Raw genomic sequence first — 65,945 nt, forward strand, 5'->3', positions numbered from 1 at the left:
AAACAAATTTTACATCATTCCTGTGGGACAGACAGAAAGATAAGCTTTCCCTATCGACTCCAATAACAATGTTATGGTATGAAAGTCACTATGAGCAAGATACTTAGGAGTAGCAACAATGTGGAGGAATATCTAAGACGCCAAGTCTTCTGCACTGTTTGATCACCCTAATAGAATAACCTTGAAATTTGGCTGGCTTTTTTATGCAGGGATCCCAAAATAAAAGCCTGGAGGAAGGGAAGGTACAGCACCATCAAAGGGCTTAAGATGCTCTCGTTATTCAGGTTTTACCATCAGGGCTCAGACCATGCAGAATTAGAGCAATTGGAAGGAACTAAATATACTCTCCTTTTCTAAAGTCTCTTTGAAAGAGGGAGACAGCAAACATACCAGGTGTGTCCTGCCAGGTGACTTTCATGTGAGGGGCGTTCTTCTGCAGGCAGAGGTGCAATTTATTGTTTCCTGTACCAGGTTTAATGAAAGAAGACTGAGAAGCCATAACCAAAAAAGAAGTATGGTTACCCCTTAACTAGGCAGCTAGCTAAACTGAAAGTTCCAGTGGATTTTTTTGGTTATAAAAAAGGAAATAGGTGACATAGACAGGTATTTCTTTGAGGCAATTAAGTTTGCTTACCAGGAAAAAAAAAAAACAAAACCAAAAACAAAAAGGAACATTTCCTGCTTCCCTGAGTAGATTTTCCTGAATTTTCTGGTTGCCTAACAGAACATAATTATTTTCTACGCTTACGTTGTGTGAAACACATCACGTTAGTCTACCAGCCTCAAGGAACTGTAACCTCAACCATAACATTTTTATAACTTGAGACATTTATAGCTTGAGAGAATTTTTTAAAACTGAAAACTGGGATTAAGATTGTAAATTCTTATAAAAGAAAGTTGATACTCAGTTACATGTGGCTTTGTGATTGATGACTGGATCCTGCTCAGCTAATCTCAGTTTGCCAGTAAAGTCTTTATGACTAGGAGAATTTTAGGTCCTCTGAGTTTCAGTGATAGATTCCTTAAAGCTGCTCAGGCTTCACTGGATAATTGCTTCATCTCTAGGGTGTCACTTTAGGCCCAGGGAAATGTGGGATCTTCTTTAAAACAGTTATTGTACTTTTTGGAAGCTGTTTGTAATCTACAACATTAAGCGAAACAAAAGCAGAAATAGGAACAAATGACATCTAACACCTTGCTTGGAGGGCAGTTTTATAGCCTACTATCTGATACCCTATTTGCTGAAGAAACCGAGCGAGGACAGGAGAAAACTATAATGAGACTTGGTGAGTTTTGACTTGAATTTCTAGCATGTTTTTCCTTTAAGGTTAGCAACTGTGTGTGGAAGATATGTGTTTTTTAAATCGAAGTGAGGCCACAAAGCCTCCTGCCAGCAGAGTTAATTTCTCAGGTTGTGCTTAAAACGGTTCCTCTGTTGCATGCACAAATCAGCTTCCTCTGTGAAAGCAGTAGAAGGTTTGGCTCAGAAATAACTTATATTGGTTTTGATGGAATAATTGTAGGCCCCAATTCTTATAGCTATATTTCAGTTTTTCTCCAAAGTATTGCTGGCTTTCCCCCAGTCAGAAACTGCAGAACCTCACCCGTGCAGTTGTCACACGGATAGATTTTTGGCTGCTCAAAGCAGGAAGCTTTCCTGCACCTTGTCACATGTAGATCACGTGGTGGTTCAATGGTGAATTTTGGTAACAAGCTGCACAAGGATATATGTAGCACATAACAGTATAATCCTCACTGGAAAAAAATTGGTAGAGGTGTAGCATGTTCTGCTGCTGCTCAGTGGGAGACAGAAATCCCTGCCTTCCTTTGTCTTTGAGATTTTGATTTAGGGAACTAGACTCCTGTCCAGAATCCCTTTCAATATCATCCTTATGGCTAAACTTAGGCCCTCACCAGTCCAGGTACAGGTGCAAACACATGAAATTAGAGGAACAATAAGGGAGAGTTAGAGCAGAGATGCCCCACACATTCATTGCCTGGAATATATTCTGCTCCCTCGTTATTTTCACGGGGTACAGGTTTTCGGTTTGGTAAGAACACTTTTGAGTGTTATTGTAATGACACTTTGAGCCATATATTTTCTCCCTTACATTTCTTCTTTTCACTTTATCATCTCACTTCCTCCATTCTGTTGTCTTTGACACTGCTGTATCCTTTGATAGTTTTTCCACTGTACTTTTATACTTACTTTCCATTCGTTGCATTTTCCTTTATTCTCTAACAACTGTTTTTAGCTTTCTCATTCTTTCTCTCCACTACTATCATCATGCTTTTTCCCTTCCCACATTCCTAAATTATCTATCATATGTCACTTATTATTCCTAGTGTTTCTGCTTTTATTTCTGTTAGTTTCTCTCATGAGATAAAAACATACTCGTGCACACATATACATAGTTGCTTTCTTCTAGCCACAGTCACCCTCGCAAACATGCATCCCTATTACACACATGTAAATCTTTCTTCAAGGGGTCTTTCCTCTGATTCTCACATATTCAGGACCTATTGCTGGCTCTGGTGAGGCTTCACTTGTGGGGAGTGACAGGGAGCAGAGCAGTACCTGTGCCTTGTTTCCCCTCTGGAAGTCGAACAGGCGATAGCAGAACAAGAACCAGCACATCATGCAAGCGACTGGGACTAAGGATCCCCGAGCGAGATGGCAGCAGCACTGCAGGACGTTTCCAGCAGTGGTGCTGACTCCTGGGCCTGCAGGCCTGGGAGAACAGTGAGGGAGAGGACTGGCAGACTTTGCTCTCGTTGGTTGGCCTGTGGAGGGAGGCTCTTAGTTGCAGCTGAGCAAGTAAATGTCCTCTGAGACCCACCAAGGGTTGGATTTGCATGTGTGGCCTTAAACCTGGAGTCTAGCATTAAAGAATACAAGACACTGCATCTTCTCTGTGTCAGCAGAGACTCCCTTTGGAAAATATATTCTTTAAAGTATTGTTCCACTGTAAAATAATCTAATGCTTACATAAAGTAAACCTTGTTGACTATCTTTTTAGGAAAAGCAGCTATTCATAAAATAGATGCTTTCTTGAAAAGCCTTTGAAACCTTGGGAAAACCCAGAACTCCTTCTGCCTGGAACGTTTGTTTTTGAAACTCTGTTTTGTTCAGCCCTTTCTTTCTTTTTTCTTCCCTGCCTGCTTTCTAGCCAGCATGTGCACTGAGGAGCGAGGGCTGCTGCTTTGTGGTCGGCAAGGCACAGCATCAGTAAGGCTGGTATTCAGCATGTCCCCCCTTGCCTGAGGGAAACATGAACTAAAAGTCTGGAGAACTAGACAGTGAAGACAGCCTACTTCTTCTGTCAGAGCCAGTCATTTGGGCTGCTGCCGACTCTGCCCACTGTTCTTCCTGGGGAAGGGGCAAAAGTGCCTCTTTATTTGCTTACAGTGGTACTTCAGGGCTCTGCTGTCACCTGCGTGCAGAGTCATTTGCAAACAGGCTGTATCGCTGGGGAGCAGAAATATGTTTTTTTAAACTCCCAAGCAGATTTATAGTCTGGTTTCCTGTCAGATCTTTGCATTTTCCTTCTCCGCCCCTCCCAGCCTCTGACACACTTTTTCTTACTTTCTGTGTCGCTCTTTGCTCACTCTGACACCAGTGCACTTGCTTCCTTCATTCCTGATTTTCCCTAAACTTTTGGCACTTCAGGGGCCACGGGGTGTTTTGCTCCTTGTGTTTCCTTTACTTTTCAACAGCTGCAGAGCACAAATAACCTCTCCAAGACTCCTGGAGAGACACAGACAATTGCATGGAGGCGACATAGGGAGTTTCAGCCTGCAGCAGCTGCAGCAAGACAGCCCGGTCACTCATGAGCACCCAAGGTAAGGAAAGCAGCTGTCAGATCAGCTCCACCTCACTGCTGGCTGGGACAGCACTTGACTCTAATCACTACAAGTTCCACTTTCACCTTTCACCTTTTTTGTGTTCATTTTCAAGAGTGTGTTTCTTTGAAAACGATAGCGTTTGTGCCTTCCTTGCCCTCAACAGATCTCCTGGTACTTTGCATGCACGGATACTCGGAGCTCAGGGTTCAGCGAGGTAAACAGGCTGTGGCTGGAGGTGCAAACATGTTCTTACAGAAAGTGTGCGCTGAGAAGGAAAGTTGAAATGGAGGTCTAGAGAGGGGAGATGAAAGGAGTGATCAGCAGCACTGGTCTCCAAGGAATTTCTCGTTCTACCCATAGTGTGTTGTGCCCTAGCCTTTTCTTTAAATCTCTTCTCTGGGGATTTATGCTTTCTGTTAACTAATAAAATATTTCTTCTTTGTTTTTTTTCTCTTTTAATTTGTTCTTCTCACTTCCTTTATTATTTTCTCAACCCTAATGTATCTCTTACTGTCTTTTTCACCATCTTTTTATGCCTATTTTTCATCAAGCATATTTTCTGTGTGACAAATGTTCCCCTTGTTCGTTCCTTTCCTTTCCCTCCGCCTTCTCTTTCTTGCCTGTGCAATAGACTGTACATCCTCCCCCATGTTCTTAATCTTTCTCTCCTTCCCCTCTGTCAGTTCCTTCTCTGTCTTGTGTTCCCCTTTCCCATTGCTCTTCTGGCTTCTCAGACACACTTCCACTTCCCGCTCCATCCACTTTCTCATGCACACAGCACACTCGCTGCCCTGCAAAGTTAATTTTGCACACAAGTGGTGTTGCCTCTCCACTGGATTGTCCTTGCACACACAGGCTGCTTTCCTGTCTGTGCCTTTCATGTACATGTGCAGGTTTTGCATATTTACAGGTTTGGGTATGCATCCCAAGGTACAAGACTCTTGCACAGTTTCCTTCCAATTCTCAGACTCATATTTAGACATTCACAACAAATAACCGCTGTCATCCTGTCTCTCTGTTTCTTTCTGTCTCAAACAGAATTTTCTAACACCTATAACACACCGTAGCTTCCTCTCCACTCACAAATACAGCCTGCCCTGACTTTGTATATTCAATCCCTTCTCTTTCTATCATCCCACTCCTTCCTAAGTCCTTACCACAACCCTCCACCAGGTTTCTCTATCTGTTTTTATCTTGATGGTGCATTCATACTGGGAGGAACTACTGATGCAGATGGTCTTACTCTCTGCTGTCTTAGCATCCCCACTGAGTACCTACAGGGGAACTGGAGGAAGTATTGCAGTCTCTCAGCTCCTCTTTCCTTTGCAGAATCTACAGGCTGCAACAGAATAAGAGCTTAGTGATGGGACTGAAGGTAGATGAAAAAATGGGAGAGCAGGATCCAAAATGTCTTTGGAAAGCTGTAAAAATAGTTCCAGTTGATCATAAGCCTTTTTACTAAACTTAATATTAAGTTTTAAATTTCCTGACCCACACCACAACTTCTGGTCTGATGCTGGAATAGTTTTTGTCCTCTTGATTCCTATGGGATTCCAAATCTCAGAGGTAGAGGTTCTCAACTCTAATGCTGTAGTGGGAGTAACTTTGCTCCTAGGATCTGGAAACAGCTCATATATTGGTGAGTCACCAAGATCAGGCATAGCTAAAAACTGCATCCAAGGACAATATCTGGTATTATTCCTTGCTTAAGTTTGTAAGGTTTGAACCAGATATGACAAATAAGTACTTTTCTTTGATGAAGACTTTTAGCCTCACCTTCCTAAGCAGGACTATTGAGACTGAAGATTTATTTCTAGGGATGTTCTGATGTGGGCTTTTGGGGACTGAATAAGGATCACTTATTAAACTCAGCTGAATTAATAAGAGAATTATTATGTGGGAGAATTCTCTTAGCAATCTGTCCTGCTCTCTCAAATTGTCCATCTCCTTATGAGTGAAAGGAGTTTAAATTTTATGTTTGCAATTATAATATATCCTTTCTGATTCAGAGCTAGCAAACTGTGGCCTTTGAGCTGTGAGCATTCTCTTCTGAATACAGAAGCAGGTACATTAAAATATCTTTGTCTTGTGGATCTTACAAAAGTCTACAAGCCTAGAACAATAAAATAAGAGACGCTCATTTTATACATACGGGTCTAATATGACTCTTTCTTACCTTGTTACAACTCATCTTGTGATGTGAAAAGTACTTGTGTTCCTTTTAGTCATTATAACTCGTATGATGATTTTGTGCTTTGGTTTTTCAGTATTCTGTGCCCCCATTGCTGGTTCTTTCTGTAAGGCCTTGATGTCCCCCAGAAATAAATTGGCTGAGACAACATCTCTTTTCTCTCTCTCCCACCCTCCTTTTTCATCATGAGAGTTTGCTGTATGTTGAATTAAAAATGGGCATTGTCAAAGTTGGGTTGTGACAGTTGCAAGGGGACCTGGAGCCAGGAATTCTTGTGTGTGTCTAGTTTCTTGAGTCATGTGTCTGGCAGAGGAAAAATTTCAGCTGGAAAGAGCCTGGAAACTTTCCATTCTACCCAGCAAACTTCTATATTGAGAAGGCCAGCCCCAGAATGGAAATTCAGAACCACATGTTTGACTCCCTGTTCTTATGTAAATAGTTACTTCCAATTAGATTTAACTCTGAATGAAGAGAAAAATAAACTTTCAACATGGGTGAAAAGAGAACCATTGGACTGCATGTATCTGTTAAAATTAAAGGCAATTTGAACCTTCTCTAGAAGAATGCATCCCAGATAACTGGGATATGCTGAAGAAATGTGAATGCGATATACCAAATGACCTTGGTTTATATACTGTTGCTTGGTGAAATTTTTAATCGGATATTTGGAATGATTGCTCACAGAGGATGAAATTTATAGAGATTCTTATTTCTCCCAATATTATGCTTGCATTATTGAGAGAGAACAAACTACTGCTTTTTAGCAGATGTCTCAACTCTCTCTTTGATATTGAAATGCATGTTTCATGAAATACGAATGTTGCTTAGATGTGGTCGTTAAGGTTGTGTAACTGATGGTGGAATTTGACCTATGGCAGCTTTCTTTGTAAGTAGCCTCCATAGCGATCTAAATTTAAAAGAACAAGGAATAAGGGACCAGGACTTGTGATTTTGAAACTGGAGGGTAAAACCATAAACCTCATCACATTTAGTCAAGTTTTGCCACTGATATCAGCGAGAAATTATTTTTGTCTTGGCTGTTTTGTCACTGCTGTCTGTAGGATTTGCATTCTCAGAACACCGTCCGCTTTGCTGAGAATACAGTATCTGCAGTGAATCTGCAATTCCTTTTTCAGAACAAATGATGGGTTTTTTGCAGGTGTACATGTAATAAGATTCTCCATCTCCTCCCTTCCCCCAAACTCTCTCTTAAGTGCTGCCTTCACCCTCTAGTCTGGGTCAGTTATTTAATGGCAATGAACATTTTCAGGAAGGTAACCTTTCTGCTTGTGATTTGTTCAAGGACTCTGGAATTATAATGGTTGCTGTCAAATGTATATAATTGGTCTCTGTGGCACACATCCAACGAGTGATAAAAGCTTCTTTCTCTCTACTTCTTTAGTCAGTATTCTCTCCCTATATTACCCTCTCACTTTTGCTCCTCTCAGGCAAAAGAAGAATACAGTGCCAGTCTGTTTAAAGTGCAATTTGACAAAACAGCAGATCTGCCATATACCCCGTCATGGTGTGTCCTAGCTGTGGGCAGTGGATTACTCCTTGGCTGGAGGTTTTCACACTGACTCTAGTAAAAGGTCATTTCTGAACTTTGATTTTGAACACTTCTCTTCCTTCATAATCTTCTGCCAAATATTTGGGCTCTAGGAGTGGTGATAGTTTGTGAGTACCATGAATTCGCATGCTTAATGATCTACAGGGGGTGCATTTAACATTTTACCAGCAGCTTTTGTACTTTTTTATACAAAAGGCAAACACATGGGGTTCTTTTTCACAGCTCATAAAAGTACATTACTAATAGCACCAAAAGTTGGCAACGTGTTGTGCATTGTCTGCTATCGCTGCTGAGTGTGTAGTGAAGAGAATATTCTTGTTACGTTAGTCCTGCAAAACCTATTTTATCTTCAGTGCTGGATGGGGCATTACTTTCTAATGCTGTCTACTTCAGTGAATCTGTTTAGCAGCTCAAGAGGAAAGAGAAATTTGTCAAATCTCACTGGAAATCTACCACAAATGTCAAATGAAATGCTATAACATCCTGGTTTTGTCAAAAGGATAAAAGTATATACAGCTGTGTATGTGATATTATTTGTAGTAATTGTTGTCTCAGTGAATTTGTCTGTGTAAGGTAACGTTGTGTAGTATTAACAGAGATGTTTGTTCTGGTCCCTGAGGCCAGTTCGACCTTACACAGATATACCTGTTTTTTGCCTAAGTCTAATAGTCAGCCCTGGTTTTTGTAGTTCAGGGGAGGAATACAGCTTCAGTGTAACCAATGAAAGGATTCCCACTGGCCTCCTGAGCTCTGGTTGTTTGCTGCCAAATTTTCCTCAGGTTGTAATTGAGGCTCTGAAGAGTAAATTTAACATAGGGTTTCGGTTTAAAATGGGATAAGGATTTTCTTCCATTTGAATGCAGAAGCAGCTGTATGCTAGCAGTACATATATGGTTATCATTAGCAGTTAATGGATTGTTTCCACTTCATTTTTTACAGCTCTATATGTGTATAAACATTTCTAATCTATCTGTACCCATTCTTAAAATCAGTATGAGTATGCTTAATAGGTTATTACACACGTTTAATATATTTGAGCACAAAAGTAAGTTCCTCCAGGGTTTGAAACACCAATAAAGAAACTTTTCAAATGTTTCCCTCTGTGAATTATGAATCCTGAGCAAACTGAGAAAACACCCGAAGGTTGCTTCAACTCTTTTTCTAAAGATTACACCAAATACACTTCATTTCCAAACTACAGTGCAACTGGTGATTGAATCTTTTCTCCTTGATCATGAACTGAAAGATTATCACATTTATAAGATCATTTGAAGGCTTTTGACTTTTAAGATCTCAATTAAAATACCACTGAAATTTACCACTCACTAACCAAACTGGTCTGTTGCATGAAGTCTGTGTTTAAAAGAACGTTTCCTCCCTGGCTGCAATTTGGATGGATCCTCTCCAAAGTCCACTGTTGCATCTCAGTCTTTTACAAGAAGCCACAGTGTCTATCCAGCAGCTGCTGCCTGCATCTCTATTTCTTGGCTTTTTCTGAATCATAGAATCTTTTAGGTTGGAAAAGATGCTTAAGATCTTTGAGTCCAACCATTAACCTAACACTACCAAACCCAACACTAAACCATGTCCCCACATGCCATGTCAAGGTAGTTGCCATTCCATATGTTTTTTGTAGTTTATAATGATGTAGTTAGTGAGATCATCAAATTCATTTCACTGATGACTTGCACTGACTGAAATAGAAAATTCTATAAGCTTTTTCCAGCTTCTTTACTATTGCTGAGCTGATTTTTTCCTGGTAAAAAAAACCCAAGCTTAAGATAAGACTCTTCTCTGCAACTACACTGCTAGTCTTTCCTCAGAGTGCTTGCCAAAACAAGTCAGAATAAGTCTCAATATTTAATTGATTAAGAAGATTTTGGGTGTGTTTCATCCTTCCAGTAACATACTCCTGTATTTCCAGTTACATATTTTTCAGGAAGACCCAAGACTAACATGTTTTGTTGTAGAACGTTTAATTTCCTTCTGTCTTTTATTCTCTCATTTTTGCAATTTATGCCATGAAATATATCAATGCTGTGTGAAACAAAAAATATTTAAACTCTTGTGTTAGGACAGAAAAGAGTGTGTTTTTCTTCTTTAGTTGTTAGAGAAAATTGAAGTAGTACTACATTTCCTGTAAGGCTGGAAACACTGAATCAGTTTTTTTTTTAAATCTGCAAGTTTGTCGTCTGAAGGAAAAGTGGTTCTTGGGCATATTCATATGGAGTGTTACACTACAGAATGCTGGTTTTGTGACTTGCCCATATGCATAGTGAGAGCAGTATCCAGGCAGTTTTGCTGGATTAAATGCTATTGACAGCAACATCACTGAACAACTGGGGTTGCACACCTGGGAGAGTAGTGTCTGGCTTCGTAGTTACTTTAGAAGCCTGGTGAGAATACAGTATCAGGAAGGACTGAACTTTTTCACCTGCAAAGAACAGTTGGAAATGCTAGGTCTAAGACAGAAATGGTCAGAAATTTGAATGCCACTTTGAAGGCTGTAACTTTAGCGCTAGTCTCCTGGTAGAACTTTCTGCAATGCAGAGAAATGCAAACTCATTGCAATTGCATCATTATAACATGATAATAGCGCATAAATCTAAAGCTATTTGAGCAGGATAGTATTAGAAATATTGGATGCAAACCTATTAAATAGCTAATGCCATCAGCACAGATCTAAGTAGAGTCTCAGCCCAAAGGGACTGGAACAGTAAAGATAATTTCAACATTCAGCTACTGTGAGGAAAGAACATGAGATAAGGCAGAGCATGGTTTGTTACTGTTATTTTGGTCCTTACAGGACATCCCCAGTCTTCTCTACCTTCAGTCTGACCCGTTTGTCAGACTTACCTCACTTGTCTTGTTTAATATCTCCTTTCCTCTTCCTCTCTGATTCTGATTACCATCCCATATACGGTAGTTTTAGGTGAGTGAAGATAACTAACAAACTTCTCTCTATACAGCATACTTTAGAACTGAAGGTATCTGTCACCTCTGGTCTGTGACTGATCCCAAGGGAAATGAATCAATGCAATCAAGCACAGCAAATGAAAAAATAAAAAATCATAGGGAAGGCAGAGATAGGCCATTTTGCTTTAGCAAGGTTTCTAGACCTCGTTGGCAAAGTCATATTTTCATCTGGGAGATTCTTCCACTTCATTTCTCTTGTGGAGAATCCTTAGCACATACAGCTGGCTGTAGTAGTACAGGTTGTTCAGGTTGTGCTTTTTCAGACAGCGTGGTCCAAAATTGGTCCTCTGGTCCTGCATGTAGAGTCAAATCAGAACATCAGACTCTGTGGGCTCTGCAATGCTACATCCTGGCATTCTGTATTACGCTCTACATATCGAGAAGTGGGTTACTTCCCACCTTCCTCCACCCCTCACATGGAGGCAGTGAACTCCATAGTCTCAGACCAGAAGTTCTGCCATGAATTTGGCCTTACACAAGTCCAAGAGGAGACATACAGCTGTCTGCTGCCCAAGCTAGCAACCCTTATTTCCTCCAGAGAAAAGCACAGTGAATTGAGTAAATGCCTTCTGATGGTTGGATGTGGGTTATGAGCCATCAGCTGGACCGTTCTGTCCTGAAAAGGAACAGCAACATTTTTGGCTAAGTGCTAAAAGTTTGCAGATAAGAATCCAACAGGAGCATATGGCTATTGCTGTAAACTGATTTATTCTTTAAAAATATGCTTTACCAGAAATATCCATTTCAGATCCTCAAACTGTGAAGTGAGAAAGTTAAATACCTTTTTTTTCTTGCTAAGGTGAGTGACATCATAAATATTAGAAAGAAACAAAAAGTTATTCTGGGAATTTGAAGTGGGATAGGTCTGATTTACAGAGACTGACATCACCACTCCACTGAAGATACCAGGGATTGTGCATATCAGTTGTTTGAAGAAAGTTGATAGTCCTCACTCAGCCCACCTCAGCTCTGCCATTCACCTCATCAGCAAAACTGCTAATAAAATGTCCAGTGTTTCCCAAGTCAGTCTTGACAGTAATATCTCAGGGTTGTGACTATTTGCTATTGCAAATAAATGATAGTGTAACAACAATGTAAAATTGTCCTGATATATATGAAGCCAGGCAAAATAAAAATTGGTAGCAACTTTTGGTATTTTTGGCCTCGCATTTTGAGTAAATTATCACAGGAGAGCAAGAAGCAAAATTCTATTTTTAAAAGACTTTTTTTTTATTTTTATTTTTTTGAGGTCAGATTTCAACTCATTACAATTAAAGCTTTGACAAATTTTATTTTAAAACTTTGTTGAATTTTATTTTTCTGGTAAGACTTCTATTTCTAACGATTAAAAAATTGTTGAATTTGTGGAACGGTGCTAGGAAGTATTGTCTGAATATATCAGTATCTCTGCTCTTCATTCACATCCACTGCAACTGCTGACTCACTGGGTTGTGTGGGACAGCATTCCAAAAATGCCTGAGCAGCTTCAGCCTCTGAGACTGTGATTACGCATCTAGTGGCAACCCTGATGAAGACCTGGCTTTGGCCACTTGCTGTTTTTGCTCTACCTCCTGTGCCCTGTTGACACAAGCATTTTCAGAGTAATGTGATGAGTTGGATAAAGAAACTGCCCCAGCTGAAACTTAACCATGCAAAAAATTATTTTTGTTTCACAGGATCACCTCCCCGCATTGAGAAGCACAAATGAGCAGCCAGAATTAGGCTAAGGACTCTTCTTATGATTGCTACAAGTTGTTAAACTCCAAAAGTTGTCAGAATTGAATCCTTAATTTCATATCTGTTAATGAGAACAGAGGCTCCTGTGTGTTTTTATCACTTTTAAAAATGGGATATAGGTATATTGGGATCTTTTTGCATTTTTTCCATTATTTTTTATATATTCAATATATTTTAAAAGACAAAGAACATGAATACTAGAAAGGTGAAATACCAGTCTTCCTTCTCACAGCTTCCTTTACTTCCAAGCAGGCAGGGATACTAGGACAGAAGGGCTAATTCTGGGGGAGAGAAATGGTCAGGATGTCAAAATGAGGTATATGGTCCTCCTTCCATATTTTCACTTTCTCAGAGCCAACATTTTTCCTTCTGTATGCACGGAGGAAAGCGAAGATGGAATCTAGAAAATTAATTGTTCCTAAAGAGGCTTCTTGCTGTTTCTCATCAGAATATAGACTGTTGCTTCTACTAGGAGGCTTTCAGATGAGAGATGGAGGGAGATGCTCTAGGCATAGCAGGACATCATCAGAATCTGTAGACTGTGCCCTTGGTTTTGGCAATGTGGATACATGGGTATCATTTACCCACTCTGCTGAGCCTTACAGCTGGTATGAAAATCCTGCTGTACTCATTGGTGGCTGCCCTGAAAACCCAACAGTACTTTTAAAGCATTATGAGATCGTCAAGAGAAAATTAGTCCGACAGCATCGAAGAAAACTTCACTGTCCCTGAATTGCTCCTGCCTTACATAGAGCACTGCTTGATGTATAACTTCTGCTTTCCATTACTGATAATAAAGAAGAGCTTTTGTCACGTTGCAAAGCAGTTTTGCTGCAACCACATTCTTGGATGTTTCCACCTTTCAAGTCACATCAGGGACTATGCAAGAATTAAAAAGTTGCCCACCCATAAGTAACCAAAAAAGGGTAAAAAGCCCTTTTTACCCTAGAGAATGTTGTCATTGAGAGCAACCAAGGGGCATGCCCACACACAGAGTTACTCCAAAAGCTTTTATAGCAATCCAGGAATTATTAATAATTACTTGCTCTCAGGACAGGTCCTGTAAACACTTCCTCCCACACTAACTTGCTATGAACAATTTCAGTGTGAGTATAAGGAGAAAGTACAGTTTTGTGGTTATTGTAGTTCATCAGCCCTTTCAGAGCTCTCCCACGGTACTTGCTCACTTCTCACCGAGTCCTCTCTTCTGTGATGTTCTGTATTTTGTGCTCCCTCACCGGGGCACCTCGTGGAGCAAGAGTAGCAGAACGCCTGTCCCTGCCTTCACCTCAGATAACCCTCTGTGTTGCTGTGCAGGGAAATGTACTCGTGTAACCCTCTCATACAGGCATGGGTTGGCAAAGGCAGGTGGAGAGCTCTTGTCCTCTCAAGAATTCCGGAGAGAAGATGGTAGAGGTGACTTACAGTAGACAGAATTTCACCCAGTAATGCCAACATCAGTGCTGATGTCAGCCTAGGACACATTCTAGGAATGCTAATAATGAAAAGGCTGGACACATTTCCTATTTTAAAGAGGCTTTTTATGCTTCCATATGCTTCCTTTAAAAAAATTCCTTTAATCCTTCTGATGTTTGCAGTACCCTGGAGAATACTGTGAGTTCTTTTCTCAGTTGATGAGTGTATTGCTTTTATAGGATTTGAGACACTTCCTGACCTGGGTAGCTTACGACAAAATAGGATTTTGAATTCAGATCCAACTTGCTCTATCTTGCTTCTGTTTCTAATTCAGAGTGAACCTTATCTGTTGTTATTTTGTATTTCACATGGTGCTATATCATGCTAGAGTAATTACTGCTATAGAAGGGCCTTGCCATCAAAGAAGGAAACGTGAATGTAGCACATAATTCTTAAAAGATCTGAAACCTGAGTGGAAGAAAGCAGGAGTTAAACTGGCTCCTGCATAGCAGTTGCTTTGTTTTACGCTTGACGTTCCATCCCTGTGCCTAATTCCTCAGTCTTGTCTTCCGCGGTGACTTCGTTAGCAATGAGATGCTAATTAAATTTCATATTTACGATTAGAAAATAAAATCATCGGACCTTTTTAAAATAGATTTTTATGAGTTTTGGCTCAGTTAGCTGAGTCAGCAGTATAGAGTCTGCAAGGCTGAACGTACCGGCTTTGGAAAAAAAGATAAATATAGCAAATGATGATGGAAGGAGAGTTTAATCTAAAACCTCATATAGTTTCTACACTGTATTAATTTTTGAGCATAAGAAAAATAATCTTGTTTTTGTTCCTCGTAGAAAGAAATATTGTTAGTCTTGTAGAAAATAACCTTCTTTTATTATGTCTCAGAGGGTTCAAAGCTTAAAATTTCATCTAATTCTTAAAATATCAATTATAGTTGGAGACAATATGCTGAAAAGAGATTGATGCATCAGCAGTGTTCACCATCACCTGTTAGCTAGCAAAATATTTATTTCATGGATTCAGAAGGGTTAGAATTAACACAGGTAAGCACTGACACGCAGTGCCTGCCCTCTTCCCTGCGGTATGGGTACTCTTGGAGAGTTTATACAATACTGGAGAATCAGAAACTTTTTAAATACTGCTGCCAGCCAGATTTATAGGTGCTATATAGAGCAGTTTCCTATTCATGTAAAAATTAGCACCTCACAAAGTTTTAAAGGCCCATTTTTCAAATACTTAGCATTTGAAGAATGCTCCAATTGTTGAAAGAGCTCAGCTTCAATTTAAGCATGTAAGAAAGACCTGATTTTTAAAAGTGCTCAACACTCAGCAGCTCTGTGATTCATAACACTATCTTATCCCACACTCTGAGGCAAGTCTTGCAAAAATCTGGCCGTTTATTTTGATGCCTAAATGCCATCTACACTCTTTGAAAAGCTGACCCTAATTATGAGTTGTGCCCTTGAGTAGGAATGAGAAATAGGGGAAATCAATCCTCACATGTGGGAGCCATTTGCTAGTGCTCGTATTGCATGTAACCTTACTTCATACACAAATATAACACTGCATTTAAAGGCTTTTCTGCACATTTTGCAAATGCTTTTGTTGTTAGCTTGTGATACTTTATACTATGAGGTACAGTTAATGCAGATAGCACATAAGGAATTGTTATGCTTCGAGGCATAAGTTAGGAGAATAAAACAAAACTTCCACTGACTTTTACTTGGCTACTAGCCTTTGTGCTGTTAAACATCTTCTAAAGACCAGGATTTGGATGCATATAATCCTGCAAATCTTGCTTTTGTAATATTGTATGTGGATGCTGTTTTAACAGCAGCTGCCCATGCTTAAAGACTGAGATGCTCACAGATGGAATGTAGTTCTGGCATCACTTCACAGTTGCTATTTTCACAAATATTTATTTCCATGGTCAGCAGAGAATTCAATAAAATTCTCATACTTCTCCTTATGTTGACTCATTCTCAACAACCACACTCAGGTGAAGACAGATAGTCAGATTTCTTGCTGTTTTAGCACTTTGCTTCTTTGGTCTTTTCAAAAAATACATGTTAACTATGAAATGAACTGGCCAGAGCTTCCTGATGAGACCAGAGTTTAGTCTCTTCCAATGGTTAGTTAATTCTTCTGGGATAGGTTTTCCACACAAAAGCTTTACAGCATTTTATTCTATATCATCAGAGCAATGGACTTAGTTATGGAGAAAGCAACAGAAGATGCTAATTCCGCCTTGCAATGCTTTGAAGAAATATAGAATTGCCAAGTATTTGGCATTATCTCTTCCCCAAGACAGCAAGACAAGGTCATAGAGAGGTTACCACTTTCAGAAATAAAGTACAGTCCTGCTAAGTAAAGAATCAGACAAGTTTTGCTTTAAATTGCTACAGAGGTGACTTAAAGGAGCCCTCCCGCAGGATGGAAAGGGAATTGTCTCTCTGTTTTCCAGAGATTGCTTTCCTGCTCTTAATTGCAGGCTTTACAGTGAGGCTTCTTTGGTGACATAGAATTGTTAATGAACTGCAGCTGTATTATCTGCAGGAAAGGAGGACCTGTGTGAGGTACTCCTCAGCTCTTTCCTGCTCCATCCACAGCACACAGCTCTCTGTGGCTATGAGACGTTCTTCTGCAATAGTGTTATATTTGAAAATTACCCACAACCTCTGTTCAGAAGAAAAGGGAAGTAAGGCAGCCCCCAACACCTTTCTATCTACTATATATAGACACTAAGTTTGAGAGAGAGGATGGTGGGTGTATGTTTCCGGAGCTATGTGACACAGTCCTGTGACACTGGTACAAGAAGAGAGGACACAGAGCAAAAACAAGAGGAGGTGACCAGAAAGCATAAGTGGGAAAAATCTATTCATAAAACAAGTAAAACCATTACCATGTGAAAGGAGAATTCTAATTTCCAGCATTAAAATAGTGAGCTCCTTCTGATTCTTGGTGAGGGTTTGTCTTACCTAGGCCAGGCTGCTTGTGATCTATTGTAGCCTTTTTCTCGTCAAATGGCATCCAGTTGTCTTCTGTCTGTTTTGTGCTCTGCTGGCTGAGCCGTTCATGCAGCTTTAAACAAGCTTACCAGGACAGAGGATTTTGTCAATGAGTAGAACATCAAGGACTATGGCAGTCTGCAACTAGGAGTGAAGCTTAGTTCTTCCAGTGATGTTGAGGTGGAAAGAGTACAGGTATTGGTTACGTAAGGCTTGTATGTCTTGTATGTCATTCTTCAAGCCGCAGTCAAACTAGTATGTGCAAGACAGCAGTCTGTTCTTTAAAATTAAAGTCTATTTTAAAGTAATAGTTACAAAGAGATCACAAAATGAAATAAGGAATAGATATCTGTTCTATCTACGTGAAGTTGTGCGTTTATGTAAGATGAAAAAAATGTATATGTGAATCATAGCTGTCATCACCCTCAGAGACTGGACAGTGTTTGATCCAACAGGATATACTGTTAGCAATGAGGAGCTAAACATGAATGGATGAGTCTTCACAGAACTAGGTGGGGAGCTATTATACCTCTGCATAGTGCATTTGAGATATTTAACTAGATTGTATTCTCATCACAATCAATGCATGCTGCTGTTATAGTGCAGTAAACAGTTTGCATGTGGGTTATTTTTCATGTGTTTGGAGTGGTATTTATTGTTTGTTAAGGTTGATCTTTATATGAGGGTTATGAGGGTTGGCTTCTTGTTCATTCTTTGTATTTTGCGTATTTTGACTAACTAGGATTCTTAATACAGGGTTCTGTCTTACAAGCTTGCTATATGAACTACTGTTTTCAAACTTTCTTGGGCAATGGTGAATTACAGGGAGATTATCTGACAGTATTCAAGATTAGAGTGTAACCTTTTCTGTTGAAAGAATGGCCTACGCATTTACTGTCAGTTGTTGCTGAATTTGGAGGTTGTTAAACTAGAGTGCAGTCCTCCCATCTAATGTGTTCTGCATTATCCTCTGACTGTTTGGGGATGAGAGTATCACATACAAAAATCATTATGACTGCATGGAAGATGTTCTCTGAGTGTTTTCTGTTATTTTTTAAAACTTCTGTAACATAAGAGTCTTTTTTTTAAATAAACAGACTAAGCAGCAGTTTTGCATGGCAGAGATACACTTCTTTCCCTTTCCTGTTCTGTGACTTGTATTAATAGAAGTGTTAATAACACTAATGAGTTAATAACTATCTGTGTAAGGGTTATGCGAGTTTCATCTGTATCTATCAGCTAATGAATATTTGTCCTTACCAGGTTCTGATGTAGCTCAGTCTATGTAAATCCCTTACTGAACACTGGCTGTCTGTACCAGAGAATGTGCTGGTGTTTGTAATGTGAGCACACATTTACTGGGACCTAACCTATGATCATCAAACCCATTTGCATGTTTGGGCAACTTGAATTTTTCATTAAGGGCTCCTCCTAATCATACAGGACTATACACTTGCCCTGAGATGTGCCTCTTCCTCCTCCTAAGCTAGTGAGAATCTCATTATCAATTGTAAAAACAGAGTGAGTCAGTCTCAAGAAAAAATTAACCTGGGACCTAGTAATGACTTCTGAAGCATTTGTTGGACCAGCATTCTCATAAGCCCTCGGCAGCCTGAGGATGACAGCTTCTTTTTAAGATCTTGGCTTTTAGCACACATCAGTTGAAATGCTCCTGTCAGTAGCTAATACTGCACTCAAGAAAAAAGGGCCAGCTATATAAACACATTTGTACTACGTTAGCACAGTGATTTCTGTTGTCCTCCTCATCATCATGCCTAACAGGATGGAGGATGTGTAGATTAAAGCATTTATTAAATGTCAGGCTTTCAGCTCTCCGCTGCTACTTTGTAAATCCTTTAAAATAGATGTACTAAATTCCTGTGGTAAATTATTTATTTAAATTATTGTGCCATTATCTTGATTTGCATGCTTAGAACTAACACTAATTTCTAATGTGTCAGGAACTGTGGCAGGGCCTTCCCTGTTTATCCCTTCATTTGCTTTACACCCCACATTCCTTCCCTTTGCCTTTACTAACTCTTTCCTGTTCTCATCTGTATCTCACTTCTGTTCCTCACTTTCATTCTGTTGAGTTCCCCTTTTTCTAAATTTCTTTTTCTTTTCCTGTTCCCTTTTTATATTTCGTTTTCCCTTGACCTCACCATTTTTTATCCCCAATTCTCATCTTTCTCCTCTTCAGTTTTTTTTTTTCATCTCTCATTTCTCAGCTCTCATTTCTCATTTACCTTCACATGTATTATCATTCAATAATGGTACTACTGACAGTTTCTGAAATCTGGGTATCAGATTCTTAAACAATATGGGAAAACAGAATAATATCCATCTAATCACCAGTGTAGACATTGCCATCTGAAGGGACAAATCTCTCTCCATTGACCCTAGAGGGAACCTCAGCACCTAGTAGTGGATAGAAACCAATCTTTAGAGGGCATTCTAAGATAGAAGTATAAAATGGTGGAATGAAGTTTTGAACAGACCATTTTCCATTTGCTGGAGAGGAACTAGATTTTAAAGTTAAACTAGATGCCTAATTCAAATCGGTGAGATGAATCCACCCTCTGAATTAACTCCTCTATCAGTAGTGCTTAGATGGTATGTCACTGAGGGAGCTAGGAGCATCTTCACTGTGTATAGAAAATAGTGACACATAGAAAAATGACAGAGTCATCAGAAGATCATTTAAGCTATTTGTAGAGGAGGATTTTTCCATTTTCTTTGTTTATTATTGATAATATATGTTCTACAACCAGATCTGATTGGATGTTGGATGTTCGAGGTAGCACAATCTGCTGTCAGTTTGCTATTGAGACAAAATTAGTCATTTCCTTCCTGTGTGATAAGATGATAAGAGCTCTGAAGTTCTAAAGCTGGCAGACTTGAGGAAGACGTAGACTTCAGATATTCTCACCAGATGGAGTGCAAAATGGGAAAGCATAGATCTCAGCCTTTATGAAACAGAGATGATTACAGGATCCTAAAAGTATTACTGCACTGATTAAGGTCTTTTGCAACAATATTTCATTGGGCAAAACAACATTCTTGATTTGTAAATAGTTGTTTCCTCAGGAAAGTGATAGGCGTTTTATAGAATTTCGTATGTTGTTTCAAAAGCAGACAGAATGTAGTAAGTGTGGAATTCAGTGCAAGGATTGTTCAGCTCTTAAGGAATATTATCCTGCAATATTGAAAAACTTGTATATCTTTGTTGCATACAGTGTTTTCTGGTTTAGGTGATACTAAGCAAACCATTGGATGTACTGGCTAACAATACTAATAACTGATCTGTGCTTTATTTATGCATTACCCTTCCTTTTTTTCTGAGATGGAGTTTTATATGGATCTGTTCTTAGGAGAGTAACTAAAGGCAAAGGGAGAGATAATTAAAAAGTGTTCCTCTAGTATTAATTCTTCTGGGCCTCTTCTGTTAGGACAGGAATAGTGATTAGAGACAAATCTCTGATTTATTCTGTTCCTTGCTTTTTTTTTTTTCTTAGAGCAAAGATACCGAGTAAGAGTAACATGATACAATTCTTCATTTCTTTTTCACTCACTTGGTTGTTGAGCTAATAGTTATGAAAATGAGGGCAATTTTCTTTCCCTCTTCTGCTTGTAGTAGCAAGATGAATATACCTCCAGAGCTCTTTGAACCGGATAGGGAGTTTGTTTTGGTTACCTCTGTCTCTCTTACTGTTCAGAAAATGGGAGTAGTATTTATGATTGTGTCTGTCATCTGGCTTCACTGAAGACATAGCTTTGCCTCATTGAAGCCTGCAAGTCTGCTAGTGTTTTGGGGGGGTTTGTAGGTTGTGTGTAACTGGAAGATTGATTCAATGAAATTGAACAGAATACTTCTGTGTGAAAATAATCCTATTTTGTATTTAAAGCTTACTGCGCTTCTATTACTTTGGTATCTCTTATTCCATATTTTTCTTTCATATTTTGTTGAAACTGTGATATTCAGTAAGCTGGTTGAATCTTTTATATAAAGAGAGGGTTCTGATATATACAGAATGGTTCTTTCCATATACAGCCACTGTGACCCAAACCAGAAATACAACCCAGTCCATTCAACAGTGCTGCTGGCTTCAGAAAGTATTCTAAGGCCTGCAAAATCTGAAGTAATAAAACTACACTAATAATAAATGTTATTCTAGAGCCTTCCCATCTTGGTGGTTTCAAGTGCTTTGCAGTCACTAATTAATGGATCCTACCTTGTCATAAAAATACTTCTTACCAGCCTTGATTTCAGGTAGGGACACTGAGGTAGAAAGAATTAATATAAAGTGCAAATTCTTAAAGGCAGATGAAAACTCTGTCTCCTCTACTTTGGGAGTCCAGATTTAGACACCTCTATGGAAAAAATTTGCAAGTATAGGTAAGCAAATTTAGTCTTCTTAATCAATGTTTAAGCCTTTTAAAAGTAGTTTTCGGTACCATAGAACATCCAGTAGTGCAGCCAACATGACTGGAGACTGCTGGTATTCAGCATTTCAGAAAGCCAGGAGTGCAAATAGAGCTCTCCTGTCCTTAGGCAAAGGAATATAATTTCCTTATCACACTTTAAACTGTGACTTTCCTCTAAACTTAAAAATAGCTCTAAATCCCTTTGTGGTTTTGTGGTTCTCTGATACTGCAGATCTGCACATATCCATACAAGTAGCTTTTGAGAAAATTGCCCTGTTATACTTTATCATGTGAGGTGCTATCCAAACTTGAGGGAGAAAGGGTATTGCCCCATGAAATCTAGAGATATGCATAGAAAGAGGATGTAATACAATACCCTCAAAATGCTGAGGATAATTATACACAGTTTTAAAGTGCTATTTTCAGTTTTATTTTTGCTTTCAAGTGTGATAATTTATATGTAATCCTTTCCTGGTTTATATACACATATTTAGTATTTAACATAAACTTCTGTTCTTATTAATTTATAATTTGCACAAACATTTTGGGTGTTGTGGTTTCTTTTTAAATACTGCCAGTCTGTGAACATCTGTGACAAATGCAGAAGTCCAAAACATTAAAATAGATCAACTCTTCCAAAATAAACTTCCTCCTGCTTCTCAGTATGAGGACAATACCCTTTTTTCATATTTCACAAAGTAGATATCAAGAAATCAGAAAACCTAGCTGAAGTCTGCATTTGCAGTCTGTTACATGGTAATTTCTCAGTATCGACAGGCTGACGAGAATTCAGAGCAAGGGGATGCAAATAATGAGATGGCTGAAGGGTTAATTTCTGCACCATCATGAAATGAATCACAAAAAATGAAGCTTTCGATGTAACCTGATGATGAGCACTTTATAGAACCCCTGGTTCTGAAGCCTGCAGGCTTTATTCCCTTGATCAGTGGAGAGTGTCACTGACATATGAGAGTGTGGAGTCTGAGTGAGAACAGAGAACAGCTTTAACTGCAAGGCGATTTGTTCAGTTGAAAAATATAACAAAAAAATAGCAAACACATAGAAAGATTCATTTGTGTGTAACAGCCAAGAGAAGGATTGTCCCTGAGAGAGAAAAGGAGATGAGGGGAGTCGAGTGTTTCTTTTAATGTAAAAAGGGGTTCTCTCTTTTATATTTGTCTGCATCTACAGAGATCTTTGAAATAGATGGGACTAGCCAAGATTATTACTGGATTAAGATCTCCTGCAGTTAAAGGCTATTTTGTATACTAACTACTGAAAGGAGCAGCAGGAGAGCAATTTTTAAACTGCTGTGGTGATTCGTATTTCTTTTTGGTTAATGTCTGTTGAAGTCAGTCCAAGTCTGTGACTTCACACCTGGGATTTGCAATGGACGCCATAGTATTTCTATGACATATCACAACTTCTGAATGTGTTAGGTTACAACTCAAGAGGTGTTGGAATCAGAAACTAGGTAACAGTAATAAAGATCAGATTAGATAAGTGATTACACACTTGAAAACATTTTAAATCTGTCATTTTTCATTTTATAAGTGAAAACAACTTTTCTGCAATATCATCACAGAAAGAAAGGACAGAAACAAGGAATAAGGTCTTCTAAATACCTAGAAAATGCATGTGCTGCTGAAAAGCTTTTAAAAGTAAAGCCTTTAATATAATACCTTTATTGGTTTCCCACTGAGTTTCACTTGTCACATCTGTTTTTTGATCAGCACACCAACATTTTAACCAATCATAAACATTTTATTTCCTATTCAACATTATATTAAATACTAACTCGAATAAATATTTGCTCACTAGGAAGGATGCTCTACTAATATGAGCTGTCCATTGCTATTGTCTCTGGAACAGCTCCACAAGACAGTGTTGTTACTTGGGGGTTATATTCTTAGACCAGTCTGGCCCAAGAAACACAGCAAAGGCAACAAACATCTCAAGCTCTAGGAAAGAGAGGAGTGCTACCCGTTATGCAGCAGTAATCCCTGAGAGGCGGTGAACAGCCCAGTGAGAGCTTAGCTGGGCTGCTGGGAGGTCATTTCCACAGTGGAAATCCAAAGAAGAAAGCAGAAGGAAGATGCTGAAATTCCTCCATGGCAGTGAGGGACCACTCCACTAAATGTTGTTTCTGAGGGCTTGCTCCTGATAATAGACTGTATTTAACAGGAGTTTGCTACCAGAAATCCCCTTTTAAGATTCTTAGCCATTCATGCAGTATACTTACTACTTTCCCATTAAACATTATGTCCCCAAAATAACACTATGGATGTATTATGCCCATACACAAGGGACTCTTTGATAAAGGTATTTCTAATGTCAGGTTAAAAAAATGTATTCATGTTGAGAATTACACTGATGAGTGAACTCTTCTTTGAATCATTTAATGGAGAAATCCCTTACTAATGTCCTGAGGGAACTGCTGACAGTGTGTAATAATTTCTGGTTCAGTGCAGCAGATTACAAGATATCTTGCATTTTATGAAATTCAGGCAAGTGCTTCTTTTGCACTCTGAGGTCCATCTGTGAGCTTCCTGGTACAGTCCCCAAAATTAAAGGGCCTGCAACACACCTTTTTTTAGATGCAATAGATAGCAGTAGCTGTAAGATAACTGAGGTACTGTATGACCTTCTGCTTTACTGCCTTCTACTCCCAAAAGTTCAGCTTCTCCAATTATGTAGTGTTTGTTAAATTCACCTTTGAAATGAAATACAGTTATTTCCAGAATAAGTGATGGAAGTAAGGTTCATGGGAATGTATGTGTACTTCAGATGAAGCTATTTCACCTTTAACATTCCTCCCACTGCTACCTACTTTATATAGCTTTTTCTATTGTTTTACCTTTATACTGTTCATTACTGCAGTGTCACCTTTACCACATGTAAATACTGGCATTCAGTAAGAATTTCATCCAGCTTGTGAGGAGTTCATAAGACCAGGGATCTTTTCCCATAACTACAGCCATGCCCCCATTATTTTAGATCCCATTGAGCAGATCTGGTCTTCCTTGCCCTCTGAGGACTCTTGTCTCTCCCAGCCCATTTAGTAGAAGTCACTGGAGTAATGACATCTGCATGCAAGCAGCAGAGCAAATGCTAAGTAAGTGGTTCTAAGATGTGAAACTACAAAGAAAAGAACTCTGGGAGAGCTACTGGAGTACAAGAGAAGAACAAAAACCCTTGGCAATACTCCCCTAACCTGTCCATAGTATGAGGAATGCATCCAAACTTTTCTCCTAGAGATACTGAACCCCAGCCTAGGATTTTGGACAATTTGGGAAGGCCTTTGAAAGCATCAAGCGAAGAACAGACATTTTTGTAGAACTAATCTGTATTTCATTATGATAGAACACTGACAAACACATTATTTAGCAGATTAGCACTTTTGGGTTTAGTTTTCAAAATGAGTTAATAGCCCCTGGCTGTACAGATTAATAGCTGGTTTTGCCCAGTGACGTTCAGTGTAACACAGGCTGCGTTGCAGTTCCTTATGTTGGAAGCTGAGGAAGTTATAACACAACAGAGAGAACTCTTGTCGTCCAAGAAAAACAGCATGTTGCTTTTGAGGTCTTTAGTTACTGATTACCAGCGAAGTCTCATAAAGCACAGCTCTCGTCTCATATGACCTAAGAACTGCACATTCTTTTTATACCATGTCTCTGATGGGGTAAAATAACTCTTGAAATAGAAGCTTATCTTCCTTGTGCCACCAGGATCACGAGATCTTGAGAAAGCTAGAATGCAAAACTAAGACTTGTTTCAAAGGTTAATATTTATTACAAAGTTAAGAAGGAAAAATTTTTACAAAGTTTCTTTACTCTTAACTTTAGTATGTTTTCTCACCTCATTGTTGCCTCTGTTGTAACCTTCTCTAATGAGGTGGTTGCAAATTAGGAGTTGGCAGGAAATTGCTTAGCAAGCACTCAGAAATCATGTGATAATATTTGCATGAGTCAAGAACATTTTCAGACTTCAGTGATACAACGCTCCCACTTGTCCACTCATGCAGAGAGAGGCAAGGTCTGAACTCACAGGTACTTGCATTCATGGCCACACATCAGTCAATCCATACACAGCTGTGGAAGGCAGACACACGTAACTGCTGGCTTATGAGTTAATTATTCTTGTGGTGCAGTCATTTACATGCGCTGGCTCCTCACATATAGGCAGGAAAAAATGCAGGTTCAAATCACTACAACTGAGAGGAACAGAGGAGGTGAGAATGAAAGCCTTAGTTTTCTGCAGCAAGTATTTGTCTTTGCTCTGAGCTCTGCATGTTCATACCCTTTCTTGCATTGCACCACGTCCTTTACCATTGCTTCTATTAAGAAGAGGGATTCTCTGACTTACAGAGACCTTCATGGAGTTAGCTGAGCTACAGATTCATCACTAGAGAGCAATATGCAATAGTTCATAGACTCAAGATAGCACTTCTCTGAACTGTCACTTTCCAGATGAGCTGTGGACAGGCTGCACTTCAGTTCAAACAGTTTCAATATAGGGCAAATTCAGCATTAGTCAGAAGTGATTCTTAGCTCATCCTATGTGACATGGAAGCACAAAAAAGAAACAGGATAGAAACTGTCCTGTTTGATGTTCATTTGCCAATTGTTTCCCTTGTTAAGGAGGAGAGCCAGAGATGGATGACTGCCTGGAGACACTGAAAGATGAGGAGGAAGCTTTGTGGGAGAACGTAGAATGCAACCGGCACATGCTGAGCCGCTACATCAATCCAGCCAAACTGACCCCGTACTTACGGCAGTGCAAAGTAATCGATGAGCAAGATGAGGATGAGGTGCTTAACTCACTTATGCTGCCCTCCAAAATTAACCGAGCAGGTAATTATTTTGTGAATGGCTACATCTGCATCCCTATCTGAACAGTATTATTTTGCAAAGTCTGGAGGGAGCCTGTATCAAATTACAGATTATCAAATGCGAACCCTGTATCTCATTTACAGGAGATTTAATGTAAGGGGGGAATCTGCTGCTGCTATTTTGATAACAATGATTCTTTCCAGTGCTGTGCAGGCTGGAGCTCATGGGGTTCATATTCCCATCAAAGCCTTGGCAAATATTTCGGTTAACACAAGCAGCAGCCACTGCCATTCCAAGAGTAGGTTTTCAGCTGTCTTGCCGTGCTACATGATTTGTCACTGAAGGGTCTGCCATCCTAGCATCTCAGTACTGCCTGGTAAAGGCTGCACTGAATAACGTGCCTTTTGAAATTTCTGTTCCAGAGACCAGTTTGCCCGCACTCCTTCAGAATAATGATCAGCGCAAACATAAAGAATACGTGGCATTACTTTATGAGTTCAGCTGAACTCAATTAATCAGCCAGATCTTCCACAGCACATTGCTGTGGTGGGGACAAACCTTAAGCAGATTTGGCTTCAGGGATAGAGTACTTGCTTATGCTGCTCATAGTGCTGATGTGTCACCTCTCTCTCTGTTCTCTGTACTTAGGTCGACTGCTGGACATTCTCCACACCAAGGGCCAAAGAGGCTATGTAGTTTTCCTAGAGAGCCTCGAGTTTTACTACCCTGAACTCTACAAACTGGTAACAGGGAAAGAACCTACACGGAGATTTTCCACTATTGTTGGTGAGTAGAATTAATCCCAAAGGAGCCTGTTGAAATAAGGACTATCTTGAAGACTGGGTTTGATTTTTCAGGCAAAAAATGGAAATAAAAGCTAATCTTGTAGTAGCATTCTGCAGTTTTCCAGTCCCCTTCAAAGCAAAATATGCTAGCAACAGGTAATATGTAAAGAAAAAGAACATCTCGGTTCTGAATGAAGCTGAAGAGCTTCAAATTGAATGATAGGCATTACAGGAAATCTCAAGAGAAAAAACATTGGAACAGTGGACTAAATTACACTGATGACCTACACATGTGCAGCATTTTGAAGCATTCAGATTAATTATACTTGTATAAATTCATTTTACAAAGTTTGTGCTATTTCCACAGGCCTGTCAGCTCAGCTGAAACAAGACAATTATAAAGGCTTCATATTCTATCCAGTAAAGCTTTATGCATGTATATTGTCAATCTGGTAATAGTGTGCTGTGAAATATTTATACTGTTGCCAGCTAGATATACAAATGTGTATGTATTTATGCATATTCTGCACCTCTGTACATATTCTGGGACATTGGTTTCTTACTCAGTTCTGCTGATCCTACTTAGTATAAAGTTACTTTATGAGACATTGATAAGCTGTTCAAACATTTTCAGTGGAGGAGGGACATGAAGGCCTTACCCATTTCCTAATGAATGAAATCATTAAGCTTCAGCAGCAAGTAAAGACAAAAGATGTGCAGCGCTGTGAACTCTTGGCTAAGTCTCGCCAGCTGGAGGATGAGCGAAAGCAGCTAAAACTGAACAAGATAGAGCTGCTGACCTTCCAGGAGAGGTACAACAAGATGAAGGAGGAGAGGAACAACTACAATGATGAGCTGGTCAAGGTGAAAGATGAGAACTATAATCTTGCCATGAGGTATGCCCAGCTGAGTGACGAGAAGAGCATGGCTGTGATAAGGAGCCGAGACCTCCAGTTAGAGGTGAGAGAAATGCTCTGGGCTGCTTTAATCAGGAGCAGCAATGGAGGATGGTAGAGACATCTGGCAAAATGAGACCTCCTCTGACAGTAGAAAGGTGTAGAGCTCTCATTTGCTTTGCTTATCCAGATGATTAGAGGCATTGCTGCCAACTGCAGTGATGTGTATTAATGGCAGATAATTTACATACTTGTAATAGATTAACATGTTTAAAAACAAAATTTTAAAAACATAATTGTTTGCTAAAAACATAATTTTAGCTTTTCAGGCTCAATAATATCTTGGGGCAGTTATCCAGGTTTGCACTACAGCTGTTGGTTTATTCAGAAAGTCTCACATGGAGCACTGGAACAGCTTGAGGCCATTTAGGAAATACAGAGAAATGCTTCAAGTGCCATAAAATTCATGCTTGTGTGTGTGTCACAGATGAAATGGAGTAAACAACTACCCGTAGTGGATCTGGACACTGAGGTTTATTTTCGAACCGATGATATCAGACGTTTTACCCCACAATGTTTTTTCACACGGTCGTTTGCTCACTCCCCCACCTCGGCGCTGCCTTCTCTCGGGCTCATCATCCCTTCCCCACAGGGAAATCACTGCTGGTGTGGGAAGGTTGGGCAGAAAGTCCTGTCTGCTCACAGTCACCAGTCACAGGTGTTACTGGCCAGGGTCCCTGGGCATCCCCTGGCCTTCATCCCTGTGCATCTCTCTGGTCTCCAGGATGTTCCCCCACTTTCAAATCTTTCCTCCAGCCAGGATCTTTATCACTTTCTTCCCAGGACCTCTTCTGTCTGAAACAACTTTTTCTTTTTGGGAACCTCTCTTTTCTATCCAGAACTCAAACCCCCTGTTTTTCCCAATCCAAATAGTCTGTGTGCAAAAGCATAATGCGTGGTGAGCCTCCTAAATGTTAGTTCTGTTTCGTATCTCTTTATTTATTGGAGGATTGAGGATGTGCCACTTTTTTTTAGTCCAGAAGTTATCAGAATTTACAGCCAGCCCATACCAGTTGTAGCTAGCAAATAGCAGGCTTCTCCTTGAGAGTTCAGCAGTTCGGTTGTGGACATTCAACACACATGCATATACACCCAATTATCTGCTGCTTGTTAGCATTCACAGTTTAAGCTATTTTTTCCACCTGTGACAGTATATTTTTACCTGGAAGTGAGAGTGCTTTCAGAGAAGTAAATATCAAAGCTAGGAATGATTTCTTTCCTTTCCTTTTTCTCCTTTTCACTGCTCCCTGCCTGCTTTAGATTGACCAGCTGAAGCATCGCTTGAATAAGGTGGAAGAGGAATGCAAGCTGGAGAGGAACCAGTCCTTGAAGCTGAAAAATGATATTGAAAACCGACCCAAAAAGGAACAGGTTCTGGAGCTGGAGAGAGAAAATGAGATGATGAAGACTAAAATCCAGGAGTTGCAGTCCATCATTCAGGTATAAAAGCAGATTGCTACATTTAGAATTCCAGCCACTTCAGTTTACCCCTCCTGCTTACCCAGATGATGGATTCAGCAGGCTTCAACCACTCCTTGCCTCCAGGCGCCCTCACACTTTCCTCCCATGCTGTCTCACATACCCCACATCTCCTCAGCCTGCCTTGGTCGCTACTCTTCAGGACTTCAGGGTCTGGAGGAGGCTGTGAGAGTGGGACGGAGAAGCAGCAGGTGGTGATGGCTCCCATGTGTTTTCAGTAAGGGACAGGCAGTTGAGTACATAACAGGAAATCTGTGGACAAGAGGAGGTGACATGGTCTCTGCTACCACTCCTCACCTCAGACTCCACACATACTCTGTTACAATTCTAGGGAACGTTGGGTGAAACCTCCACCTGCAAAGCTACAATAAGCAGAAGCTCAAAGTTTGGAAAAGCAGAAGGTTGGTTATAGGTCCCAGCTGTCTGTCGTACTCCTTGTACAAACACATGCATGAGGAGTTATACCCCCAAAAAAACTGTCATCTAATAAATCAAGCTGTACATGAGAGATTGGCTCTTTCAAGGTGCAGAGTGCAGCTGTTTAATTGCTGAGCATTCAACTCCGTGTTTTAGCCCTGCTGTGGTTCTTTGTACCAGCCTGTCACTACAAAGCTGTGTTAAATAGCCAGCCCAGAAATTTCTGACAGTAGCTCCATGTACCCTGTTTTAGGCTATTGTCATATCTGTGCTAAAAGGTCTTAATGAAGCAGAGGGTAATAAAGGTTTCTGTACTTGCTTGGGTGGTCACTAGTTACCAGAATGCCCCGTAGAACACTGCTGTAACTTGCACAGGGATCTTTGTTTGGGCAGAGAGGGAAAAAGGATGATATGCAGCAAATTTAGCACTGTGTTTCTCTATGAAGAGCTTAGTGAAATATTAGGGTATATGTGGGAGTACTTAGCACTTTGCTGGAAAAGGCTTGTGGCATTTTAAAACGACACTTAAAATATCAATAGAATGCATTTCAGAAATGGCTGTAGCCTCTAGCAGTGCCTAATGATTCTTAGTTCTAACACAAATCCAATTCAAGGGTTGAAAAAGGGTGTAGTATAGAAGGTTCTGGGAGTTCTGGTCCATGTAGAATCTCTTATACTAGTTGAAATGGTCTTATAGCACCTAAAGAAACAGAGAAATAATGAAATAGCTAAAAATTAGATTGAAATTCTCCTAAGTGAAAGTATAAATAAACAAAAGGCAGTTTGTTTTAGAAATACTTAAGTATGCTTAGAAATATTGGGTAACCAAAATGTCACCGAAATCTCCAACTTAGACTAGGTATTTTAAAAATAAATATGCATATAACTTGCATTTTATGCCTTTTTCATCTTCCATTTATGGTTAATTTTGAATGGCAATTTATTTGTTGGAACCTGCTCTGGTAATCTTGTTAATTTTAAATCTGAAATAAAAAATATTGCTGGACACTACAGAAAATGAAGCAGTGGTACAAGCTACTCCAGGCACGTTTAATATTCTCTGAGCACAGCCCTGCAAAGCCTATGCATGCTTTAAAAATTCCCCTGAATGTTTTCTTAGGCCCTGCTCTTTGGCAAAGGGTGATTTTTGTGCTCAGTGAGAGCTGATTAATAGAGAAGAGTTTTGAATGCAGGGCTTGGAGTGAAGAATTGTCACTGCATCCAAAATGGATCAAATTATAGCCAGTACAATAAAACAGTAAAACAGTTCCTTCATCAGACTATTCTGACAGCAAGACAGCCTTTATTCATCTTTTCTGACACTATTTTAAAATATGAACAAATGTCCATCTCTTCTCCTGCTTTCCCGTTGCAATACCATGTTCATTTTCTATTCCTCTTGCTTGTAACTGTCTTTGTTACTTTTCTCCCTGCAATACTACTTTCTCTTTCCCTGGCCTGTCTCTTAAAAATGTCTTTCCTCAGGCTGACAAGCGGAGTTTGCCAGATTCGGACAAAGCTATTTTGGATATTCTGGAACATGACCGTAAGGAGGCACTAGAAGATCGTCACGAGTTAGTCAACAAAATCTTTAATCTCCAAGAGGAGATCCGTCATGTGGAGGACTTGAGAGACAAGGTGAGAAATGGAAGGATGGAAAGATGGAATATCTCAGGCTAGTGCCCAAAAGACCTCTGAGAGCAGTGGTGGTTAACAGTATGTTATTTCCAGTATCTTGAAGAGAAAGAAGATTTGGAGTTAAAATGTTCAACACTAGGAAAAGACTGTGAGATGTACAAGCACCGTATGAACACTGTGATGATACAGCTGGAAGAGGTGGAAAAGGAACGAGACCAGGTATCTAACAGTTAAAGGGGAGGAAATTAGTAGCAAAAGCCTGTATCTCATATGTGCCACTTTGGAGAATTGTGGGTAATTGGACCCAGAATACCATTAAAAAATAAACAGTTAGAAGAAATTGCTACTTGTTGGAATTTGCATTACAGTAGTTAAACATAGGATAATATTGGGTTGTTTCCACAGTGTAGCATCTGGCAGACAGGACCAAGATCTTAACAACAGCTACTGCAGGCTTTTTATTAGTGTTAAGTAATCCAGTTTGCACTCTGGAGCATTTTGCCACCAACCAAGAGGGAGCTGGAAATGAACCACCCTCATCATTGTAATTTTTAATGGTACTGCTGTGGCACATACCGGTCCTAACTGCTGTGTTAACTGGTGGATGGTTACCAGTTCTGAAGTCCCCGTTCCAAACACCTTACAAACAAAAGCAGCAGGAGAAGGTGACTGGTACCCAGGTGCAAAAGATGTTTCTTCTCTCCACTATAGGCTTTCCGTTCGCGTGATGAGGCTCAGACACAGTATTCACACTGTCTGATTGAAAAAGATAAATACAGGAAGCAGATTCGAGAGCTGGAGGAGAGAAATGATGAACTCCGAATTGAGGTGGTTCGGAAAGAAGCTTGCATTGTTAACCTAGAGTGCAAACTCCGACGGCTCTCTAAGGACAATAACTTTCACGACCAGGTAGGGCTGAGGAAGACAGACATGAGTTCTTTTTTTAAGAATTGCTTTTAAAAACATTTTGGTGTGAAAGGGGGAGGGGACTTTTTTAATTCCCTCCATGAATTAACTGAAAAAAATAACCTCCTTCTACTAAATGTCAATGTTGTGAGTTCTTCAGTAACAGTGGGGTTCAAGTTGTCTGTGTCAGGCACATAGCTTCTTAAAGGCTGGCATTCCACAACTTGATTTTAAATGGAAGGGAAAGAAATGGATAAAGACAATTTCTACACTGGGGTAGAAACTACAAATACTTTTCAGGAACGTGCCCCAGTGAACAGAAATCTCCACAAATGTCAATCTAGATTACTGATTTGGGTCTGGAGCCACATTCTGTGTGAACTTCTGAATCACTGGAGTCACAGAAAGTTCAATCAGATTGCTCTAAAGGGAGGTCATGAGGAGTTGTACCAAACTGGTCTCAGAAGTAAAGTGTTTCCTTCCTATCTTCAGAGTTTACCACGGAATCTACCTATTACCATTATCTCCCAGACCTTTGGGACTCCTGGCCCAAAAGCCAATGGTCAGGAAGCAGATGACTCCTCCACTTCTGAAGAGTCTCCAGAAGACAACAAATTCTTCTTGCCTGATCAAGCTCGACTCAAGAGAAGAGTGAATCTAAAGGGAATCCAGGTGTGTATTAATATGAGACTGGAATGATATAGTGCAGGAACTGTTAGAACAAAGAGACATAATACATGTTGTGGTTATGCCTCTGAAAGTGCTGTGCTGTAAAGATAAAAATAGTTTTGTATATGATAGTGACCTGTCAGTTTTTGCCCCATGGTGATTTGCATCTTGAGGAGCAAATATAATCAGGCTTCACAGACCATTTTCTGCCCCTTCTCCCCATTTTGTGCATTCTCCTTGCTTCTGCTGTTCATTCACATTCTTGGAGCGTTGTCAATAAATTGATTCTTTGCCTCCTTAACAGTAGTGAAAAAAAAAAATTGACATAATGCCAGAAGTCCAGCACACAAGTAACTGAAGGTGGAAAACGAAGCATTGGTTGAAAAGCTCACATCAGCTGGAAGGAATAATAGAAAGAAATGGACACAATCTAGAGCAAAATTAACTGCCTAATTTAGAATTAAATTATGGCAATTTCCTCTCACTTAAGAGTAAGGGGTAGCATGACTTAGGTCCATGATTTCCCCAACTAGCTGCATTCATACAGCTATTATCTGGTGTTATATTCATGAATTGTAAAAAATATACAATCTAACTTTTGGGGTTTTGAGCTTCTCTTTCCTTTCATCTGCATTTGAATTCTCCCTGCCCTTCATAACCTTTCTGAGCTCTGACTGTCATTATTACTTATGGCAATAGAGCTGCATTTTTTACATTGCACACTCCAAAAGGATGCCTGTTGTATTAACAGCTGCCTGCAACCAGTCCCAAGGCACCCACTTCACCTTTTGTCTCTTTGTTCCCTCAGCAGAATCTGGAAATTGCAGTGCATTTGGGCCAGACTTTTAATAGGTAGCTAACTCTTGTTCACTGTGGTGGCATTTAGATACCTAAATATCTTCTAAATGTTGGGTCCTGTTTTTTAAAGGAGAGCAAATATATTGCAGCATAACAGTGGAAAAAAGGGGTGAAAATATCTGGTTTACAGTGTGTGGCAAATATTCTGCATTTGTGCTGATTTTTGTCCTCTTTTTTCTTTTAGATAAATCCAAGAGCTAAATCCCCTGTCAGCATGAACAAAACATCAGAGTTTCAAGGTCAGAAAGAGCACCCATGTCCTTATTCTTTTTCTGTTGCTTTGTCTCATTCACTTAATCTCTTTAAGTTGTTTTAACAAATATGCCAACCAGGGAAATTCTTAACTAAGTCCAAGTCAGTAAAATAGTTTCTCTCATAGTTAACAATGTCATAATTTAAAGTAGTCAAGTGTTCTACCTGAATATCCTCTCCACCCAAAGATACCTCCACAGACACACAATACTGCATCCCATAGCTTACCTAAATTTTCTGTTTACTTAATTTTCCTTTTACTTTACAAAAATTTTAAAGTCATTGGTGTAACGCCTGTACTAAAAGTCATTATACTATTCTCTTTTTGCTGTTGGAAAAATCCTTCAAGCTGAAAATACCCTAATCTTGTGATCGTCAAATGAGTTCTCTTGTCCTTCATCAGAAGGGAATTAATTTGAAATTTAAAGCATTGCAAATGTTGGGGGGAGGGGGGTTGACCCACCCATCAGCCAGCTCCCAAGTTACCAAATTCATTGCTGTATACTCATGTTTGAGCTATTATTAATTCCTCTTATTTATGTAACACTGTTCTTGAACCAAACACCATCCTAGGCAGCACTTCCTTTATTTGTTATGTGCGGCAGCATGCTCACTGTTGAACAAAATATGATGGGAAACATGGTTCCTGCTGCAAGATATCGGATGTTAAACAGTATGTTTGGTATCGGGTAATGTGCAACATTAGTACAAATTATTGCTGCTGAAGAAGGGAAGGAGTCCACAGAGACATTCACACTGTGCTACCTAGGGCTGCTGAGGGATCTCAAGCTTCTTGGTCCCTGCTGTAAATTTTAAGTTGTAAAAAATGTGTAATTCAGTGAGTCAACCTTATTGCAGACTATTAGCTTCAGGTAATGAAGTTAAAACGTAAATTAATAGAACAATCCTCCTTTAATTTGTCAAATAGTATTCATAGATCTAATAAAAATGTACAGGACAGAGTCGAAAGAAGAAGTTGGCAAGAGGCTGTCCGAAGTGGCGTGCATTTCTGTACTTTGCTGGGAAGCTGATGGGGAAGGAAAGGGAGCCAGAGCCGCAGGGCACAGAGCGCTTCCTGGAGCCTCTGTCCAGTCCCCGGTAGGGGAAACAAAATAAGACGAAATGGAAAGATAACCTAAGTATTGTTGCAAATCTGTGAAAGCCTCTGTATTGAAAGTGATCTGACATGATTTTCTCTGGTGTCTGTATTTTTCTCTGTCATCTGTGAGCGCAGCAGTCAGAGCACAGGATGAAGATGGGGCTGATGCCAGCAATGGCCGCACAGACACAAGTTCCTCTAATTCTGTTTCCATCAGTAACTCCATCAGCAGCTGTGAAGTCAGCAAGATTGTAAGGAGCCTTCAGATGCCCCTTGCCTGTCTACGACCATCTCTCCTAATGTGGTTCAGAGCTTTCGCAACCCAGTATTAGCACTTCACTAGCATCCCAGCTGTGATCACATTCAAGGCCTTGTCAGAGGCTCCCTTAATCCTTTTACCAGCATTTTGTTAGAACCATGTTATTAGCCTTTTCCAAAATCACAGAATTGGTTTATGTTTATTTAAAGATATTTCAAAGGTATTTATGACCTCTCGCTGTCTCCTTATGCCATTTCACATTTACTGTTAGAAGGAAGAGATTTTCTTTAAAAGCTGCTTTGTAATTTATTTAAGAAAATTTTCAGGGGGTTTTGAGTTCTCTAATGCTTTTTCTATCTATAAGTAACAATGAGTGAGAAAAGGGGTGCAGATCACAGTTGGAAATTTCTGCATACCATAGCCAAACCATTTCTTCCCTGCTTGCTGTATCCCCGTAATCTCCCAAGGTAGATACTCCATTATACGTATGTGAGCACTGACACAGCAGGACAAGCAGACAGAGAGAGTGCTCTTGCAGAGTGTTAATAACAAAGAACAAAACATCCTTCTAGAACACCGTGAAAAATGCTGCCCCCAGGAAATTAAAATTATACCCAAGAATAGCCAGGAAAGAACTCCCTGCCACTTGTAATAAGTTTAGCTGGGTTAGGAATATGCTTTGGAATATCTGTTGGCTATTTAGATGACTTATACTGTCTTCCCTCTAGTACAATTCAGAGTTTAGTTTCCAATGTACTAGATTAATAATTTAATCTATGGAGATCTGTATTTTTCTTCCTCATTCCTACTATTTATATATATAAGTATACATATATTCCGCTTTTCATGCTCTTCCTCATATATGTCAGCTGTGCAACACATACGCCACACATCAAGGGTAAAGTTAAAATTGTTTGGTAAATTAGCCTGTCATGTGGTCACAGTAAAAGGTACTGTGCCAGCGCACAAGCTGTGCATATTGCTAAAATAGTGGAATATACGAACACTCTTGTGTGTAGCATTCTGCACATCTAGAATCAATTTTTCTTACTGCTGTGTGTGCTTCACAGTGCAGAGTACCACTGGCAAGCCAGCAGGCTAATGCTTCTGTAAGTTAGAAATGACAGCACATTTAAGACAGATAACCTTTCTGTCACTTTTTTTTTTAAAAGCAAACCCTGAGAAATCGCAATGACAGTATCATGTCTACCACTCCTGAGCCTCCAGGAAATGATTCAATAGTCCGACGTTGCAAAGAGGATGCCCCTCATTGCAGGTAGGTGGCCACGCTGGTGAAATGTGCCCGGAACCTGTTGTTATAAGGAAGAGGTAAAAAGGACTTGTTCTGTCTCTAGTTGGAGAGCTTCTATTAGGCATCAGGACTAACTTGCTAAATTTCTCAAGGCTTCAGTCCTTCAACCTTCATTTTGTCCAAAACACTCAGGAGTCTCTGATAGGTCAGCTGGGATGAATGACACAGTGATACCACTGCAGCACTGGCTTTTTTAATGTACATAGTAAGAAACAGTACTGAAATGGCTAGGCACCAATGCTGTTGGAGAATGTGCTCTACCTTTATAGACAGATATTGCTTTACTTTTTGCTTCCCAGCTCCTTGCTGCCTGTGTCTCTGTCCTTTCCCCTTCTCTCAAAGCCCTTCCTTCTCTGTAAACTGCCAGAATAGAGCAGAGCTGCTTGACTGTCTGTGAGGAATGGGAGGGGGAGAAGTGGAGGAGGGAGGTGGTTTTTGTTGGGCTCAGGGCTCTGTATCTCAGCATAGCAATGAGGGGAGAGAGATGCATTGCCCTCTGCTTCACCTTCTGCTGCGGCTTCCACTTCTGTCGGGTCGTGGCCTTGCGGACTTCCCCTGCGACTGAAATCGGATCAGCTGGGGAATGGGAAGTTGTGGCAGGAAGGAGAGAGACCTTGCCTGCCTCACAGTCCCCTAAATGGCACTGACCCCTTTTCTAAAAGGTTTATAGCAATGCAATACTTGGACGTACTGTTTTGGTGTTGGTGTCAGTAACATCAGGGTTTGTATCAGAAATATCAGAAGATACAAATACATTCCCTAAAGGTCCCAAGCAGGAGAATAGAACAAAGCCCAGGCAAATCAATTTAGAAGAAAGCAATATATGTGGGGGGTTTAGATCTTTATTAGATCTATTTTTTAGATCTGATCTTTATTAGAACTTTATTTAGATTTTTTTATGCTTTTCAAAACAAACTCATCTCTGGCAGACTGATATTTTTGCCTCTCTTTCTCTGTGTAAAGCTTTGCAAGACAGCTTTCCACTGAAGGCATCCTCAGCTAGTTCTCCCACATAATTTTCTAGGCTGCTGAGGATTTAGGCAGAGTTTATTCTAGTCTCCCTTAGATTCTCCTATATTGTCCTCCAAGCTCCTTTTTAAAGTGCGTTGTGTTAATTCAAGGTGGAGAGAAAGGGTTGTTTTATTAATGATTTGAATGTTTCATGTTTCAGGTGCTTAACTTGAAAAGCCTTTGACATGCCTGAACATTTAAATATTTGCAGTATATTACAGAATGCAGTAAAGATTACATGGATATTATTCATCTTGTGGACTTATTTCACTACAGCTCTGACTGTATCCTGTTCCATATGTTAAGGCATTGGAAGACTGAGCTGTACTGAAATCTGAGAATTTTCCTCATATTAGATACTCCTTCCCACTGGCATGTGGAAGGAAAAGATACCCTGGAGCAAGGTCTGAATGTGGCCTTACTTTGAGCTAATAATCACTAAAGTCAAGTATTTCAAGAGTATGCCCAAAAGTTCACTGTATTTTATAACTTTATAATTAGCCTGCTAAGGTTTTTTAACTTGTTTGTGAACATAATCCAAAATAATTGCTATTTGCATGCCAAGTTGCAGGTTTCACAGTTCATCCGATCTTGATTTGTGTGAAAAAAAGTGAGATCATAATTTAATGTAGGAAAAGGTATATTATTACCCAGCTTATGCATGGTATAAAAATAGCTGATTCTCCCCACACTGACTGCAAAAATTCACCCTTCACCTGAAGCCAAATATGAGGAATATCAGCTCCACAGGAGACCTACAAATCACGCTGAATAGGTAAAACAACAAGCTGTTATTTAAACAGCTTTGAAACCAAAGGACATGCTTTAATGAAGTCCTTCTAGTGAAGCAGACAGATCACTCACTTGGCTGACATCCCCATATCCTTTTAAGAGCAAAATTTTGGTGAATATTAACTGTTTGTTTTTAAGGCCAACTAATCGAGTCACCCTTAACAGGAAGGGTTGTGTCAGTGGGAGCTGGACTGGAACCAGAGCTGCGGTATAAGAGTTTCTGTGCAAAAGCTTGGTACATGTTGCCATCCTGTTACTGTAGGTATCTGAGTAACCATGCAAGGTGCTATTAAGCTGTTATAAAATGCTTCAAGTACTTTAAATCAAGCAGGTAAATTACTCCTTTAGGGCTGCACCTCAGTCACTCTCCTCGCATTCACTCTGTCCATCAGTGAACTTCTGACATTTTTGATCTATCATGGAAAAAACCCCATGCTGCACTGTATATATAGCAGACATTATGCAACCATTTATCTCAGTGCTGAAGCAGGTGTGGTGTACGTCACACATGTGAGACCATCACTCTGCAGCTTCCCTTTGTCTTCAGCAAACTCTTCATTCCTCACTGCTGTTAGCAATTCTTTCTTCTGAACCTTCTTGCAGCTTCACATGCTTCCCGTGTTGGCTGACACATATTGTCTTCCTGCGATCTTCCTACATCTTCCCTGGGCCCACAAGTATGTTACGTGCTTTTTTTTTTTTTTTTGCAGCTGCACCATTGTCTGATGCAACAGCTCCAACATCTTTCCTTTTCAGAGAAAAAGTTCATTTCACAACTTAATGAAATCTGCTGAAGTTACAGATCTGCTGAAAGCTGCAACAGCTTTTTCTCTCTCTCTCCTCCATTATCTTACACTTTGTTTTTAATTCCAGCCTGGTTGAAGAGGACAATGACAGCTTTGGATATGATGCTTTGGAACTAGATGGTAAGCAAGAGGATATCATGTATATAGTTTAACTATGTGATTAGCTCACCAGCTACAGATACTGTCAAATAATCAACTCCTGATCTAAATAAGATAGGACACATAGTCTGAGAAAAAATCAAGTCAGTTCGTCATAACAAGAAAACAAAGGGTCAACTAGGAGTGAGAATAAGAAAGCAGTTATTCCTGAAGAAATAAGTGGGAGAAGGATTAGACTGAATGAATAGATGGAGGGTCCTAGGCTGAGGTTTGCAGGTTGATAAGGCCACCTCCAGCCTTAAAATGAGGAAAGCATCAAATTGAGGGAGAAGCTGTCTCAAAAGAAGACAGAGCCAGGCTCTTCTCGATGCTACGCAATGAAGGGAGAAGAGGCAATGGGCACAAACTAAAGAACAAGCAATTCCATTTAAACGGAAAAAAAAAAAAAAAAAAGCTTTTTTACTGTGAGGGTGGTCAAACACTGGAACAGGGTTGTCCAGAGAGCTTGAGTAATCCCCATCCTTGGAGATATTCATAACCCAACTGGTCAGGTCCTGAGCAGTCCCCTCTGGCTGACCCTACTTTGAGCAGGGGGTTTGACTAGACAGTCTCCAGAGGTCCCTTCCACCTTGCTGTTCTGTGAGAGTGATCAGGCAGTAGTACCAGTAAGCAAGACTGACATTCCTTGCCTGTGGACATGAATCATGCCTCTGCATCAGGAATATCCTCCTTCAGCTTTGGCTGAAGAACATGGAAAAACATTCATTTTCCCTTTTTCCATCTTTGTCACTCTATCTAGGACTCATTTTCATTCTTGTTAATCTTTTCAGATGACAGTCATGACAGGCAGTCACATGGAGCTCCTTCGGTGCACTCTTCCTCTTCTTCTCATCAGTCAGAAGGCCTGGATGCCTATGAGCTTGAGCATGTCAACTCCATATTTAGAAAGTTCTCTCTGGAAAGGTATTTGAGATGCCAGTTTACCTGCCTTAGAGACTGAGGGGAAGGGCTACTGTGGTAGAGATCCTCCATTTATCTATTAGTTGCTGAAGATATAATGGCAGGAATATGGTGTCACAAGTTGTTATTTGACACACATATCTCATGATGCTGTGCTCAGTCTTTACTTCTCTATGTTGGCAGCAGTATAACAAGTTATTTTGGAGCCCTTTCATATCCTATAAACCAATGAAAGTCACCCTAAAATTTCAAAAACTTCAAGGCAGATAAAATGTTCTAGAGACTTAACTTTATCCTTGTGATCTTGTTATCTTGCTGCCACAGGTTGCTAGGTGAGGTACTATTATACATCTGAGTTATTCAGTCGTGTCAGAGCACTTGAAGCTATCCAGATGCTCTTCTCCAGAACTTATGCAGTAATGAGAAGGATTTCTTTTAGAGTCCTTAGATCCTAGTGCTTGCTAACATTAAAGATTTTATTCATATGTCTCCCATTTATCATGCATGGATTTAACTCTGGAGTGGTAACTAAAAACTGAGATAACTAATTGTTACTTCCTTTCATGAACACAGACCTTTCCGTCCCTCTGTCACATCTGTTGGTCGCATTAGAAACTCCTGCCATACTATCCAGCGCATAACACTGAACGGAGACAATCTCAATTCAGAAATCACTCTGGTTGGGGGTAACGATAAAGGGAGCTTTATTAGCTCTGTCAAGACAGGATCACTTGCAGAGAAAGCAGGCCTTCGGGAGGGACACCAAATCCTACTGGTGAGCATAAAATAATCAACAATCAGTGCTGGATGTCTGTCCACCTACACGCATGCATGCTCACCGCAATATTTTCCTTTGTTTCTTCTTTCATCTTGTATTAATGACAATGCATATGACCTATGCAGAAGAAAATCTGCTATTGACTATGAAAATATGGGAGAACAGTATTTAAAGTCATCCAACACACACGCACACTTTTGCACTTTATCGTAGCTCTGTATGGAAAAGATTAGGGAACTGATGCTATATTGTATAGTACAGCTCCTTTGAAAAGACTAGAATGGGATTTGCTCTCGACTTCCTAGTACTGTCCTGCCTACTTAGCTTAGCATGATGACTCCTAAACCATTCTTTAGAGTGGTCTGTCTTGGGACTGGACATGTTATGAACAGAAATGGATGTAGCTGCAATAAGAATGGGAAGAAGGGCTGCACAGCTGCATAGCTGTCCCTGGCATCACGTAAGCTGGAGTTCAGTGGTGCTTCTGCTAAGCTACTCTTTGCTTAGTTTTCTCTCCATTGCCAATGTTCCCAAACTATTTTCCTATTAAAATGGCTCTAAGGGGGGAAAAAACCCCTCACAACTTATATTCCTGCACTACTTACTACTGGGAAGTCTGGGATTGTCAAAGAGCTGCAGTTCTGTTGACTGCTAGCATTCCTAATTTGAGAGAAAGTAAATTAAATAATTAGAATGTAATCTGCATCCTGATAGCAAAGTATCTGCATTGTTTAATCAGAAAAAGGTGATGGTGCTTAACAAAAAAAGATTGAACCCGCACTGGAGAGTAATATTTCTTTCATATCTAGTTGGAGGGCTGCATCAGAGGGGAAAATCAGAGTGTTCCCTTGGATACTTGCACAAAGGAAGAAGTTCACTGGACAATTCAGAGGTGCAGTGGTCCAGTAACACTCCAGTATAAATCAAATCACGAAGGTAAGAGCAAAAGTATTTCTCATCTCAAATAGTCCCAGGTCTATTATACTAACTTGTCTGGATGAGAACGACAGAACCAGAGTGTCCTTTGTGTTGGTATAAATCTGAAGCATGCCCACTGGTGTTAATTATAGCTACTCTGTGTAACTGCTCCAGCTCTTAGCTTTGTGGCTGAGAACAAAAAAAGCCCATATGCTTGTCACTACAGGACTCTGAAGAATTTACATGGTGGGCCAATAATGACATGACTCACAAAACACATTCAAGCTTATTTTTATGTACAGTTTTCTGTAACACAATGTGGTGAGCTGAAGTCGATTTAGCATTTACCTGATGGAGTTGACCTGTTTATTGCCTTTGTGGCTTTATCTTATCTTTAACAGCTGGAGTTCATGTGTGGTGAACGGAATTTGATTTTAGTGTTCATGGCCCATAATGATAATTTCAGGTTATGGATCAAAAATTACATTCTAAAATCCATTTTTTACTGGTGTATATAAATTTGCGGGGTTTTTTTTAAATGCTGGTTAGAGAATTTCAGCTGCATAGATCACACTGGAAGTGATGTCTTTGATTTTCTTTGATGTTTTCAAAGGTAAGAAAGACTATTGCAATTTTTTTTGAGCACCACTTAACTGCAGATAAAGCAAGTTATAGATTGTGGGAGTGTCAATTAGAGCTAATAATAAGGGGAATAGCTTGTCATTAAAACTGGTAGCAGAACTCAAGCTGTACTTAGAGTATAGAGCTATAGCTGTGTCTGCATCTTTGCTGAGAAGTTCTCTGTTTCACAGGTCATGTGTGGAGTATTGAAAATGGAGTTACCTAAAAGTATCATTATAATGAGAATATTCTCACAAATTCTGATACCAGCAGCATGAGCTGTTTCTGAATCAATGCCCCGTTAGTGTCTTTAAGGTGCAGGCCTGGAACCTTGTTGTAACCAGTGTAACTAGCACTCTGGAAGTATAAACCCTTTCTCGGAGGAGCCTCAGAAGTTTGTGCTGTGTGCTGCTCCCAGAGGATGCCCAGGAATGCAGCAGTACTGAGGTCTGATCATGCTTCCCCCCTTCCTTCGATGCTGCAGGGTACCGGAAACTGCTGTCAGAACTGGAAGAAGGGCTGATCACATCGGGGGACTCGTTTCATATCCGCTTGAATCTGAACATCTCCAGCCAGCTGGACTGTTGTTCCCTGTCAGTGAAGTGTGATGAGATTGTTCATATTCTTGACACCATGTACCAGGGGAGGTGTGAGTGGCTGTGTGCCAGAGTCGATCCGTTCAGCGACAGGGACCTGGAGATGGGGACCATTCCCAGCTACAGCCGGTGAGCGTAATGCTGAGTGACCACAGCTGAGAGCAGTGGTTCTGTAAACAGGGAAATTAATGACTGCTGTAAGGAAGGAGGTATATGTCTTAATTTTTGAGATAAGGCCTGGTGATGTTAAACTGTAATATGAGCTATAAAGCCTTAGAAAGGAGACTCCAGGTATTACCTGAAGGAATAATGTGGGTTTCTCAAAAAGTATCATAGGAAAATATGCCATGGAGATTCTTTAATCCTTAACTGCACTGCAGTCCTGCTCATTATTTTGTTCCTGCATTTACTGTGTGGTTCAGTCAGGCCTCACTGTTACTTCTATTTAATCTTTTCTGTAGGCACAGACCCATTGCAATCCAGCTTTCTTCTGAGTGGTTTCAAAGATACCTTGATCTATGTGATTCCATCCTTTCTTTCAGAGCCCAGCAACTTCTTTTGGTGAAGCTGCAGCGGTTGATGCACAGAGGAAGCAAGGATGAGACAGAAAGCTCATATAATACCCTTCGGGCACTCCGGGTAAGTATCTACAAACAAGGTCTTTTTAACACCTGATAGTGCACTGCTACTTGTTGTTCATTATGTTAATTTTAGAGAAAGCCCTGTTTGCACTCTGTGTAGGTTTTGATTGTGCCAGGCAATGGGCACCTTATGTTTGCTTTAAATAATATTGTCCCTGACAATGGATCTAGCTCTGGCACACTATTAACCCTTCCAGCTATGAGGGAGTACACTTTGAAAGTCTAATACCTGTTCTGTGTCTTAATTAATCCTTTTCATTCTTCTCTGCCTCTAAGCCTCTAATGCATCTTCATATCCACATGAGGAAGAAGCTGTGTTCTTGGAGTTAGTAATCAGAATTATTTGTCTTCTACTATGAACAAGCATCTAATCCACAGAGCTACCACTGTCCCATATTAGAAAGACCTGCCTCTTCCAACCTATACAGTATGGAGATAAGTGGGATTATCAGGTCTTCACGTACTGACAGTTTCTCCTTTTCCTTCAGTTAAAATAATTTGATTTTTCTTTCTTTAGACTCAAGAATTCCATCTTTACATAATTAAAAACTAACTTCCTGGTGTATTAGTTACCATAAGTTATTTTTAGAGCTTGGGAGACGTATATGCCTCTAACATTTGCAGAGACACTGTAGCCAGTGCTTGTATTTGATTTCAGTCAAGGTTAAGTGTCACGCATTCCTTCTGTACTTCAGTCCCCACTGATCAAAGGGACAGAGATCACTGGCAGAGATGCTAGTGAAAGCAAAAGCTTTGCATGCTATTTCTTGGTGCAGAAATTACCTCTTTCATAAGCTGTAGAGAGCAGTCTCCTGTGAAGAAAGGGACGTGGAAGAGCAGTAACAGAAGCTGTGTTTCTCAGCGTAGGCCATGCTATGTCTACAGTTTGCTTAGAACATTATATTTGGGATAGATATCAATCAATCACTATCCCTTTTATTGGAAATATAAAATACCTGCTTTTGCTTGTTCTGTTTCTTGAATGCTGTGATTAAAAAAAAAAAAAAAAGAAAAGAAAAAGAAAAAAAAGGAAAAAAAGAGGGAGGGAAAGAAAAATTCCTGTGTTATTTTTTACTAGAATACATTGCAGCCAGAGGAGCCTGCCCCACCGAATGACCCAAAGGCCAGTCCTCGCCTATCCAGAGCAAGCTTTCTTTTGGGCCAAATATTACAGGTAATAAAGTTCAAATCCTCAATGCAATGTCTGAAATAGTGGATTTGAACAGCAGATTTTCTCAGGCTAGCCTAATTTCCCCAGAAACCCCACCTCAGGTATAGAGGTTGTATCGGGATTTATTCCTATCAAAAAGAGATTTAATATATGAAAAGTATGAATGGGTTGTGTTTTCTAACCGCTCTTGTGGCATGGGGTGTTTATTTTTAAGTGCATGCCTTCCTTTACTGATGTAGCTTGATGAATCAAACATGTCTGCTGAGAGGCTGAAATGTGTTTTGCTTGAACCAGAAGGACAAATCCATTGGGCTTGACCAAATCCCCAAGACTCTGTGAGATAAGGTTCCATCAGAAAATAGTCCTTTAATTGTAGGTCAGTGACTCTGAGAGTGACAGAGACTGTGTGAGTGAAAGATAAAGTCTTGTGAAGGAAGATGGTTGTGAAGGTTAGCAAATACACAGGAGGAGGAATTAATATTTGGATAGAGGAAGAGTTGGGTGGATGAGGAATGAAAGCATGAAGCCTATTTCTTGGTATAAAAATGTGACATTTGGGAGCTTTTAAGTCTCTCTAGTACAGCAAAGAAGAGGCAGAGTTTTGGCTATAACCTGTGATACATTTGTGCAAATACTCAGAGCGGGTATGTTACTCTGCTGTGGACATATCAGTGCTTGTACTGGTGACAGCAGGGAGCTCTGTGAAGAAAAAAACATGCCGCTTAAGAGCAGAGAACAAAAGAAGAAATCCCAAAGGGGATTAACAAAAGCTCTGAATCAAATCTATGATATTTAAAGAGCCTTAGAATTCAGTCAACAGATCCATGGAGTCTTGTCTTTGATGGACATAGGTAATTCAGATCTCGTAGATAACAAGTGTGGGCTGATGAATACATGGGACGATAAAGGATGTAAGAAATGAGGGTCAAATCTCTTTGTTCACCTTTGCAGTTTGTCAGTAGGTCTGAAAACAAATATAAGCGTATGAATAGCAATGAGCGAGTCCGTATCGTCACTGGCTGGCCCTCTGGTCTGGCACGGACCTCATCTGAAGCAAAGAAGCCATTGCCTGATAAGCTGGAAGGTATGGATATAAAATAGTAATAGCTTTTACACAGATGGCACTGATAGAAAGGCCTACATAAAGGTCTACGTAACAGCATGGCTGTGAAAAATGTCATAGGTCTTTCCTATTACTGGCATCTGTGATCTGCTCTGCAAAAATTCGACACCATTTGTGAGAAAAACTGATTTTGCTAGAAGTGCTTGAGGCAATAAGCTTTCATGAGCAAGTTTAGGACACTGAAACTTCCTGTTTAGATGGTAGTTCTTCCTAGGTGCTTTCTTGCTCTTTGTCCGAAAACGTTTAACTTGAAGTCAAGCTAATAAGCAGAAAGATTCTCCAAGCAAGTGTCCTGTTAAACTATGAAATAATCTCTTGAAAGCAAAAGTCACTTGAATTATTTAGTATTAGGTTGGACATCATGCTACTAGATAAATAGTAAAGACAACCTTGACAAAAGAGAAATGAGGACCAGTATGACTAACCATGTCACTTCTGGTTCATGTGTTTCTCCTTCTTTTTCTCCTAATACTGACGGAGAGGAAACCAGAGGATAAATGTCTTGTTCTTTACTCAGATTTGGATTCCGAAAGTGAAATCAATAAGAGACTCAGTCTGATCCCTTATAGCTTGGTGAGACCAATCCACTGTGAGCGCAGGCGCCCAGTACTTTTCACTCCCACCATGCTTGCCAAGACCTTGGTACAGAAGCTTCTCAACTCTGGAGGTGCCCTTGAATTCAACATATGCAAGCCAGGTAATGGGATAAGAGAGGACCATGACTGTTAACCCTCAGTGTTAGAAATATGAACATATATATGCGTGCACACGTAGGGGCATGTACATGTGATGGTTGTGTGAGGTACTTCAAGTCACATCAGAGTTATGTGTCACTGTAAATCCTGCTTTTTGAGAATATCTGAGATATTTGAATGTTTTTGAGACAGCCAATGCACGTGGTTATGAGAGTCACAATGTCTATGAATATTATCCATGTGTATGCTGTGTGGTTGCTAGGATGCCCCCGAGAGACTGAAATGCTGTGAGTGCTCTTTCTGTTTGCATACTGTTTGCATACTGCATATCTAGGCAATGTGAAATTTTGATTAATTTGTTTCTAGTATTTGCTATTATGAGGAATATCTTCCCTAGAGCAACTTTAGGTTTCTATCTTATCCAAGGCTATGAAGATTGTGCATTTGATCTACCCGAAAGACTGATTTTCTTCCATGCTAAGTATTTACCATTAAAGCAATATGCAGTACCGTGATTGCTATAGGGCAGGATTGTATACAACACAGCATTAAACATAGCTGATGTTTCATTTTTACACTAATATTGAATACCCACTGCATAGTATGCAGTCTTACAGTTATCCAGACAGAGAAACGGAAAAGTTAAGTATTATAATAAATATCCCCTGTCTTGCAACATAAAACAAAAGCTTTGATGTAGAGCTGCAATTCACAAGGGGGCCAGTATCACACATTGCAACCTAAGCCAAATTTTTTGAAACTTTAAACACAAATGTTGCAACACTAAATCCTTGTTTTAGGAGCCTATACTGAAGAGACCTTCTTTTTTTAGCACTTCTCAGCATCCCTGAAATGTTACTATATAACATTAGGTGCTGGAATTGTATTTACTGTTTTAATTTAATGCCTTCATAGTGTTGTAGTAATTGCCCAAGGACTCATTGGTGCAGGATATAGCTGAGATGCTCAGCTGTGATCAGATTAGGCTTTAATTGAATTCAATGGAAGAAATGAGGCAGCTGTTAAGACAATTCATTGCTCGTCTTCTTTCACCGAACCATCCTTACATCCTATGTGAAGAGGTACTACTGGATAGTTTTCGAGGTGTTCTGTTGTTGTAATCTTCATTTTGTCCTCACCCACATCTCTTTCCAGATGTTGTAACAAAGGAAGAGTTCTTAAGGAAGCAAAGAACGGAGACTATCATCTTCAGCAGAGAAAAGAATTTGAACACATATGAATGTATTGTACCTGCCAATATTGAGGCTGTCACTGCCAAGGTGCTCAGAGTACTCTGTATCCCTTCGATAGGCTGCCTGTCAATCTGTCTGCAGTGTGTGTTTCTTCTTGAATAAGAGACTGACCAATTTACAGTTGCATGTTCTCTCTCGCTTGCCCACCTTCAATCTCAGATTTGTATTTATTCCCTCAAATGGCTTTTATTTGTGCTCTTGCTTTTCCTTTTCTTTTTCATGCTCAGCCATATCCTTTTATATTCTCGCTCATTCCCTGGGATGGCCCACACTGATGCAGCAAAAATTCAGTTCCTTCTCATATCATAAGTATATATGAATGTGCGAAAGAGTAAGAGATACAAGGACCTAGACAAAAGAAAGGATAGCCTGAAACACAGACACGGGGTTGTACAGTACAAAGATAACAATGTCAGAGTAGAGTATCAGGTATCAAATAGAGGAGATTTGATGCACAGCATGAAAAAAAGGAGAATTAAAGTGATGTTTTTTTCTCTTACAAGTAGTTGCAGATGTTCTCTCTGAACAAAGAGCAAGTATGTGTGTTTGTGTATATATGTAAAACTGGTATTTTATCATAGTCTTCATCTTGAAATCAATCCATTTCTATTTAAAACCTTTTCAGAAAGCTATTAAGCTCAGCTGTTATTTGACTGACTAGTTGTAAACCAGTAGGAGGAGTTTGGACTTTAAATGTATATTTGATTAAAAGGTTTTAAATCAGTACAGTGGTAAATGGAGAGCTTTTCAGCTGACCCCATAAGGTATGGATACCTTTATCTCTAGATTCCACAGCAGTGAATGTCCCTTTGTAACACTGTTATGACTTTGTTTTTAGAACAAGCATTGTCTCTTGGAAGCTGGAATAAGCTGCACAAAGGATTTAATCAAAGCCAAGATATATCCTATTGTTCTCTTTATCAGAGTCTCAGAGAAAAACATCAAGAGGTTCAGGTAACATATCAAACCTTTTGCATATTTGATATTCCGTCTTATTCAGTGAATAATTCTCAAGTCCAATAATGTTCTCGCTGAGAGAAATAAAGAACCTCTTCTCTCTTCATCTGGTGCTTCTATGTGCACTATTTCCTCCCATGACTCCTCCAGATCTTACAACCAGAGAAAGCAGGAATTCCCCAAATCTAGCACTCCTTCACTGTCACTGATAGGAATGAGCATTGTGGGAGGATGAGACTGAAGAATATGTGGTTTTCTCCATGCTCAGCACTCCCACAGCATTTCTTAAGGTAATGCTAGCTGGAAGAGGAAAGGTCGTAAACACTTGCACTCTCCCTACATTCAATCCTCTTAAATTGTTTCCCCATAGCAAATATTTTTCCTTGGGGGCAGCATGGAGATAAGGGGAGGATAGACCTGGAGTAGCTGTATTCTCCACTGCTTTTATTGCTTGTATATAGTCAGTAGAAAATAAATTCTTGATGGGACAGCTGGGACTACAGGATGAACTTAAAATGTAAGACATTTATTTTTGGTCTGCTTATTTGATACAGGAAACTATTGCCAAAGCCGGAGACTGAAGATGAGTTTTTACGTATGTGCCGTCTGAAGGAGAAAGAACTGGAAGCACTGCCATGTCTTTATGCCTCTGTAGAGGCAGATGCATGGAGCAGTATTGAAGATCTTATCCGAACAATAAAAGACCGGATCGGAGAAGAGCAGCGTAAAACCATCTGGATAGATGAAGATCAGCTATAAAAAACAATAAGCAAAATGGAGCTCTTTGGTGACAAAAGGACATATCCAGGTGGAGCAGGGGCTCACAGAATTCTGTGATTAGGTGCCCAGTGCTCACTCCTGTTTCACCCTTGCTGGCTGGGGACTTCCTGCTGGCAGAATGCATGTATGGAATGGAACTGGAGCTGTGTTGAATAGCCAGTGTCTCAGATGCTGAGGATCTAGGTTGTGGGTCAAACCACAGCCACCACCACAACTTCTGTCCCACCAGCATCTCTTAAGGGTCAGAAGCTGTTTAACATGTGAGAAGGACAAAGATCTTGAGAGGGAGCTTGGGGTAATTTATTATTTAAAAAAAATAGATCTCCTTTGGTTCATTGAAAACTTCTGATGAGACCAGATAAGTGGAATCTAAGAGAATTAAGCATGGGGATTGGGCTAAAGGATATGAAATTGAGATGTACCCCACACACACCCTGAGGTGAGGTTCTGAGCACACCCAATTAAGGAAGCTGAAGGCAGACTGGTAGCAACAGCAACACTACTGCTGATGGCTGTAGCAGCTCTGTAACCCTGTTCCTCCCTAACCATTTTAATCAGAAGAGAAGAAAATATCTATTATTCCTGGCATTAATTAAAACAACTATTTTCCCTTCCTTTTTAAACCCCAGTTTTATTTAACAGTTTTGCAGGTTTCCTTTGTAGTCCTGGCACTTACAGGAAAATAGACTCCACTGTCCCAGTGGCACATCAGATCTTTCCAGATCTACCAGTGTTTCATTTAGCTTATCCCTACCTCTGCATTGTATTCATTTATACATCTCTCAGTTTTTAACATTTTTCACTTGTGGAAAACACCATGGTGCCTTCTCCAGACAACAGGTTTCTCTGTTTCTCCACTGAAATCTGTATTTCTGTACAACATCATTGCCTGCCAACATGCCTGCTCTCAACAGGAGGGACTGTTCTTAGAAGAAGAAAAGGGGAATTTCATAAGCCAGTAATCACTGTGAGCCACTCAGTCCTTGACCTCTCTGCCATGATTGACAGCAAGGAGACCAGCAAGCATCACACTGTGCTGTGGCCAAGCAGGATAATATTTTCAAAAGTGTGTGCGTGACTTAGAAGACCACATCCCATTTTCAAAAGTACTTAACTCTTCAGAGAGATTAAGTTCCACTGATAATGAGCAGGACTTAGACTCCTAAATCTCTTCAGTCTTTTAAAATTTTTCCTCTATACATTAGACACTGTACTGAGACTGCCAAATTGATTCAATAAAACTGACCAGATAATAATGACTTGCACAATTGCTGATCTGAAATGCAATAAAAATTGACCTACAGATGAAGAGTTGTATACCCCGTTATCCTTAGATCCTTCGTTCCTTGCCATATTCCTCCCTTTTAAGATGCATTTAATAACATATTTACCTTTGCTTCTGTGTTCATCCCAAGTCCCCCATCTTGATGCTTCAGGCTGGTGCACAGCAGCTGGCAATAAAAAGACAAAATCCAAGCAAAACATCTGGCCTGGTTGCCCTCACTAGATTAACGGCTACATTGTCTTTGCAGTGAGGTTCTGATGTGATTGTCTCTCAGGTAGATCGGGTCAGTTCATATTGGCTTGTATGATTGTGCTTTTCTGCTCTTCTCTTTTATACACATCATTTTTTAACTAATGATATCTTCTAGAAGTCATTTGTGTCACTTTACATCTAATTTCTGCTCTTGCATTTCTCAAATTATTAATGTTTGAAAGACTGTTCATAGCTAGCATTTCTCAGAGATAGCTCTTTACCTGCCCAGTGCCATCTGTTTGGGCTGTGCAAGTGGAGGGATACTACTATTTTGCAATCTCTTTACAAAGTACAGGCTGCATACACAATTTGCAACTCCCTCCAGGGCAAAGAATAACAACCAGTTGGGGTATATATAGAACAAATTGGATGATTCTTCAGAGATCCTCTGTAGCTCAAGCAGAAATAAGAAAGTATTAGTTGAAAAAGCTAAGCCTTCCAGGAGCATTTTGCATTCATTCCTGATGTCCTGATAACGCAACCTTCTGTAACAGCTGCCTGTGGTTTGTTACTGCCCCTCTTGTGATAGTTTTTGAGTCCACAGCTGAGCAAAGGGAGGGAGCATTTCTCAGCTGTTTCAGCAAAAAGTTCAGCCAGGTCAGGGTCAGATCCCTTCAGGAGCAACCAGCTGACTGCTCACCAGACAGAACTCATAGGATGCTCGTGTCCCACTGGCTGTGCCACAGGGATCAGTAACATCTGGCAGAATGGCTAGAACAGATGGCTAGTATCTCAGGCTGCCATGGGTGTTTCTGCAGTGATCTTCTCTCACCACAGCTTTATATCTGAGCCCTCTTTACACGGACAACAGCTGTGGATGTGATTTATCTCACTTAACTTTAAACACAGGAAAGGTATATGCCAAAGTCTGAAGGAGGTTCCTTTTGCAATGGATGGAGATACACCTCCAAAGAGCTATTTGTCTAACTTACTGTAGATGGCTATCTCAGGATGAGATGAATTGCCCTCTGAACTGTCTGGGTTTTTTTCATGGACTATAGAAAGAAACTAGAGAATTAGCCTGGCCTTTAGCATTTAGCTTTTTGATCTGTAATTTAGGACAGCTAAACCAGCTTATAGGAAAAGTGGAACAAGAGATTGAGGCAGAGAACAACAAGCAATCTAATTATTTCTGTGAAACAAGAGAGGAGTGAATACATGGAACAGACTTTTCTTCTTGGTATCCAGGTGCATCTCCTGTAAACTCCCAGCTCTGCAGATACTATAAGGCATTGTGGTTGTCTACTCCTGTGATGCAAAGCAACCAGATTCTGTTAAGTGAAGTTCACTGACAGAGCTCTGTGCTGTGGCCTGCATAACCCTCATCTCTCTTTCACTCAGTGGAGAAGGACTGAAAACTGTATTCCCCCTTGACTTCTGGATGTGAACTCAAAGAGCAAATCTATAGCTGGAGCACATTCCCAAAACTGCAACAGAGCAAAAGGGGCCATTGTCATTTACGCTATCTGAGGAGGTGCTTCTGATCTAGATCCAAATGCTGTCCATCTAAACGGGAAGAAATTAACCTCTACATCTTTGGAAATATATTCAAAGCTACAGGCTTGAAAAGAGGCCATGAATTTCCCTAAATGTCAGAGTGTTGGAATGAGTGTGGATTCCAAGTCCTGAACTGGCAGATTTGAAGTGCAAACTTGGAACTTGGGCTGTAGATCATTGCAGTATTTTTCACTCTGTAAGTCTCACTTGTGAGGTATTGCTTTAAGCTACCAACCACTTCCCTCCTCGCATATCCATGTTATGTATACAAACCTGGGCTCCTCAGCACATCTACTAATGCCCGCCTAGGCATAGCCAGCTTCAGTAGTGATTGTATGGTTGAAAAACTGGAAGCAATGATTAAGGAAACAAAATAGAAATTGGAAATGTTGTAAATGTTTGTTGTAAACAGTATCACAAGTGAGTCAAAGCAGACTCTCAGCCTGATCTCATCAAAGTGTAAAGCTGCGTCCAGTTTTACGCTGGAGTATTCTTTGGGTGCTTTTGTATTGCTAGCACTTGGTATAAGATCAATAACTGGACTTGCAGGTAGCACTGAAATTCAGGTAACTTCTCTAACTCAGTCTAATAAAGAGAAAAATGCAAGCTGCAGACCCGAATTTGAACTGGATGCCATGCTTGGACACCAGAGTTCAGACCAAGCTGCCTGAGGGAAACATGTCTGGATACCAGTTGTATATATCTATCTAAGGTGAGCAACATTTACATCAATCCATTTTAAAATCAAATCACTCAAGGTTTTTAATTGAAGTTTGGGAACATTTCTCAGAAATTCGTATCTTAAGTTAAAAAAGGAGTTAACAGAAAGTCCAGGCAATTACTCTATATTTGGTATGCTACTTTTTCAGTAAAAAAGTGTAAAACATAGAATAATAACTGCCTTTCAAAATCTATTATTGGAAAACTACTTCTTTGTTCCTTTAAGAGTTCACAAGAGCTTGTTGAAAAATTTTCAGATATAGATTGTTCTTTGGAAAATGTCATTGAAAAATTGGCCACTAGAAAATGCAATTGGAAAATTTTTCAAAGGAATATTGTTCTGTTAGAACATGTGATTTCATCCAAATCAATTGTCTATGGAAATATTTCCATTCTAACATTTCATTTTTAAAAATTTAAAGTATTTCAATAATACTGAAGCAGTGCTTTTCAATGTTTCACATACTTTGAATCTTTCACCTAAAAATTTTTTTTCTTATAGTTGAAATATTTTTTAAAATCTACTTTTAAATATTTGATTTGATTGAAACACTTGTTGAAGAAAATTTTGTATTTGATGTTTATGTACTACAAAATAATGGAAGTAAAGGTTTATAGCTATCAGATGTGGTATAATGTCTATGATCACGAGAAAAAAATCAAACTGAATCTGGCTTTGCATTTTGTTTAGCTCTGCTGCTAAAATGATGTATTATATAAGTCAGTATCATGCAGTTCAGCACATTGGGGAATTGTTGCAGGTAAAAATTTCATGCAAACTTTATTACACGGAATTTGATATTCCTTTGAATCAGGATTCTGGCTGGAGGCAAAGCTGTCAATCGGTCTGTCTGCAGCACAGACAGCTCTGGCAGCACAATTTGCAAGGGAGTAGGAACACACACAAAGCAGACTTTTGCCTATGAACTTTAAGTGGAGATAGTTGCCAAAGCTGGAAAAGTGCCTGTAAACCTGTTAGAGGTTTCTGTATTCTTTTATTCCAAGCTATTTTCATGGCCTAGGGTTCGAAAATTCTGCAACAAGGATGAAGTCAGAGACACTATTCAGGTAGACTGACTTCAGCTCTGAGGGGTTCAGACTGTGGGAACCCTGGAGCTGTCACGGGGGTTACAAAACTCCGCGTGGGCACATAATGCTGAGATGTTTAAGCAGTAGTTATTATGCTGTCCCCTGGAGACTGGAAAAGCAAGACATAGTTAGGGCCTTGGGACTTCTGGGAGAGCAACATTCTAGAATTTTGCAATTATTTGAATTGAGTACTCCGAGTCATTCAGTATTAATCAGCTTATACTGTGAAGCCCATCAGATATGTTCCCCTTTGGTGCAGTTACTATCTCACAGAATCACACAGAATCACAGAATCACCTAGGTTGGAAAGGACCTTGAAGATCATCTAGTCCAACCGTTAACCTAGCACTGACAGATCCCAACTACACCATATCCCTCAGCGCTATGTCGACCCGACTCTAAAACCCCTCCAGGGATGGGGACTCCACCACCTCCCTGGACAGTCCATTCCAACGCCTAACAACCCGTTCTGGAAAGAAATACTTCCTAATATCCAGTCTAAACCTTCCCTGGTGCAACTTGAGGCCATTACCTCTTGTTCTATTGCCTGTTACTTGGTTAAAGAGACTCATCCCCCCTCTCTGCACCCTCCTTTCAGGGAGTTGTAGAGGGCCATGAGGTCTCCCCTCAGCCTCCTCTTCTCCAGACTAAACCCCCCCAGTTCCCTCAGCCGCTCCCCATCAGACCTGTGCTCCAGACCCTGCACCAGCTCCATTGCCCTTCTCTGGACACGCTCGAGTCATTCAATGGCCTTTTTGGAGTGAGGGGCCCAAAAATGAACACAGTAATCGAGGTGCGGCCTTACCAGTCTCCCTTGCTTTCCTTCAGTTCTGAGAGCTGAATAGTATAGCACTGTTTTGCGCTATATACCATTAAAAGGTACACAAGATTTCAACCAAGACATTGTAATTCCTTTCTTATAAGTTACTTTGTTTTCTGCATTTCTCCTGCTTCCTCAGTTTCCAGAATTCTTGTTTGCTCTTCACTCCACGTAATGCATGGGCTGGTTCAGGGTTTGTAGCCCTGAGATCCTTCATCAGAGCACTGCTCTATGCAGTGGTCTAGTGCACCAAAAGATTAAGGAAAGTGTGTAAATTGAAACTGTAATTCTAGAAAAACCTTGTGCTTTACCAGACTTGTCTGTAGAAGAAAAAGGACACTCTCACATGGATCAATCCAATGTGCCTTTTGACTTTGGAGACCAAGTCCCAGTGTGATTTTTGGTTCAAGCACAGTGAACAGGGTTCTTTTCCCTGTCATTGCCTGGGACATCCCTCCTGGCATAGAAGGAGTTACACTGACACTGCTTTGCGGGATTTCTGCCCACACAGTACCTGGAGGAACTGGGGTAACCATTCTGTCTGACACTTTCCTGAACAGAAAACCTTATTCAGCCAACACACTGCTGAAAGACTATGACACGAAATTTCCTCCCGTGTCTTTCAGGTACTGCAGAATTCTGCTGTGCTCCCAGAAATCACACTTGATATTTCTGTAAAACTATCTCTCACCCTTAGGGATGATCCTGGACCCAAACACTGAAGAATCTGTGCCATTATTGTGGACTTTTCCCCCAACTCTTTCTAGTGTAAATTTTGATCTCTGTCTCTGAGCCTGCAAAAGCAAACAGGCGGTCTCCCATCCCTGCAGTTTTCATCTGCTTCTTTATGAAGAAGGTGTCGTTCACATCTTTGTACAGATAGAGGAAGTGGACTAAGAGCTGATGTGCCTTGTCCACACAAGTCAGTGACACGGGCTGGGTCCCCAGCCCCCGCACAGCGCTGGCTTCCCTCGGTCTACACTGCTCTAGTCTCAAGACTCTGAACGCGAGTATAATGCAAGTCTGGCAGCTGTATCAAGGATTTGAGTGGTGGCTGCCTTAGCGGTGAGATTTCTAGTTTGATTTGAGAACCCTACCAGTAAGCCAAGTTAGAACAACAGGAAGCTCATCCACCCGCCCTCCCCCGCCTCCTTTTTTCTGTTCCTCTGCTGCAGAAACTTTCTGATGTTTAGATCAGAGGCTCTCTGGGGTTAAATGCAGCATTAGTCACTGGAAAAAAAGGAAAAAAAGACCCTTTAAAAGCAGATGGTGGGTGATAGAGAACCTGTTTGAAAGTAAATATCTACAACAGCATGTCTGCTTCATCAGATATTAGCATCAAAAGCTGTCTGACAATTTAGCAACAAACAGCAATATTGATTTTCTTCCAAACTGCAACACAGAGAGACAAAGATGGAGAGATGGCTCTTTCATAGGATCCCTCGTCATGCCCAGGCAAATAACAAGACGGGGCCACCAGACAGTAAAGTACCTGCAACACCCAGTCCCATCAGTGTGGTAACAGCAACCTGTGGGTTAGAGGTTATTAAGGGATACACGAGAAAGTTCAGGTCTAGGCTTGTCAGGAGTGTGTGCAGAATAGAGTGGTACCATCCCAGGGATGAAGAACTGGGAATGGGGCCAGGACCAGGCTGTTCCCACCAGGGAAAATGGGAAGTAGTGTAAAGTAGTGGAGCTGGGGTGGAGTGTGGAAGAGCCCTGGGATGCAGCTTGCTTCCCTTGCTGTTTTCAGAGAATATGTGAATTAATTGCTGCAAAGCAATCTGAACAGTAATAGCTACCGCTTCACCTGTCCCTCCCTCAGATACAGTAGCCATCCTGACTTTTCAGGGCACTGGCAAAACAGCCATTTTGCCACCTTGGCAATCTGGGAAAATTCCACCTGAGAACTAAGATGTGACTGTGTTCTCCTTTATTCTCTGTCCCATTAACTTCTTTTTCACATGTTGGGAGAAAAGCCTCCTGGTGGTCAGCAGACAGATCTTGGAACCATTTCTTGATGACAAGTGTTTGGTATATCCAGTCCTTTGGAGAAGAGCTTCCTTTTTCTGATTTAAATTCACTGCAACTAGTGGTCTCACATCAATTATGTACACTTCTCCTTGTCCCTCTGTTTGAAATGTCAGTGAATCTGATAATTTTTGCTCACAGAAGTGGGGAACTAACAAGGATTTCTGGCACAGCCTGCAGTGATTGCATCTACCAAGGCATTAGCAAAACAGCAAGGAAACAGAAACAGACAGTGAAACTTGCTGAAGTTCAATCCCCTGCTCAAAAACTAGTATTCAGAGTAACTCCTAGCACAGCGCTCAAGAAGGCACCAGGGCACTTCAGGACAATGTTCAGGAAGGGTTACACAAGGCAATCTCTAGCTGTCGTTATGGGGACATCTAGAATGTTCAGGAAAGAAATAAACATGGTAAGAAATATAGAATAACTCATAATTAAACTGATTTATTCCTGGCATAAATGGACACAATTCCATTACCTTTCAGTTCTGTCTAAATATGCACCAGAAGGAACTAAGCTGGATATTGAATCTGACCTAGTTGGAGTTCTTTATAGCAGCATTACTGTATTGTTAAAATACTGTTTTAAGAGCCAATTTTTGGTTGTTGCCTTCATTTTTGCACCCTAGAGAAAGCCAGTGGGGTAAACTTCTAGTAAATGAATGTGAAAAATTGATGCCTGGTTCTAAGGGCACATTTATTAATATAACATCAAATCCAGTGGCTTACAACAGCTTCTCTCCCAAGCAGCTCTGCCCTCCAAGCACTGCCTACCCTGCTGTAGTAATGGTCTTTCTCTGACCAGCCTCCTGAAACAGTCAAGCAGTCTTCCAAAGACAACCTTACACTGGTGAGATTTAGCTTTGTCATTGTAGCATGTCTGCAGCATTTACTTTGCCATATCCTGGTGCTGAGCTGATTTGCTCATTATCAGATTGCTGTTTATTAATCAAAGCAGTAACAATGGGACAGAGAAGCTGGGATACAGCACAGACAGTGCTTCATTTGTTCCAATTGATTTTCCTATCACATTTTATTACTACTATTTACTTTGTATGCCTCAGTAAGATTGAACTGCACTGTGCAGTAGGGGTACGTACTTGAATTTCTCTTCTTTTTAGCTCTATTTCTATTATGATAGAACAGTAGGTTCTTCCAGAAACTAAGCCGTGACCTTCTCTGCTATAAAACAGCATATGGAGGTTTTGTGATAATTAGACTCCACCAGTGTGTGAAGTCCTGCAGGTGGAGTCCTAGGGAATTCCAGGAGAATCATGGATACTGAGCAGATCTGAAAATTAGATCTCCAAAATGACATCTTACAAATTCTCAGCACTGACCAGAGTCATTGCTGTAGCTAAAGCAGCTAGAAGGCATAAGGAGTGAGCATGCAGAATAGGCACACATGCTTAGGCTGGGACAATCGGGTGGTTTCAGGATGAGGTTTTGTCTTGCAGTAAAATTAATGGAGATGATGGTGATGATGTTTTTTCCTGCTTCTTTCTAGCTCTCTTCTAACGTTCACAAGCTGGATCTTTCAAACTTCAGCCAGCACATCTAAAACATCAGGGTAGACCAGACGATTACAGGCACGAGGTATGTGGTGGTTTATGGAAGTTGACGCATGGGTCTACAAAAAGACAAGGGATGGCACATGCTGTAAGACTGCATTCACCCTCTCCTTTCTGTAAACAAGGCTCACTAAGAACCAAAAGCAACTTAAAAACTGCATGAAAAAAACTATCAAAATCAGTGGCGGAGCTCCTATTTTCAGCACAGCTAGGATTTCACTCTAGAGATTTATAAGCATTTGAACTATATTTATTCTGAAATCGCTCCATTCAATGAGTACAACAGGAAACCCATGGTTGGCTGCAACTGTAGGTGTGAGATGCAGTTGCGTGGGGAGGTGATTAGAATATATTTTTCTAAAAAAGGTTTGTTTTCTACATTAATTTTATAATTAGCCTAATTCAGGAGTGTGGAGGCAGCTAGCAGGTGGTAGCATGTGTCATTAATAAAGTTCAAAACAGAAACCACAAATAGTCAGCTGAGCTGAAACTTTCCGTGGGCTCTTCACTGTTACTGGAAATGTGAGAGTCCCTCACACAGGAATTTCTTTCTTACCACGTGTTTTATCTTGCTGAGATGCTGTTTAGTAACTTAAGCAGAATGTGTGAATGTTTGTGTGTGCATGTGCAAAGACACATCTGTGTGCACATGTGCGCCACACAACAGAATGAGTCTACATAGATATGTGCAACATTATCCTCTTTGGGAACGTGCCACACAACATCAGGTAGAATTACCCTTTTTTTTTTTTTTTTTTTTTTTTTTTTTTACTAGCAGAACTGCTTCTTTTGTTCTACTAGAAGAAGCTTTTGGTTTTTAGAGCTGAGTTGTAGTGCCCTGGCTCCCTCTCTGAAGTACATACACACACTTGTCAGTTGTCCAACAGTGTCTGTGTAGTATGACTTGGAGCTTGTCTGATGGTTCCCTATCCTCCTGCAGCTGATGACCTTGAGCTGCACCGAATAATTATTTTCTCACTGGGTTTTTTCAGCAGCAGTAGGGGTAATTGAATGATTGTAAAATAGGATGCTAGGCCAGTAGGGGTTAAGTGAAAACTAAAATAATGCCATCTACGGGAACATTTTTTGGTCACACTTAAGGTCGCAGTCAGATAAAGGGTTAGGAAATATCAGCCTGAGACTTTGACATCACAAATGGGTTTCTGGAAGCACAGCTTGTGAGTGATGGGAGGGGGTGAGGAAGAAGGAAGGAGAATATACAGATACTGGTGGTGAATTCAACCTGAACTAAGTTCAGATGCCTGGATACGATTCACTTGAGCAGTATTGATCAGAGTGGAAACACTAAATATCTTTGTTAATCTGGCACTGTTTCATTCATGCTGTATTATTATCGTTATTAGAACCTGTGATTTACTGTGTCCAGCCTGGATCAAATTCAGCAGCTGTATTTCTCGAGATTATTTTTTCACCCTTTCTCACTGAAGTGCATTTATGGCAGCAGAAGTTTTACAGCTTTTTAAAAGAATGATGTCTCCCTCCAGTGGTGACATGATGCAGTTTCGGTTTCCAAAATCAATTAGGCCATGAGAGTCTGAGTAAAGGAGTGTGCATGACAATACACTTTCATGTGAAATAATTTTGTGACACATAGAAGAAGAGGATGACCCTTCATTATTAGCCACCTATTTTTATAACGTTTCTCCCAGTAGAACTACCCTGTGTCTTTGAAAATCCTCTCTTGTATGGCAAATCTCATTTTAATACTATTTGTTTTAACAGAATAGTTTAATATATGCAAATAGCACTGAATTCCCACTCAGTTAGCATGTTCATGTTTTACTATTTGGATAGTAATAGTTTTTATCTGGTGATTCCCGAGTTGTACAATGTAATACCGGGTTGAGTCCCATCACCCTGTGGCATGAGGTAATACAGTGCTTTAGACATTTTGTAGAAAAAATCTCTTTGGATTAAGCTGTTTTCAGTTCAGAAGAGACATGTTTGAGCCCTGGTCACCTTGTAACAGAAAGCCATATGGTACAAGTGCACTGGGGTGAAGAGATATTGATTTACCTTCTATAAAATAAATGTAAAGTCAAAAGCCTGAGCATTTTTCAGCGCCTCTCTAGTAGTCTGCCTGATTTGTGTGACCCTTGCTGCAAGCCCCAAGTCTCAGACCTTCCACTATACAACCCACACCTTTCTAATCATCCCTGAATTGCAGATTCATATTATGAGTTGCAAAACTTATGTGGCCTGTGTCGTGAGCTGCAAGTACTCCCTTATTCATCCATTTTGTGTTCCTTACTCAAGTTCTCTATTTTTCCCACCTCTCTCCTCACATTTCCATATCTGAGATGAACTTCATAAACCACTTTTCTTAACCTCCCTATGCCTTACTGTAGTCCCAGTAGAAACAGTGCAATATTAAAAAGGATATTAAAATAGCAGAGTGATACCTCAACACAGGAAACAGCAAGAAACATTATTCTGTTTAAACCAGTATTTAGTGTTAATTATGCTTTTCCTTCCAATAGTGAATAACCACTCAGTGCTGAAATTGGAAGACTTGCTCAGAAAGGGTTGCATGTGATTATTTGATTAGAACATGTCAGTGGTGCTTGTAGTTACCATTCTGCTGATTTCATGCCAAAACAACGGGCTGTGATGGCTTGAGAATAAGCTAAACAGTTCCCCTTCTTCTGAGTATCATAAATGGATTGGAGAAAACATATCTGAGCATTTTCTTTCTGAGCTCTTTCATCATCAGAACTGTGATATAGAGTAGCTTTCTTCAGTGCTCACTGTATCACAAATGTTTGCTAAAATATTAATATATTTTTGAAGATAAAATGTTATCTTGTCTCTTCCAGGAGAATGCATTCTCCTTCCGTTTATTTTGGGTTTCTGGTTGTACTTTTGCCCTGTCACCCACAAATATTCATTATATATTTCTTCCTCCTTCTCTTCTAGCCAAGGTTATAAATTAAAATTCAATTTCATTAAAATTGTAAGTAATCATTCTCTGGCTCTCATTAGTAATGATTCGGTGCAGGGGGATCCCGGCTGCTCCCACAACTGTAATTCAATTGGACTCACCAGCTCTTGTTCACAAATCGCTTGAGCTGCACTTTCTTCACAAATTTATGGCATCAGCACTGTCCAGAGGTTGAATTACAGCTGCAGGTTTGATCAGGGACTGCATTATTCTGCATCTAATCCCTGCATTCTGACAGCAGCGGGGGGGAGCACTGTTGTTTTACAGGAACTGTGCATTGTTCTTCTGCTTTATGTCAGGGGCTGAATTGCCTTTGGAATCAGGGAACTGTCAGCCCAAAGCTACAAGCAAACAACAAGCTCAAAATGACATGGTGTATAAATAACAAACATGGAGACAGTCAAAAGCCAGCACTCCTTCTTCTGCACTCTCCTAAATTACTGGAATGGTGATTGACCACAGACTGTGCTCTTGCATCATCAGATGCTATCTGAATATATTGATGCTCTCCGAATATATTGTTGAAATGTGACTCCCAGCTTTTACCCAAAATGAGAAATGTTGATATTCACTGGTGGCAGAAAGTCACTTAAACATTGATTAAATATTTCAGCCAGAAGCCATATTCATGCATTCATTCACATACAAGCCTTTCCTCTCGAGCGGTGATCTGCAACCCATGGCATTCTGGCAAAAAGGGTACGTCAGCAGATCTGGAATGGCATGCAGCAGGACCTGTGCCATTTTCCACAGAGCTAATATGTCACCTATCAGCTGACAGCCAGGACTTCGCCTCCTGCAAGGCAATGTGCCCCCAAACCCACTTGTACCCATGGTTTAAACCCAGTGGAAAACAGGGTTTTTCTACCCATCCTAGAAACACGGTATTGTCATCCAGGTGACTGAAGCAGGGACTTGTGGCTCTTAGTTTGGAATTGATCTTCATTAGGACTAGAGAGGTGCATGCCCCAGGCACGTTTAATCTCAGCTTAGAACAGGGGGGGGGAAAAAAGGTGCATTGCCTTTGAAAGTTTCTACTGCTTTAATGTATCCATATGCATGTGCTCCAGCAACAGAGAGCAGATCCATAGCTAGCACGTATCAGTATCTACTACTCATTTAATTGAGCTTTACTGTTAAATCATTAATGGAAATCACTGAACATGGGGAAATAAGATAGCTTCACCACTGTTCTGCTTCTTGTGGCTTCTGCTGATTTTCTTGTGTAGTTTTGCTTGTTTTAATAGCAAAATCTGTCATATTCTACTTTTGCACAAATGCTGGGATGCAAATTACAAGAGATGTGAAGCAATTCCTGTTCATTTTAATGAGGGTTGTGGTTTTTAAAAACTACTTTGAGAGGAAAGCTAAGGTCCTTTTCTTTCTTTATGCAGCCTTGCCTTTTTTATATGCTTTGTTGTTGGAAAGACTCTGACATGAGACAGGGTATGGGAAATGTCTGCTTTCGTATGACAACTCAGAGCAACAGCATTTGGCTACTGGATTGCAGGTTTTCACTGAGATGTCTGAATCACCTGTTGTGTGCAGTCCCTTGTGGCTGCAGACTCCCCGTGCAGGATTCTCTGTCACTGCTTCCCAGGTGTGTTCCAACATGTTTTCAGTATATTTTAGTTCCTTCATTTGCTCATTTTTTATTCCTTTGCAAACTGAAATATATTTTTTCCATTCCTAATTAACTCTCTGCCACCCCACTTGTGGTAAAACCTGATTTATTTCTCCTTCTCTGCACTGAGAGGACAGGATACTTAATCTCCTCTGGGTGGACGCTGAAACACTGTCTGAATAAAATGCTGATCACTCATCTGGTTAGTTCCTGCCAGCTCTTCTCTGCATTCCTGCCACCTGGGTTTTGCATCATTTGCTATCGTTTCTTTAAATGACAGTGTCCCTTCCTTCTCCATTTTTGGAGAGGAATAATTCCTAAATTAGCTAGTAGTCACATTTAGGTGTGAATGCTTATCCTTTCATATTATCTGTAAGACCATGAATACTCACAGGCTAAAAAGGATTGTTTGGATAAATACTTTGAAAGGGTATTAAGCCAATGGCTACAATTTATTGCACTTGCTGTTCTTTTGGGGCATTTTTTCGTGGATAGGGACCCAATTTTTGTATTAATGTCCACTTGGTAGCTGCAGAGTAATAAAGAAGGCTTAGGATCCCCCCATTCAGAGAGCAATGAATAAACATGTTGTAGAAACAAACAAATATAGCAGCCCAATGAATTAGCATTTTGAAAGCCTCTGTGTCTGATACCCATCTGCAAAGTAAAGAATGAATATCAGATATATGTGGATGCATGCATACATGTTTGCAGTGGCAAGCTCTTTCAGATGGCAAACACTCACTGTAAGTGCTAATGTTTTTGCACATCTTGAAAATATTTGTGTAAAAATGGAAAGAGAAGATTGCCCATCTGCAGTGTGTAGTGGAAAATTATGTGGGCAGAATGTACATGTGCTAAGTGAAGGGAGCCAGGTGAAGGAGGTGAAGAATCAAGATTTTTCTTCTTCATGCTGAAGCCTTGAGAGACCCATTTAGTGACATCTCTAATAGCACGCTTTTCAGATGTGCATCCATTCTGCCTCTCTTTTGAAACTAACCTGGGCTGAGAAACTTAACAATGAATTCAGCCAAAGGGCTTGGAAGCCTGGCCTGCCAGCCCATTAATGGTCTCAGGCAAATACTGTGGACTCTGTTCTATTTATTCATCCTAAAGTGTAGGTGTTAAGAAATATGAGGCTGGTAAGTGGGTGACAGGCATCTGCAAGCCTCACCTCAGCAATTCAGGTTAGCAGAGAGCCTTGGAGTAGGACTGTAAAAATTGCATCATTTGTAACCTTTTCAGCACCAGCCTTTTTTGAAAAAAAACAACTGTAACCAACAGCTTTCCTTTGGACATGAAGAGAATAACTAAAGAGAACATCTGTTTTCCCTTTAGATGTGGAACTGCAATAGCAAGCCATGCATAAATTTTATTAAGGCTTGCTAATTTCCTATGAGTTTGGGGAGCTACATGTTACCCATGGAGATATTTGGCTCTGCATCACCAGATGAAAAGTAATTTTAAAAACAATGCAGGAAAAATGGACGTAGCTTGGCAGCAAACATGATAGGTTCTGTTCTCAGGAAGCTCCATTTTCTTTGGCTTTGTTTTTGCACTTTGTAGATTTGTGCCTTTTTTTTACCCTCTTAATGTCACTCATCTTGTTTTCCGATGACTTCTTATGACATACATGACTAAACAAAACATGCGCCTGAACTGACAAAACTACTTACTGCTTGAGTCTTTTGTACTCAAAATCAGAGGTCCAAACACTTTCCGGACTTTTGTCTGCTTTGAAGTTGTTTCTGAGATGCCAGACTTTTTGTGGACGCCAAGGACACATGCTCGAGCCAGCATGTGCGTGTTCTGTCCCTTTGTACTCTAGGAATACATCTCCAGATTTAGAACTCAGAAGCAAGGGCTGCTGAGAAATAGCCCTGCTCGGATCCCACAGGCCCAGTTTCTGTGCCCTTTGAGGAAACACCTTGGAGCAGAACCTCACTTTCTGATCTTTCTATGCTCTCAGAGCCAAGGTACACCATCCCTGTGTGTAATCTCAATAACTTCACACTAAGAGCTTAGAGCCTGCAGGACACTTGGCAGGACATGCCTGGAATTACACAGATCATGCCTTGTTGCATGAAATAAGTAGAAAAGTCACAGGCGGGGTTAAAAATATGCTTGCCTTCTCTCAATAATTAATTGTTTGGGGATTGATATGAGGTTTTGTGTTTTGAAAGTAAACTAATCCACTCATTGGCTGGAGTGTAATGAAGGAGAACAGGCTACTGTCAAGCAGTCTGA

General features: G+C 40.2%; 1 protein-coding gene across 2 annotated transcripts; it reads left to right on the plus strand.

The window, feature by feature from the left end:
* The first annotated feature begins 3,565 nt into the window (after positions 1-3,565).
* CARD11 (caspase recruitment domain family member 11) lies at positions 3,566-54,226 on the plus strand. 2 transcript variants are annotated; one of them, XM_074841029.1, is made up of 24 exons: positions 3,566-3,843; positions 25,826-26,038; positions 26,666-26,803; positions 27,437-27,762; positions 29,019-29,198; positions 31,140-31,292; positions 31,386-31,511; positions 32,004-32,201; positions 32,691-32,870; positions 33,910-33,964; positions 35,212-35,327; positions 36,508-36,611; positions 39,324-39,376; positions 40,186-40,318; positions 40,889-41,090; positions 41,903-42,029; positions 43,117-43,357; positions 43,771-43,867; positions 44,948-45,043; positions 45,992-46,124; positions 46,681-46,860; positions 48,014-48,138; positions 48,950-49,065; positions 49,623-54,226. In XM_074841029.1, the coding sequence occupies exons 1-24, from the start codon at positions 3,831-3,833 to the stop codon at positions 49,825-49,827; spliced, it is 3,510 nt and encodes a 1,169-aa protein (XP_074697130.1). In that variant the 5' UTR covers positions 3,566-3,830; the 3' UTR covers positions 49,828-54,226. The 2 variants fall into 2 exon arrangements, with proteins under 2 accessions (XP_074697130.1, XP_074697131.1); XM_074841030.1 differs by having other exon boundaries at positions 35,215-35,327.
* The last annotated feature ends 11,719 nt before the right edge of the window (positions 54,227-65,945 follow it).

Source organism: Strix aluco, chromosome 15, assembly GCF_031877795.1.
Source record: "Strix aluco isolate bStrAlu1 chromosome 15, bStrAlu1.hap1, whole genome shotgun sequence".
Classification (NCBI taxonomy): Eukaryota; Metazoa; Chordata; class Aves; order Strigiformes; family Strigidae; genus Strix; species Strix aluco.

What these genes read in the sequence shown, in the direction of transcription:
- CARD11 (XM_074841029.1), top strand. An exon ending in GAGGATGCCCCTCATTGCAG is followed by an intron (nt 36,612 to 39,323) that starts GTAGGTGGCCAC and finishes TTTTAATTCCAG; the next exon opens with CCTGGTTGAAGAGGACAATG. An exon ending in AAAAACATCAAGAGGTTCAG is followed by an intron (nt 49,066 to 49,622) that starts GTAACATATCAA and finishes TATTTGATACAG; the next exon opens with GAAACTATTGCCAAAGCCGG.